At 39.0% G+C, this 65460-nt stretch overlaps 4 protein-coding genes and 1 long non-coding RNA gene across 8 annotated transcripts; all 5 read right to left on the reverse strand.

Moving 5' to 3' along the window:
* Positions 1–4826: 4826 nt before the first annotated feature.
* On the reverse strand, positions 4827–8531 carry LOC103970971 (uncharacterized). The gene is made up of 3 exons (XR_010480968.1): positions 5276–8531; positions 5076–5208; positions 4827–4981 (listed from the first exon to the last, which is right to left on the reverse strand). It is a non-coding gene; the product is annotated as an uncharacterized LOC103970971 (long non-coding RNA).
* Positions 8532–13471: 4940 nt separating this feature from the next.
* Positions 13472–16123, reverse strand: LOC103970780 (uncharacterized). Its single transcript, XM_009384699.3, has 6 exons — positions 15937–16123; positions 15640–15855; positions 15503–15570; positions 14269–14508; positions 14042–14174; positions 13472–13960 (listed from the first exon to the last, which is right to left on the reverse strand). Exons 1-6 carry the CDS (start codon positions 16081–16083, stop codon positions 13679–13681), a joined length of 1086 nt encoding a protein of 361 aa, XP_009382974.2. The 5' UTR covers positions 16084–16123; the 3' UTR covers positions 13472–13678.
* Positions 16124–16733: 610 nt separating this feature from the next.
* Positions 16734–17276, reverse strand: LOC103970972 (RING-H2 finger protein ATL66-like). Its single transcript, XM_009384880.2, has one exon. It carries the CDS (start codon positions 17274–17276, stop codon positions 16734–16736), a length of 543 nt encoding a protein of 180 aa, XP_009383155.2.
* Positions 17277–18415: 1139 nt separating this feature from the next.
* On the reverse strand, positions 18416–26615 carry LOC135582587 (glycine-rich domain-containing protein 1-like). 2 transcript variants are annotated; one of them, XM_065089687.1, is made up of 9 exons: positions 26343–26481; positions 26015–26094; positions 24934–25051; positions 24587–24841; positions 22271–22726; positions 21258–21793; positions 20697–20898; positions 18954–19109; positions 18416–18870 (listed from the first exon to the last, which is right to left on the reverse strand). In XM_065089687.1, exons 2-9 carry the CDS (start codon positions 26017–26019, stop codon positions 18676–18678), a joined length of 1923 nt encoding a protein of 640 aa, XP_064945759.1. In that variant the 5' UTR covers positions 26020–26094; positions 26343–26481; the 3' UTR covers positions 18416–18675. The 2 variants fall into 2 exon arrangements, with proteins under 2 accessions (XP_064945759.1, XP_064945758.1); XM_065089686.1 differs by lacking the exon at positions 26015–26094 and having other exon boundaries at positions 26343–26615.
* Positions 26616–26679: 64 nt separating this feature from the next.
* On the reverse strand, positions 26680–52541 carry LOC103970973 (F-box/LRR-repeat protein 15-like). 3 transcript variants are annotated; one of them, XR_010481122.1, is made up of 22 exons: positions 52330–52541; positions 51646–52253; positions 40275–40521; positions 40052–40184; positions 36416–36515; positions 36100–36315; positions 35731–36001; positions 35546–35644; positions 35381–35469; positions 35193–35292; positions 34914–35084; positions 34033–34185; positions 33030–33190; positions 32756–32954; positions 31713–32173; positions 31560–31623; positions 30900–30989; positions 30307–30404; positions 29318–29487; positions 29096–29194; positions 27805–27983; positions 26680–26767 (listed from the first exon to the last, which is right to left on the reverse strand). XR_010481122.1 is itself a non-coding variant. In XM_065089685.1 (18 exons), exons 2-18 carry the CDS (start codon positions 52071–52073, stop codon positions 30333–30335), a joined length of 3054 nt encoding a protein of 1017 aa, XP_064945757.1. In that variant the 5' UTR covers positions 52074–52253; positions 52330–52541; the 3' UTR covers positions 30093–30332. The 3 variants fall into 3 exon arrangements, 1 of the variants encoding a protein (XP_064945757.1); XR_010481123.1 differs by lacking the exon at positions 26680–26767 and adding an exon at positions 27198–27429; XM_065089685.1 differs by lacking the exons at positions 26680–26767; positions 27805–27983; positions 29096–29194; positions 29318–29487 and having other exon boundaries at positions 30093–30404.
* Positions 52542–65460: the final 12919 nt, after the last annotated feature.

Genomic DNA, 65460 nt, shown 5'->3' on the forward strand with positions numbered 1-65460 from the left:
CTACAAATGTCATCAAGAATCCCGAAGTGGACTTCCTGGAAACAGTATCACCTGTCATGTCTGCATCTGTGTAGCCTTCTAACACAGGTTCATCACTGCCAAAACATAAACACAACCTGGAAGTACCTCTTAGATATCTTAATATCCATTTCACTGCTGCCCAATGTTCCTTTCCAGGATTAGAGAGAAATCGGCTGACAACTCCAACTGCATGAGCTATATCTGGCCTAGTACAAACCATAGCATACATCAAACTGCCTACTGCAGATGAGTAAGGCACTCTAGACATTTCTTCTTTTTCTTTCTCACTTGTAGGACATTGTTTCGAACTCAGCTTGAAATGACCTACAAGTGGAGAACAAACTGCTTTGGCTTTACTCATATTGAATCTTTCAAGAACCTTTTCAATGTAAGTCTCCTGAGATAGCCAAATCTTTCTTTTCTTCCTATCACGAAGAATCTTCATGCCAAGTATTTGTTTCACCGATCCTAAGTCTTTCATGGCAAAAGACTTACTTAGCTCTCTTTTAAGCTTTCCAATTTTTCCAACATCATGGCCAACAATCAGCATATCATCAACATATAGCAGTAAAATAATAAAATCATCATCTGAAAATTTCTTCATAAATACACAATGATCAGATGTGGTTCTATCATACCCTTGGCTCATCATAAAGGAATCAAACTTCTTGTACCACTGTCTAGGTGCCTGTTTGAGTCCATATAAGTTTTTCTTAAGCTTACATACCAGATTTTCTTTTCCCTTGACTTTGAAACCTTCTGGTCGCTCCATGTAAATTTCTTCTTCTAAGTCACCATGAAGAAATGTTGTTTTTACATCAAGTTGCTCAACTTCTAAATTCAAGCGGGCAACCAAACCAAGAACAACTCGGATAGAGGATATTTTCACAACCAGAGAAAATATTTCTTCAAAGTCAATACCTTTCTTCTGACTGAATCCTTTCACAACTAGTCGTGCCTTGTATCTCTGTTGTGAGCTATTGCTTTCAGTCTTCAATTTGTAAACCCACTTATTCTTGAGAGCTTTCTTCTCTTTAGGCAACCTTACCAAGTCATAGGTGTGGTTCTCAAGCAGGGATCTCATCTCTTCTTGCATGTCTTTAACCCACTCATTCTTATTCTCATGTAGAATAGCTTCTTGGTAAGTTTCTGGCTCTCCCCCGTCAGTAAGCATAACATACTCATGTGGAGGATATCTGGTAGAGGGTTGTCGCTCTCTAGTGGATCTTCTCAATGGAATCTCAACTAGTGGTGGAGGTAGCTGTTCAGTTGGTTCAGCATCATCAACTGTAGGTGTATCATCACTGGTATTCTCATCACAATCTTCTTGTTCATCTCCCCCATGATCATCATGAACTACAGGTGAAGGAATTGGACCCAAACTCCAAGGAATATAAACAGAGGTTTTTGGCTTCTCAATATTATCACCATTATCAAACAATTGATCTTCAAGAAACACAACATCTCTGCTTCTAATAATCTTCTTGTTCACTGGATCCCATAATCTGTACCCAAACTCTTCATGACCATATCCCAAGAAGATACATACTTTTGCTTTACTATCAAGCTTGGACCTCTCATCTTTGGGAATATGAACAAATGCTTTACACCCAAAGACTCTCAAATGATTATAAGATATATATTTTCCTCTCCATACTCTCTCTGGAACATCACCTTGCAGAGGAACTGATAGAGAAAGATTTATCAGGTCAACTGTAGTTCTAATAGCCTCCCCCCAAAATGACTTTGGTAACTTGGCGTGAGAAAGCATACACCTAATCCTTTCTTCAATGGTTCTGTTCATCCTTTCTACCACACCGTTCTGCTGAGGAGTTTTAGGAACTGTTTTCTTAAGCCTGATACCATGGAACCTGCTATAATTCTCAAAAGGACCCCTATATTCGCCACCATTATCTGATCGAATACACTTTAGTTTTCTGCCAGTTTCTCTTTCAACACTAACATGAAACTCCTTGAAAGCATCGAGTACCTGGTCTTTAGATTTCAAAGCAAAAGCCCACACTTTTCTAGATTGGTCATCAATAAAAGTAACAAAATAAAGAGCACCTCCAAGAGTTCTAGTTTGCATAGTACAAACATCAATATGAACTAAATCAATAACATATGATCTTCTAGATGATGGATATGTCTGAAATGCAACTCTATGTGTTTTTCCAGCTAAGCAATGATCACAAGATTTAAGAGATGTACCTTGCAACTCTGGTAAGAACTGCTTTCTAGCAAGAGTTTGAAGTCCCTTCTCACTGATATGTCCAAGCCTCTTATACTTTCACCTTTTTGAATTGCATTAATCTCTCCTTTGTGTAGCTTAGCTTTTGTGTAGCTTAGCTTCCATGACATAAAAAGAGTTAATCTTCTTTCCTTTTGCCACAATTAGAGAACCTTTAGTGAGTTTCCATTTACTTTCACCAAAATAATGTGCAAAGCCCTCATCATCAAGTCTACCTATAGATATCAAGTTAAGACGAATATCTAGAACATGCCTTACATCTTTGAGTATCAATTTGCTCCCAATACTGGTCTCCAAGCAAATATCTCCAATACCCATAATCTTAGATGTACCATTGTTTCCTATTCTGACATTATCAAAATCACCAGCAGTGTAAGATCTAAAGAAATCACCATGAGAAGTGACATGAAATGAAGCACTAGAGTCAATTACCCAATTACTGTCCTGAGCTACAAGGCTAACACAACCTTCATCACAGACAATAGTGATATTACCTTCAGCAGCAATTGTATTAGTCTTTTTCTCATTTTTCTTCATTTCATTCTGTTCTCGCTTCCAAAACCTACACTCTTTCTTCATGTGACCTAGCCTGTTACAGTGCAAACATTTGATATCTCTTCTAGACTTGGATCTTCCTCTATATCCATGTGGGTTTCTGCTATGACTTCTTTCACGTCTTTCTTGTTTTTCAGTAACAAATGCCCCAGAAGAAGATTCACCATGTTCTTTCCTTCTAGTATCTTCATTTAGTAAACTGTTTTTAACCATATCTATGGTTAGAGTCCCCTTTGGCGTGGAGTTACAAATAGTCACCACATACGTTTCCCAACTTTCTGGTAAAAAGCTGAGAAGTAATAATCCTTGCATCTCATCATCTATATTCATTTTCATAGCAACCAACTTGTTTGCAAGACTCTGAAATAGGCTTATGTGCTCAACAATGTTACCATCATCTTTATACTTCAAATTTACAAGCCTTCTGAGGAGAGAAATTCTATTTTCCACTGTCTTTTTCGCAAAGAGGTTTTCTAACCTTTGCCAAACAATATCAGCTCTGGTTTCATCTGAAATATGCTCATGCAAGTTTATATCCATCCATCTTCTAATATAGGCAATAGTTTTTCTATGTTGAACTTCTCATTCTTCATCGTCCATAATAGAAGGTTTATCTTTAACCTTGATGGGCTTATACAAATCTTTGCAATAAAGCAAATCTTCCATCATACGCCTCCAAGTTGAATAATTTGATGAGTTCAATTTAATCATACTATCGGACTCCATTTTAATCACACAAGAAAAACTAGCATCAAACAACATGTTGCTCTGATACCACTTGTTGGGAAAAACCTGTTAAAACGGAATAATTCTTTCCCTCTTTGTGTATCAAAATAGGTTTCTCATCAAAATACCAACTTGATATCCAAATGAAAATATCAATCAGCACAGCATAAACAATAGAGCAAAAATCAATCACACAATGAGACTAAATCTTTTAACGTGGAAAACCCAATGTGGGAAAAACCACGGGACCGTAGTCCACCTCAAACTTCCACTACAATAATAATGATAACAGGTTTACAATAGGTCTTCTCTAGAATAACTAGAGGATCATCAAGATCATAGATCTTGGCTCAAGAATAGCATATCTTCATCATATAGAATGGATCTCCTCAAAAGAGAATTCTAGGTCTCACAAAGTGGATATCACAGGAAAATACCTTAGATAGGGTAAATTGCAGAACAACACCGTTAGGATTGTAGAGTTTACTACAATGATTCTCCACATAAAATTTGGGTCAAAACCTAATCTTTCTCTCTTCTCTTTCCTCTGCACGTCGCCGCACGCTGCATGCTGCAATCTCTCTGCGCACCCAATTTTGTCGTTTCTCTCTTGATTTCTTTGATTTGGGCTCATGGCCCAAATTTGTCCGAGCCCACATATGGGCTGGACCCAACAACAACGAATCGTACTAATCCAGCAACTCGAGATCCACCGAAAAGATGAAGACACGAAGGGCACATTTCTCTTCCCTCTTTGAATGGGATTCAAGACAAAAGAGGGCGGCCGATGATCCAAGATCCGACCCGACGACATAGGTATCCTTGCATAGACGGATCCGAACCGAACCGACTCGACTCCTGATAATTTCCATCTCATCTCTTCTTCGTGATATGGATAGCCACGTGTCTTTAAGGGTCAGTGATGAGGCAAATTAGATCACATGACAACATCATAAGAATAGGGCATTAAAGGCTGGATCTTTGCTGTCACTTACTTGTTTCCCTTCCCAAAGCCAGCAAAAGGTTAGTAGCGTGTGCACAAAAAGAGACAAAGGTCCCCATAATAGAGTGAGTTCTTCAATGCTGTGCTGTTCACTGCAAGACACTACTGAATGGAAAAGGAAAACCAACAGGTAAAGAAAGCCCACAGCAGAGCTGCAACTTCATCAGTGTGTAATTCTGGTTTTGATCTGCACTTCATGATTAATCCTTCTCTTTGTGTTGTGGTGGCATTTTCACAAACACAAATCTTTTATCGGAAAAAAGAGGCCTTCAGTTTTCCTTTACACTTATTTTTCATTACATTGAAAAACACAGTTACACAAGTTCGATCACGAGATTAATCGATTACGTAATGATGCGTTAATCACCAGAACGCCTCGACGGAGACAAAGAGGTGCGCTACTTTTTAGATCTCAAGAACAATATCTGCAAGGCAAGAGGAGGATTCTACTTTCTTATAGGTGCCGGATTAAACATATAAGATTATGAAAATGGAATGCGAGAAAGAAGGATCTCTTACACTCGGAATCCGTTTTAACCCATTTCCCTGCCTGCACTTGTTCCATGGATTTGTTGTCCGAGTACCTCTTCTTCATTAATGTTGGAGCGGAGCTTTGAGGGTATATCTTCTTTGTAAGAATGGCCTTCAGAATCTGCTATCGAGTACGATGATGAGAAATACGAGTCTAGAAAGCTGATGTGAATGAGTTAATAGTGTACCTTCTCGACCGAGGGTTCAGCGATCAAGCCGCCCTTGAAGCTTCGAGTCTGTTGTGCGAACCCACGTCCACAAACAAACATCCTCTTGAGAAGAAACGAGAGCGATTCCTTTTTGATCGCAGTGTAGTTGCACGATAACGCATCTTCCAGTTTGTGCAGTATGATCCTGGTATCGGGGGACAGGTCGCCACGGTTGACGTCTTCCGAATTCTCGAGCAGGAAGCTCGTGGCTTCGTCAGCCTCCGGCCGCAATGAGCGACCGAGGAATCTGTTAGCTCTGTCGTCATTGGCAATCTCTGATCCATGAGCGCTATATTTCAGCTTTCGGGTCAGTAGCTTCGCCAGCTCTTTTTGTAGTTCCTTGGCTTCTTCAATGGTGAAACAAGGCAAATCTTCTGAAGTATCCAAGTAGGGATCATCATGTCTTTGTGGGTCTTCTTTCGTATGCGCGTCGCCGAGTGTCCCGATCGCCAACAATGTATGCAGGCAGTTGCCGAGTTCTTTACGAACATCCGGGATCGAAGCACCTAAGCAAACAAGCAACTCAGCAGTAACATCAGTAGCATCTGATGTCAGAACAAGAAGAATGGAACTTTGCCGGGATCATTGATGGTTTTGTTGAAGCAACTAACTGGGAAAACACAGATCCTGTTGATTATAGGTAAGAGTTCTTTTAAGGAAGATAGCTAAAAACAATTTGTCACTCACATCAAGTGGCAATTAATGCTGAACCACACCACCCATCAGAAAAAAAAAAAAGGAAAGCCTAAAAGAGAGTGAAGCAGCAATCATATATGAAGCATCACTTACGAGAAGTGGAACTCGAACCAGCGTCGAATCTCTTCCTCTCCTGGCTACTGTTGAATTTATTTTGCACCCAACTCAAAATCTAATGCGCAAAACAGCCACAAACTCAATGCAAGCTTTGATGATAACATGAAACTCAATTCAGACTCGTCGTTATAAGAAATTGGCTTTTACCCTCATATTTCCCTACTAGCTTGACCGTCAGTGAGAGATCACCCCAGCAAAGAGGAACAAGTGCGCATAACATAACCAACCTTAGACTAATGGAAACATCAAGCTCCAGAATGCTTCTCTTTCTCGTCCGGGCTCGTTGAGAAGAACGGAGGGTTTAAATAGATTGCGAGAAAAAGTGCTACAGAATCCCACATGGCCACATCCTAGTGGTCGTAGGGCGTTGCCTAGGATTCAAGTCCCTAGGCTAGGCTGCTTTTACATCTCTTTTCACCGAATTAGCAGTGTGCTCTCGTCTCTATCCCTGTGTAGACTCCATTTTTGGATCACAAGGGCAACAAAGTCATTGTAATGTCAGGCAGAAAGGCACGTCGGCCTTTATATACCAAGATTTCTAGCACTGGCAAATGAAGTTGATGCGGTGATTACTATAGTATGGTACGTGATTTGTATGAGTAGCAGGAAACGGGAAAGCAGATCTCGTCGTCTAATGCCTGCACAGGCTTTAAGCCCTTGCGGTCCGTTCTGGCACTGCAAATCTAACACTAAACATTACTCTTAATGTGGCGTCGTCACCCATACATCACACTTACGATAAAACCATCTCGTTGTCACTTAATCGAAAAAGATGCTCTATAAAATTAGGACTGGTGCGATCCTCAGATCACAGAACTAGATCTTAAATTTGACTGACAAAAATAAAACACGTTTAAGAAGCTAAACAACTTGCGTCTACAAAAGAATAAAACACAAAATAACCTGTCATGGATATAGTATTTGATGTTACGTTCCGTCAGAAAATAACACTGATAAAATAACCAGCATATTTGGAGCCCTTTTACGATGCGGCTAATTCTGTCTCTCAGGATCGTAGATTTCGTTAGACGAGCGGTGCATCAAACAGCCACGGGCAACAGCGTACCCGGAAAACTGTTTGACTGTTGCGTGACATGACCTAGGTCTCACGTACACCGTAGGCATATGGGTGTCACATCATGGCCGCTCGTCCGAGGGCCATTTGCAGACAGGCAGGCCGCTCACAACGTTAGGCCTGCTTCCCTAATTGCATACAAATACTGAACCATCGTAATGAAAAGGTTTATGAATGCCGAAATTAAAAGTACAGAAACGGAAAGTAGGGATACTATGGTTGTGGGGAGACCTATCGATGCATTTCACAAAGGTGACAATGATTAGAAACAAACCGCCCCGCCCAATAATGCAGCGGCACAGCAAGTCGGCACGGAAGGCTGTGAGAACATGGAGGGATGCGTGCATGTCTCACTCGAACTCGACTGTCAATATAGCCACTCCAGTTCGATGAGGTGTATTATTGTCCTAACTGAGACCGTGACTCGGATGGATAAAGGAAACGAAAAATGACAATGAATAAAATGGCAATTATCTTAACCTATATTTGACTACCTAATTGTGCCCATATGTCAATTATAATCTAATTTAAATGAGTCGGATGGACAAAGGAACCCGAAAAAATCTGAAAAAATCTATTTTAATTATTGTTAAGTTAAATTTTGATTGTCCAAGATCAAGATTGGTTTGAATCCAATTGATTCTTTTCTCCGAGTAAGTCCCAAATTGAACTATAGCCGAATCCCCAAAAATTTAGGTCGAGAATATTTTTGATAATATCTCTACAATGTTTAAGTCAATAAATCGAATAATTCAAACATATTAAAAATCATGTGTCTAAGACATATCTATTGAGCACTTCTATAGTAGCCTTCTGTAACCGTTACTTTTGTATTGCATGTTGCTCATGGGAAATATGATGTGTTGATCTCAGATATAAATATCACTGTGCTACAGATAATGTTCAAATATATACACTAATCATACACTATAAGATAATCAATTTGCTAATTGAGATTGGCACTGAGGTGTCAAGCGCGTAAGGTCATGGTGTCAACCACCCAATCATCAAGCACTAAAGTATCGATTATCTAGCATCGTTGATCATCTAACGTCGAGGTATCAATCATATCATGTTATCCACAACAATTACAATAAAAAAATATCCAAATCTAATTTAAGTTAATCAAACATAATTATTTTTAAAAAATTGGATTCATTTTCATCTCCATATCACCTTTGTGACAGTAACTATTTGACTCATTGTCCTCACCTGAACCATTTCTTAATATGGGTATGGAAACTAATAAGCACCAGATTCCTTCTTGTGTCAGTTACTGCCCGGACCATACCTACCATGAATTCAGGTATGCAGACAGTGAAGGGTCTATTTTATATAATTTATTTTACGAGAATATGGAGAAAAATATAAAAAGGGGTACAGCAGAACAAATATGTCTCATTAATCTAGTGGAGAACGTGTGCTCTACACATATCAAAGCCGATTTAATGGAAATACATTACAATGACTTACTGAAGGCAACAGTTTCAGTAGGATATTGTTGTATCTAAAAAAATCAGAAGTAAACATATGAATCGAAGTAATGTTCACGCTATATAAATGTATCAAGAAATTAAATAATAAATTTTTGCCAGGCTAAACAGTGTTTTGTGGCTATGAACATCACTTGGTATGTTCAGAAAAGGTTGTATTCCAGTTTAATCTCTCTCTCTCTCTCTCTCTCTCTCTCTCACACATATATATATATATATATATTCCAATATGTATTTTTTTTAACAAATAGAGAAGAAATATCTTACAGCATTGACCACAAGATGTAGGGACCTAGTGGAAAGTCAGAAAAAACAAGGGGCGCTGCTTACTTGAGAAATGTAATTAAAATGAGATGCAAGTGGCAAATAATAGAGCAAAAGAGAACGTGCCACTCTTGTAATCAATAAGGTTTATCAAAGGGAAGGGACAGGAGAGACAAACAAGACCCACTGATTCAGCACACTAACGGAGAAGAAACACATGGAGTCTATTTTCCCATATTTGGATGAGGTTTCTGTCAAATCATCCACACGGTTGATCATGTTTCTCGCTGCTCCAAAATTCGGTCATTCCAAACGAATACGGACACCAGCTGTTGGACCGACCGACCATCTCCAACCACGGACCACATGAGGTTATAGATGAAATGGGGGTCACAAAATCAGGGGAAAATCCAAACCCCAAAACCTGACTGAATCACTCACCGACAAAGCTAGTGTACATGCTCCTGTCAGCATGAGTTCTGACGAGGGTCAGCATATAGCAGTTTTGACCCTAGTGACTGTTTCCACAACCTTAACCCTGACCACCCAAAACAACAATGTCACGGGTGGCACTGGCAGGAACTGCAGGATCACATTTAAGCATCTGCAATTCGAGATCTCCATGGGTTTAATTGAGCATTCAAACAGTTCTCTCGATCTGCTAGATTAACCTTTAAAATTCCCCCCATGTGTCTTCCACATCCCTTACCTCTATATAGCAAGACTTGGGCATGAGTACTTCACATCATACAACTTAGTACCAAGGCCACTAAATTATGATAAACTATGTTCTCCGTTACTCAGCCTATGTCAACGGTCTTTTATGTCGTATATTAAACACGCAGGTAGATAGAACATGATAGAAGGCCATAAGGGAACTTGAGGTACTAGTTTAACATACGATGAATGCTTGTAACAGAAATAAGACCTTTATCTCAGACAAAAAGGAGTTAACAGAAGCATGGAATGTGATCAATTATCTGGATAAGAAGCATGGAATGTGATCAATTATCTGCTTCATACATAGCAAGAAAGTTAACTAAAACATGACAATGAACATGAACATGAACAATAATTTTTCATACACAAAACAATAATTTGTAATCGAAATATGTCAAAATAATGTACAGAAAAAAGACAGAAGAACGTTTAATGAAGTGAAAGCATATTTTTTAAAAGGTATAATGAGGATTGGGAGCATCATTTTTTTCTTGTTTAATAATTAAATATCAAAAAATAGATACTGAGTTGCTCAAGTAATCACCAATTTACGTACACAATTTCTGTCAAAGATCAAGTGTCAGGAATCAAGTGTCCTTTTCTTCATTATGACATTTAAAGTGGAATCCGCAAGAACAAGTTAAAGCATGCTAAAGCAAGTTCTATTCGTCTACAGTGCTACTTCACAATATAAAATAGCCAGATCTGTGAAAGATAAAGAACTATAAAATATTGACGGAAGCAGTTGTACCATGTCTAGGTGACAGAAACAGCTCCTCCATGTGGACCCATTAAGACTCCTCCACACTGTTTGACCATAAATTATCCCTCGAGATGCACATGGAATATAAAAGAGACCCTATTAGATTTGTAGGGTTTAGACACATCACACAATTAAGAATAGAAGGAAGATGCCAATGTGATTTGTTGAATTGCTCTCCATATAATTTTACGGACCAATGCACCTAGAAAATGCAAAAAAAAAATGCTTCCCTGAAGTGGAAAGATTACAACTGTCCTTGGGATCCACTATCCTTAAATATGTAAGCAATTCGACATTTTCATCCTTGGGGATGACGTACCATGACTTTTTTACCATCAGCTTGAAAATAAAATATTCAAGATTTTCATTCACGTATGATTTAAATAGTGCTCGGCAACGATAATAGAACGTACCAATTGTAGAAACAAGAAGCTGGAAGCTACACTAGTCATGCATCTCCATGTAAAGCAAATCTCTTAAACAATAGATAAAAAGGGTGGCATCTTTAATATATCTCAAATTATTTTTCTCCAGTCCAGTTATCTGCAAAATATTCACTTTGGTAGTCAAGTGCCAATGAGTTCGGCACAAAATTTCAAAACTTAGCAGCTGCTACACTATTTCTATGGTTTCAGTCATATAGAAAAATGTTCATGATACAATGAATTGTTGCTTTTCTTTCCATTAACAATTGTAGGAATAAGCTAAAACATCACAGAAGTCTTAACCAAAGCAAGGATAGCATTGCACTATAACGTTTGTGTAAGGTAAATGGACAAATAATAACAATAAAGTCAAAAGATTAACTTTCAGTGAAGTCAAAAAAACTTAAAGCTTTCCAGAGCATTGAACCAACAACTGCCTCAGAGGTTTTATTTATGAAAGGAAGAAGTATACTCAGAGCTGGTGGGATAATTTAGGACAGTATGCCACTTCGGTAATTATCTCACGTTTAACATGGTCAAAAGTTACTGCTAAAAAAGCAGAACTTCACTTTTAACAATTGTGAGAAAAACTTTAGTACAAAAGGCTTACTGTGATAATTCTTACACAGATTCTTCAACCTTGACAAAGGTTGTTGTTCTAGGACTCTGGTGGACTTAAGAGATACAGTGCTCACAAGCACATACATGCACAGAAATTTGCAAGTGTGTTAGTTTGTACACTTTTTGACATAATGAACCCATCGATGTCTTAATCTGGTCAAAATCTTGAGTCTGATCCTATTCATTTTCATTTAGGTCAACTTGTTAGGTTTCTTGGTTTACTCAATGGATCAGATAATTGTAGGACAAAATTTTAACACCTACCGTCAACAACAAGTATCATATAAAATGATTTAAGATCAACATGAAATATTTCAATGTTAGTATGGTACATTAAGTATCACTAAGAACTGATATTTTGACATTTTAAAGGCCCATGCAATGGTCCTATATCAATGTGAAAAATAGTAAGATATACATATAGTAGTAATATTTACTGATGAAAAAGGTTTGGACAAGTAGGAACATGGTTTCATGCGATTTAGTGTCAAATGCTGGCTATTATGCTTAAGAGATTAATTTCAAGGAGTCACTGATTATCAGCCCTTAGCTTGACTAGTTTGTAACAAACACCAAGTTAGCCCAAACCATTGTACATGCTTGCTAAAGTTTCAAGTTTGACTTCTGCACGAGCTAGCAGGTGTTAGCATTGGACACATAACCATATACTAGGGCTGTATACCGAATAGATAGGACCTACATATAGAAGAAGCATGGTCATATACAATACCAGACAATCCTACTTGTATGGGTGTATAAATCAATTATTTTGTCAAAGGTCTGAGAGTTCAAACGAAATTGCTCGAAAATCAGAAATCAAAGTCAAGATAAAGTAGATGGCAATAGCTAAGTACCGTTGGTTTCAAATGCTTAATCTTTCTATATCAGGCTTTACAATTTCGCTTTATTCATTAAAGATATTCAGTAAATGAAATAACACCATTCGATCATAATCCATCCCTCATGCTTTTTTACTTACGATGACTCTGGATGCAACTTTGAACGGTTTCACACCATTTGATCATAATCCATCCCTCATGCTTTGTATATATCACAAGTTTGTTTGATGCTTTTTTCCTTTCCTTGTAGGAAAATTTTCTGTGGGGTATTTATTACCCACAAACTATTTAAAATCTCTTTTTCTTAGTCAATATATCACCTTCTTAATGGAAGCATAAGTGTCCATTCTTTCTATGCATAGTAGTTCAACAAAAAGCACACAGCAAATAGATCTAACGTATGCCATATTGGGATCGATGAAAAAAGTGATTTCAATCAGCTAAAAGTGTAAACATTTCAAAGCCGTATGATGCATTCATATAAACAAACCTCTTAAATTTGACCGAACTGTAAAGTCAAAATAAGGGCATCGCGTTCCCATACCCTCACTAAAACCGATTACCAAACAATTCGATGAAAGTCTGCAGAAAGCATAGATCTGTTCAAAACATCCAAACCGTAGATGAAAAGCGGCTCGTTCATCATAATGGTACCTTCTAAAAGAAACGAACCGACTCGTCCTCCAGATCGACATTGATAGGTCAATTTCCGTACAGACTCGCAAGGCTTTCGCGATCATCCGAAATAAAGAAAGGAATAGTAGATTAATCCCTCCTATATATGACGCAAGATTCGGTAAAAACATCAATACATTGCAAAGAAATCGCCGGAACACATTGTTCAACAAGAAAGAAGGAAAAGAAACCCTAACTTCGCTTACCAGCGGCGGAGAATTGGGCGAAGGGAAGAAGAACAGGGAATCGAATCCACGCACCGGGCGGGAAAGGCGGTTTCAACCCCTATATATATACAAATGCCTCCTTAAATTACACATATACTCCTGCACTTCAACGATATTTACGATCAAGTCATCCGAGCCGAAGGATGATCGAAGCCGTCGATGTAAATCTGAAGAACTCCATCGCGTGGTTACAACCTAATCAATCATTTAATTGCATATACGTCCCTAATCAACTTCATAATTATTCGAGATACTATAAATTTAGGTAAATTTTGCAAATAGATACTCTAAACTTAGAATAATATCCTGTCAGCAGAATTATTGGGGTCTTAATCTTTCCAAAGAGGAACTCAAGCTACAGTTCGAAACACGGCATGCATTCCGAAGAGGAAGGTCGAGTGAGACGGTGCAAGGAAGAGTATATGTTGATGGAGCTCGGTGACAAGCTCTTCTGCTCTTCGCTGCCATCAAAGTGGATGATCGCTGCGGATGTTTAGCTTGCCGACGAAGTTGGAGTGCAGGCTGCCCAGGTAGAGATAGCCCTGGAATTCCATGGCGGAGGTGACGAAGGACATGACCTTGCCATCAGAATCATCGAGCATCCTTCTTATCTTCCCATCGCTCCCCACGTTCACGACCATGGCGCCTCTTCCCATGGCCTGAAGCACCTTAACAACCTTGGGAAACGCCGCCACCACTGTCTTCGCCGTCGGTGATCGATGGAGCAGGTCCATCCCTTTCGACCGCAACTGAAACAGTGCGACACGGTGTCAGCTACGTGGGGAGGACCGAAGCGAGGGCGGGTTAGAGGAAGAGTGCAAACAGAGCACCTGCAGGACGGCGATCCAGAAGGAGCCGTCGGGCGCTAGCTTGATGTTGTCAGGTCCTCCCGGGAGGTTGTCAATGAAAACCTCGGTTTCCCCCGTCTTCTTCCCCTTCAGCCAATGCTTCAAACACCGGAACCTGGGTTCGAACTGATACGAGTCAGAAGAGCAGCACATCGAACACAACCGAAACAAGGAGCAGACAAGCAATGCCATGGAAGCACTTTGCACACCTCCATGTCTCACACACCACCAGGAAGTCTTGGTCCGACGACAGGGCGACGCCGTTGGGGAAGACCAGGTCCGCCAGCACCACCGTCGTCTCCTTCGTCGAGGCGTCGAATTTGAGGAGCCGGCCATTCGGCCTGGCCTCGAGGAGGTCGAGAAACCATTCGTGAAGGCCGAACCTACTGCTTGCGTCGCTGAAGTACGCTCCGCTGCCATCGGAAACTTCGATGACATCGTCTGCAAACCTACAGAAACCTCGCGTTTGTAGTGTCAGTGTCATCTGGTTCTTTGCAGGATGCAGTAATTGCTCGTTCATATCTTAGTTGAGGTAGAAACTAGTAGCAGCTGAAAGAGAATGCATCTCTCCTCAAGATCTAATAAAGGTCATATTCTTAACTATATGTAAATACATATATTTATAAAAAGAAAAATATTGTAAAAAATAGTAATTGGAAGTACTGAAAGATAAATACGAAAATTTTCCAGTGGGATTGTAGAAATAACATGTAATATTAGACATACATATATGTTTAATTTATGTCATTTTATACTGATGCAAGATAACATGCAACAAGTGAAACCAAGCTTGACATGTACTTGTGATTCTCACAAAACCCAAAAAACACTTGAGATGTGTGAGGAGCTAATTATAGATTGTCTTCTTTAGTTAGATCTATTTAGTATTTTGATTTTTAAACATAAAAAAAATTATATTTAATTTTTGAACTTAAAAAATTTATATTTGAAAGTGAAGTATCTAACTTCATTTCAATATTTTAGTTACGTTTTCGATGGTGATAGATGACAATAATATTGGGTTATTGGTGGTTGTTTGGATAAGAAAGAAGAACAACGATAAAAGATGATGCTACGTCAACGTCGCAGACCTTTGGCTTTTTGGTGTGTTCTAAGAGTCACACAAGCTGCCAACCCAATTCAGTGGCTAAGCAATGGTGGGCACACATTTGAAAGAGGCTGATCTAAATGCTGCAATAAAACAGAACAGACAATGGACAAGCTATAAGCAGATCAAAGGCATAGAGAGCACCCATCACCATCAACCAAAGAGGATGGCAAACATGACAACAAAACACAGGTTTGACAATGGTGTGGTAGACAACGACAATTGACAATGCATTGCACGGAGGAATCTTGCAGTAGTGGTGCAGAAATTTCATGGAGGGTTATCTTACTGCAGATTACTGTGGGCTTCACTGAGAAGAAGAGGGGAAGTTAGACCTGATCTTGCTGCCGTTCACTTCTGATGCAAGAATGACCACATCGTCCTTTCCCACGTTCAGCAGACCCTGTCAAGAGGTAACCTAATGAGAGAGAGAGAGAGAGAGAGAGAGAGAGAGAGAGAGAGAGAGGCCAACCTTATCGGCATCACAAATAAGGACGTCACCGGAGACGGAGAGGGTGAATCCCAGCAGAGACGAGCCGCCCACCAGCCTCCAGTCCTCCCAAGACCCATTTGCTGCATGCATCCTCTTGATCCAACCGTCCCTTGTGGCGGTGTACAGGGTGCCATCGCCGTCGACATACACGTCCTCGGGCCCTTCCAGCCTGCCTTCTCCCAGCTTCTCCGCCCTCTGCGTGCCCACAACACAGGCAGAAGACGTGAGTATGAGCGCACACACATAGCAGGACCAGCGAGGAGTAAAAGGGAGAACCTGGAGGAGGTTGTTGTGGGTGAAGGTGAAGGGGGAGACGGGAAGAGGGAGAGGGAGAGGAGAGATGGGGGAGTAGAGGGAGACGTGGGCGGCGAGGGCGAGGAGAGCAGCGACGACGGCTGCGGCCATGGAGAACCACCGCCTCATCCTCTCTGTCGTCCTGATAGGCGCCACAGGAGTCGTTCGTGGGTCACTGTTGGCTTAAGTACATCTTCCTAGTGACCGACTTAGGACACGACACACGGTACGGATAAAACAAGCTCGAAAACAAATTATATTTATGAGATTAAATGTATTAATATTTCTATACTTATATGAGGTTAAATATTCATAGATCCCAATATAATTTTTGAAAATATAAGGATCAAAATATAAAGGGTAATTAATCATGAAAAATATAGGCTGTACATATATTTCATGAGAAAAATCTCTATTTTTTAAGTGTTTCTCCGCCTTCATTTACATGCCTTTTTATTTATGATGATTTCTAATATTAGACTGATGGATTTATAATATTTAGTTATATGATATTTCTCGAATAGATTTAGAATAAAGTCTATTTAGAAATACTGTAACCGAGACCGATACTAACAACAAATCAAAAGGTTCAATTGTTGCTGAGCAACGGTGTTGATTACATCGATTGGATCCTTCGCTGCAAGCATTGCAGACGCATGGAAGGAAGCAAGGATCGGAGGATACGAAGAAGACATGCATGTATAGCTGCACCGCCATCTAGTTTTGGCCGATGATGGACCGCTGCAAACACTGCGAGCACCGCCGGCCGCTGCTGTTTCTCACGGTTCTGTTACTGCTGCTGTTTCTGCGATCACGACGGCCCTGCAAAGCGGGCAGGTCTTGCAGTCGGCATAGAGCCACCATTTCTTGATGCACGCAGGGTGGAACATGTGGCTGCATCGCGGCAGCATCCCCACCTCCCCTCCGGCCTCAAAGTTATCCAAGCATATCGCGCAGCTCTCCTTCTCGTCGGCCTCAGCAGGAGACCTGCCGTCGCCGTAGACGATGACCGGAATCTCCACGCCCACGTCGGTCTTTGTAGCTAAATTTGGCACGGTTGTAGGGCGGGCAGGTCGATCCTGCTGCGGCAAATAGACCGGCAGACGACGGTCTGGAACGCGTCTTTTGTGGAGGTAGTAGGAGAAGGCTAACGTGACAGCCGCTAGGACAAGGATGAGGGGATAGAGGAAAAAACTCATGTGTTGTTCATCCGGTGGCTCTAAGCTCAAGCTTCCTGAGACCGGGGAGGAGACCATGAGAGAGCTCTGCTGCAGGTGTTGGGCGACGGGAGGAAGCAGAGGAGCCGGCGATGACCTCCCCATGTTCGATTCGAAAGCGAGGCGGGAGGAAGCAGAAGAGGCAAAAGAGCAGTCAGTAGAGAGGTGATGAGGAATGCGGAGAACAGGAAGAAGACATGATATAGACACGACTACGTTTCCGACTTCGAGTGAGGATTTATCGAATCCAGTTTCCCAAGTCATTTAGGAGTTTACTTTGATTAGGATTATGAATTCAAATTGCTTTGGGATTAGAATTATGAATTCAAATAACAAATTGTAAATATTGATGTTTGCATCGAGATTTGAAAGTCTTACACTCTCAATGGACGATCAAGATTAGGCTATCACTATGTCTCCTCGACCACCATCATCTAAGAAGCTCGACGAGAGGATGCTCCCCATCATGCTTTGTCGACGAGAAAGAAGGCAGAGAGGATGATGCGACGCAAAGGTCGTCGAGAAGAAAGCTGATTTAAATTAAATCGAAAGATCAAATCACATCGAAACTAAACCAATTCAAAATCGGTTCGGTCTGAATTGATTCACAAATGTTTCAATAATAGTTCTAGTTCGAGGGTATCCTTCTTTAGTTCGGCCAACTAGTTCGAACCAAATCGATTTTAATTTAAAAGATATCACTCAGATTGAAGTCACCCTGGTTCCATTTAATTGAATTAAACTGATTTATTATTATTATATATATATATATATATATTATATATTTAAAAAAAATATTATTTAAAATTATAAATTGATTTTTTTTTAATTTATTCTATTAGATAAATCCAAATCAGTTCTAATTCAGAGTATCTTTAATTGAACCGAAAAAATGATTTGATTCGGTTTAACCCTCAACGGTTCGATTAGAATTGATTTGGACCGCGTGAAAGATCAGCCGGCTGAGGGGCTCCGATCATTTAATCTTTGATATAGATTTATCAAGAAAACCACCTCGCTGCACTAAGATGCGGATCCAAATCCGGCAAGGCGACGGGTCGAAGTTGGGGATACGTGATCCGTACTTCACGTCGACTATCGAAGCCGAGCACATCATTGTGGATCTGATCTAGTTCATACCCGACCCGATGATTCTGGTGAACCAGAACTGACGTCTCAGCTCTCGAAGCCTAAGCTTGCGAGATCGTCCGTCACAACGCTGCACCTGTGAGTAGAGCTCAACGTACGAAGAGAAGCAAAAGCTTCAACGTTGCATTACATCAACAGAGTATGTCTTTGTCCGTACACAGTGCAGGCCTCGCCAACACATTATTCATCATCCAAGCAGTAAGTAGATTACATGGGTCGATCGTTGCGTTCGCAGTTGCGCCGCAAGCATCGCCACAGCCGCCACTCTGAACACCAGCCAACATATCACCTCCACACTCGTCACACACGGTTTCCACGCTTAATCTCAGGTCAACGCCTGTTCCGATAACAGCTACTATTGCTGCCAGGGAGGGATTTGAGTCAAACCTCTTTCCGACTTCTGTTTAACAGATTCAACATTTGATTTGGAGATCTCTTCTGCATCTTCTTTGTTGAGAATGAGGAGGGCATTTTCTCCTCCTCCTTTAATTATGTCTTTGAGTATGAAGGCCAACAGGACACCAAGCAAAACAAACCTCTCCTCATTCACCTATTTGCCAAGGAGGTGCAGTAAGTAATACGAGCACTTTGTTGAAGGACAAATCTGGATAGCAGGCAAAAAGGTTATATTACCTCGACTGAGCTCGATCTCATGTCAAACAATGCTACTGCTTTGCCATATGGATTTTCAGCTGATAACTCTACGAGTGTGATGAACAACTCCTTGTCATTCCTTTCCTTTAAACTGTCGGATTCATATTCCAGCCATTTTCCGAGGAACAGCTTCATCTGTTAAAAGGATGAGATGTTAGTAAATTCCTATAACTTGAATGTATCGAGAAAACAAAGGACTAACAAGTGCATACAAAACCAAGTGCAACGACAGCCTGAATACAAGATAGCATCATAGATTGGCTGATCGGCATTCAACAGTTTGGCAAAGAAGTTAATCTACTCTTATTTATGATTTTACGGAACATTGCTACTTGGAGCAAATAAAAAGACTTCATGTTCACAGACATAAAATATTCTCAGTTATAGTAAACTGACATGATGTGGCAGTGATATTCTCTTGTTTGAATCGAACCAGTTGTATTGAAATGATTTGTGATCATCTGCAGTTTCACAAATTTCTACTTCTAGCACTATCAGAGGGTCTCATTCCATGATAACCTGGTAGCTACTTTATTTGCTTAAATCCCAATCTCACTTAATTTTCCCATCCATGTTGCCTTGGCTAACTGGTTTCTTCTTTATTGTCTTCGTTATATAAGACTTGAAAAAGGATATCACATAGGAGCAGTTGGTTGATTAAGCCTGTGGCAATTTTAATGATCCATTTCTCGATTTGTGCATGTCATCATTGTCCAACGATCAAGCTAATCTTAGCAAGGGGGTCACACTAATCTTCTCTTTATCGTTCTAAACTTAACCGGTCTCTGAAGACACGGCAATTCTAATGAAGGATATCATGATCTTATCGTGAAGAAAAACTGTACAAAGCTAAGATGAGGCCTCCAAAACAATCTAAATTGAAATGCAATTCAAGATGTGGCAGCAAACATGGGTAGTAACAACTGGAAATGAAGCTCAGTTTGCTGCAAAAATATTTTATGCACTTGTTTTGCTCTTGTAAATGGCATTCAAGGATTACAGTTGAACAAAATGCACATAAATCAAGAATATTCTTTTGCCAGTCCACAATATGACTCTTTCACATTTCAAGTACCCGTAAATCAGCTTCAGAAATGTCTTACTCCATATGTTCTTACACATAGCATGCAATATTTTCTTTCAAAATTCTGGAATGTAAGAGGCTTGACACCCACAGCACCAATTAACTGTTTTCCTCTTCAATTAAATACAAGAAGTTACTTTAATCCCTGGCATTTGCTATACATGGGTTGCACTAATGAAGCATGGATGGATGGCTGTACTCCTCTGTTGAGTGGATGGGGAGCATAGCGATAACAGAGTATGTGGTTTGTGACTATGGGCCATGCTTGATGAATTGTGCTGTCTTGTACCACTGAATGTGTATCTAGTGTACATCGGTGCATGGACCATGGTGGTCATGCCTGCATATATTTTCCTAACAAGCCTTGGTGTATGACATTAGATAATATGGTATGACATACCATGGCATGAATTCAGCAACCGGAAAGCCACATCACTCCTTGCATAACATAACAAGTCGAGCACTCTCAGCATATTTAGCAGGTTAAAAAGAAGGAATATCTAATAGTTGTGTCATTGCATTGTTAATATTTTTTGACCAAATAACAACGATAGGCACTTCACGAGTAAGATATCAAGAGAAACACCAATTTTCATTATGGATTAGTAGTTCACTGAACTTGTACTAGATGCACTAACCTGGTGATCACCTTTGATCTCAAGTATAGAACCATCTTGACCTTTTATCTTCTCAACAACTAGTGAGAAATTATAGTCATTCAGTGACCATCTGTTATCTACACACTCTGCTAGCAGGCGTTGTTGTCTCCATAGACTTGATATGCCAACCACTTTCTTCTCTGAAGCAGTAGTGTTTGAACCTTTTGATTTCTTCAAATTTCTGTGGAATTTAAACTAACAGCCAATTAGCATTCCATACCTTTCTGATAGAATATCATCTACTTTGCAAAATCATAAATATCGAGGTGAATGTTACATGCTTACAGCCGTCTAGTCAGATGTGATATTTTAGATGAAAAGAATGAAATACTATTTACTTCCTATCATTTTGATAAAATATTTTCCTATATTCCAAATGTGTTCCTCAGGATACCATAGCAGCAGGAGAGAAGGTATTTCTTTTTTTTTTTTTTTTACGTCTGACGCTCACCCAACAATGACACGCTGATCTAGCTCAAAATACGTCAACTACAATCATGTGGAGACTATTATTTGGAGGCCTACATGTGCTATGCATACCTGATGCATAAACGGATGACTTCATCACCACTATGATCAAGGAAACAAGTCCAACTTCTGAACATTTCCTTTCCTGAAAGTCGTAAGAAGCATGAATTGGTGGAGATAGGGTGTGTCTTGAACATCCGAAATTCAAAGGGAGCAGGGACTGGAACAGTAAAAGACATAGCAACCCATAGACAAATAGGTTCAGTGTCCATAGTTCGAGAATGGGACTTCAATTCGAACCACTTCTCAATTGATAATTCAGAATCTGGATTCATCAAGTCCTGAAGGGAAATTGAGGTTGTCCCAATAATACTGGCTCGCCTAGATGAGCAAATCTTGGAATTCAATTTAGACGTAAGGGCCAAAATCATCTCTCCAGTAGGTTCACATTTGAAGCTAGCTACATGTTTCTTACCAGATTCAGATTGAATGCTTAGTGTACCACCTCCATAGAAGAGCACGTCTGGTTTTTTCTTGCTAAAAGATACAAACAAGTCACCCTTTTGGCAGTCTGGTAAGTTTTTTACCTCCACAATCTCCAAAAGTACCTGAAGAAAAGAGAGTGATTGTAACTAAAACTAGAAAGGTACAGATAGTTGTCTTTATTTGCATGTAAATCCCTATTCCATTAATATGGATCTCGGAAGAGATATGCTTGGTGCTTATCGTGACAAGGCTTTAAATTCTAGATACTTTTCAACTGTCACCAATATTTAAGTTTTACTCAAATAGCACGATCATATTGCCAAAAAAACAAAAAAGATTGATACAAGAACTTGGAGAATTAAATTCCATGATTTTCATGAAAGTTTTTGTGACCTGAAACTGTTTTTTTTATAAGATTTTACTTAAATCCAATAAATGCAATTGTAAATTATCTGAAAACTGTTTTAGAAGTAAATCACATATATCAACATGTCTAAAAGCAGAATATTGAAAAGTTCCTTGCCTTCAAGCTTAAAGCACAGTCGTAACTGGATTCAGTTAAAAATGAAAGGAATAACTTAATAATTTCTGAATACTACCTCAACCACCATTGGGTGAGTAAGTGCAATGCAATGCTGGGAATTATAAGGTATTGTTTTGTTTACATCCCGATGGCTAGAGAAATATGAATGGGATATTACTTGAGAAGGGAATTTGCCCCTGTACATTGTGCCAGCTCTCCAGTATCTCAAACCATATGTATCTTCCCATTGCTTTGTAGTTTCACTAAATCCAACATCAAGTTTCTTTCCTTTGGACCTATCAGAGTCTGTGTCATCATGCTCCAATACCTTCCCAAGCAGCTTAATCATGTCATTGCAGTAAGAAGCTGGATGTAGCTGGTGAGAATGCCATATAAGATCTATGTCATAAGTTGGTACGCAGAAGAGTTTCTTTGACTGATCCTGATTTTTCTTGATTAGATGCAGAAACCCCTTATATCTGTTCACTGCTGCTTCAAGAAAGCGGTTGTCATGCATGCTTGGTTTTGAGACCTATCAAATAACAAGGGTGAAATCAGAAAAAAAAAAAAAAAAAAAAAGAAGCATTCCTGTGAACCAAAAGGAGTGGAAATATTCAGATGATGTAGATGAAAAAGCATTCCACCCAACTCCGACGAGATAATTTGACATAGCATGCCAAATAGAGATCATATGGACACAAATTCAAATTAGATATGTCATCAATCTGTCAACATTAGTTTTACGGTAAGAAGATCATTCAAGCATGAACCAGTTGAACTTAAGATAGCAAGGATAAGTTCTAAAACTGAAAGAGATCAGACACCATGCAGGACAAAAACCCATGCATCCCTTAGAAAGTATACTTGTCTGTACATCATATAGTATCAAGAAGGCCAGCTAAAATTGAATAATACTTGAATCCCATCATTCACTTGGTCCTTTACAGATATAGTAGCTGCTGACAAATTTTCTTACAGAAAGTGATAAACAACTTTGGAGGAAGCCAAAAACTAATCTTCACTGGAAAGCATAATACAAAAGTCTAAAACAATCCAACATTAAGCAAATGCACACAATGTAGAAATTGAAGCAAGTAACCAGATATTCAGGTGGTCCTGTGTGACTAGTATTGGCTACAAAACTGCCTAATGACTTTAAATGAATAGTGCATCAATTTTGACTTAGAAGTGTGAGCAAAATGACCATTTTCAAACATTAAAGAAAAAAAAGAAACCATGAATTATGCCTATACTTGTGGTTTCAGATCGAAACATACAAAGAATTATGCAAAATAAACAGCTTTTTTTAAAAGATAATCTAATCACATCAAAATAAGCATAAATCAAATTTAAAATACATATTTGTAAAACCACAAATGTTACACATTTTTTAAATAGCTCTATGTTCAGGTCAAGATTTCAGTTTCAAAAGCTATATTAATATGATTCTACATCTTTATTATTTTTGACATGCCTTTGAGGAATTTTCCAACATAAATAGTAGCTCACCTAATGGGAAAATGAAAGGTGAAGACAAATTAAAAACTTTCTTTCTTGCCTTAATAGGCAAGAAAGATTCAATAGGCATGTACTGGATCAGTCTTTGCAAAAGCATATGGCAATCCAGTTTCAAGTCAACAGCCACCATTCTTAATTCTAGTCAAGCATTTACAGTTCTTTTCAATATGTTTTGACATCAGTGCCAGTCAAATTCCCTGAGTTATCTAGAAGTTGATAAGATAAAACGTTTCAAACTTTCTTGATCAACTTAACATAGCAGAACGATTTGCCACTCTAATCTTATTGTCCTCTTTTTTAAGAATCAGAATCATTTGCAGAAGCATGAAAACGTCATCTCCATAAGTCCATAACCAGCCTGTTCTATTAGCCCTAATATATTTTCTAATATCATTACCTCTATTCTCTAGTATTTATTATATGAAGAAATTAGTTCATGAACTATGTCCTGAATCATTGTTATATGGTTCCCAGACTCAAAATTTCTTTTAGCCATCTTCATGACGTTCTGTAGAACCGATAACTCATCAAAAAGTCACAGATCTTGCTTGTTATGAATTTATAGCTTGTCAAATTGTACAGTTCCTGGTCATCACATGTAAGCATGCTCATTTGCTTGACCAAAACAGCATGGCATGTACAAGTGACTCCTTTATGTTATCCTTGACCGTAAAGAGGAAGGCTAGACAAAGAAATCCTTGACTGAACAGGATAAAAATAAGAAAAGGTAATTTTTTGCAAGTTCATCATACCTTGCTAAACTCATTCCTGTTTCTTACAGTTAGACGAATAAAGAATAACAATCGCTATACTACACTAGACTAGAACCTCAAATACTGTCAGCACACTGAAAAGGCAGTAATGGTTTAGCAACCTGGTAGCAGAAAGAAGACTGCCTTTTGACAGCAGAAACCAAGTCATATGAAATACTTGAAGCAGCTCCGGGGTACTTATCAAGAATTTCCTCTGAAGAAGTACTGCTACAGTCAAGCTCAAAAGGTTCCTCAGGATACAGCCTAGACCATTTTTCTGTCATTTCAAGTTTGGAATTTCCTTGCAGAGAGGATTTAACATTATGGTTATTCAGGATCCTCCCAAAAGTTTCCTTACAGTCCTTTTTGTATTGAACCTGAATGTGAAACAGAATAAGGTATTTTCCACCAAAACACATTGAAAGAAGCAGTTGTAAAAAAGGATATAATCCTCAGAATAGATGACCACCGGATTGAGTCGATGACAGTGCCATATCCATTCACAGTCCAATGGAACATACAGAGATCCATCTGTTACTCCACATTCACAGTGTTTGGCCAGCAAAGGAAGCCAACAAGCCTTGTACCTAGAAAGCAAAATGTCCATATGTCATCTTCTTCTCACATTATTGCATGTCAAAACATGGAATCTGGATCTCATTCTCCAAAGTTCAATTCTGATGAAACAGAAGTTCAAAGATCGGTTCAACCTTCACGAGAAAGAGGAAAGAATCTAAAGAAGGAAAATCTTGTTAAGAGAATTTTCAGAAATACTTACTATGACCTCATGATATCCCTTAAGTCATGGCAAACAAACTTTTGATGTGTATTTTTAGATTAAGTTATGAAAAATCCATCTATGAACTTCTACAACAGGCAAGACATCTTCGACATCGAAGCTTTCAAGTTCAGTTAGCAAATATCACCAATGTGATGCTAACTATCAGGATTAAAGTGTTTGGATGGACTCGTAGCATACACAGTTGAAGATAAGAGAGATTGGATAGAAGAGAGCCAATACCAATCTGATCAGAGAGATGTGCAAAACCATGAGGAGACAGGGACAAACCACAACATCAACTAATAAGATAGAAGTTGTCGCTTGGGCTGGTGCTGCACATAGCGGACTGAAAGAAATAGGCTTATCGTTCAGCAATCTGCTGGGAACATAGATCAGCTGTCAACCAGGCACTATCAACGTGCATGGAGATGGATTATTCCAAAGAAAGTAATGCCACATTAGCTTTAATCTGTAATAACATATTCATCTTTTGTACTTGTTTGAGGTGAGATCTTATATATAAATATATGTTTTCTCTTTGGTTGTACCACTCATCCTGTAGAACGACAGAATTAAAGCCATCCATCTTCGCAGTATAATATATTATCCTTCGAACTTACATTTTGACTATTTCACCCCTTGTGAAATGAAAGGGCCCTCCAATTTGCTTTAAAAAAAATTTGATGTCACGCATATGGACAACAAAAGTAGGCTCAACACTCATCGAATCATTTGGTTAACCAATAATGAACAACAGCATTAGACATACCTCATGGTTGCCGTCAATCTCGCATCTTCCTAATTCTTAAAGTATTCGTTGACTTTTACCCTTTCCCGTTCCCCATCCGCCTGATTGAATGAGTAAACAATAAATGGTTGACAAAAGGATTTTTTTGGTTGGTCGCAACACCCAGGCAACAACATCGACATAGGTTATAACTTGCACGTTTAAGTTTTCGTTCTGATCTCATAGTTTTAATTCCTAATCCCTCATCAAATCGAGGCAACCTTTCAAAAAAGGCAACCTGCAATCTTCGACGTCGGAGGTCACCGTGTAAACCCTATCACACGCAAGGTTCCACCAAGGATGCCCGTACCTGCAGATCGCGCGATCCAACAAGGGGCCATCGTAGAGACGCCTCAGCCGATCGACGGCCGCGAGGAAAGCCAGCTGCCGCCGGGCAGCCGCTACGAGGTCCTCGCTGATGTCGATCCCCTGCGCCTCAAGCCACGCCGACTCCTGATCTCTGTTCATCTGCGGAGATTTAGTTCCTGGAAAATTAGCTGCGAGCGGAGACGACTAATTCGCTGGAAAGTTAGCGCTTGGTGGAACCGGAAATCGCAGGCCTAGCCGAAGGCGACCGATTGCCGAGAGATATTTATAGCCAACGAGTTAATAAAATAAATATAAAATGTAATTGTGGGTCCCGAGCATACTTATATGTTAACGAGCTCAAAGTACACGTGCCAAGATGTGGAACGGTGGAGCCACGTAGGATTAGAAAGTCCTTGCCAACGAGGCCTTCAAAATACAAAAGAAAAATGAATTCAATGCGAGAAAGATAAGGATGATGATGATAATGGAGCAAACATGGATATGAGACTCTAAATATATCTTGAATGAGAATGCAAAGCATTATTAAGCTTCACAAAGAGGAAACTAACTATATAATCCAATATATCAAACATATCTTGAATGATAATGGAGAAAATTGTATGCTTTATATAGTATAAGAAAGTGTAAAATATAAAATATCTAGCACAAAACCAAACAATTCTTGTCTCTTTCCCCAATTAAAAATTAAAATTATATAAAATATTTATAGAAGAATCAGACCCCCTTTCAAGTGTTCTTTCTTTCACAAACACACTTTCGCATATTAGGATTTTTTATTCTTCTAATATATAGGATTAAGAAATTTCATAATACTTGTCAATCCCAACAATATCTAGAATGATAATAGAGAAGAGTGTATGCTTTATCTAGTATAAGGAACTGTAAAATACAAAATATCAGACACAGTCAAACAATTCTTGTCTCATTGAAGGGGATAAAAGAAATAATGACACAAAGTAAAATAATTAATCTTGAGAGGCAGACTGAAAGAAGAACACTGAAAGAGCATCCACAAGTGTTGTCACCATGAATGCCAAAGTTGGTTGTGGTATTATAAACCTAAAGTTCTGTAAAACAAAGATTGCCGTTAGCATTTCACGATGAATTCAATGTCCAATGTAATCTATGAAGGCCATTTTCTTTCTTTAGCGCAAGTATCAAAAGAAATGAGAGAATGTTAATCGACAAAAGTGAGCAATTAGACACACAATGTATTAGTTCAGAATTTCAATACAAGATTTCCTAGTATAAGCATTCGATCATCTTTGAAAATTTCACAATAATTTTCTCTTGATCAAGTTATTACAAGAGCAGGAACAAGAAAAGTGTCAGGATAAGAGGCAAGAAAATATCATCTAAAGAAATTTAACTATTACCCACAAGTATTTATAACATGCAACAATCTATATTGAAGATCTCTATGGATAATTTCAAGTTCATACCTCTAGAAGCCCTTTCCCTGTTGATATTTCAACAGTTATCGCTGTTGCAAATCCAACCATAGCAAAGCGACCCAGCCATACATCCAATCCATTGTTCTCCTTTGTTCCCTGCTCACACCTAATAGAAACAGATGTTCTTTGAAGATTAACCTTCCTTCTCCTGGATGTAATCCAGATGACTGCATATAAATACATTCAAGTATCAGTATAAGAATAAGTGAATTCTTCAGTGTCTTGATGTTGAGAGGAGCAAATCAGAAAAGTAGATGGTCTCTTGTTCCGCAAAGATAGCTGGATCATCATGTCATACTACTAAGACAGTGAGTAAAGTCTTGTTATTTTAAATAGGAACAAATAGGAAAACGATGATAGTATGTCTGAATACAAAGCTAAGCTTATAAGGATTACAATACTACCAATGTCCTTAAACCATCCGACTCAATCATAAAAGGCCATAAGGGTACTGAGCCTATTTTCTCTTACTGTTACTGGAGCAAAAGAATTTCTTATTTTGATAAAAGAGTTCACCTTATAGTTTCTCGAGATGGAGCATTATAGAAACACATTATATCATCATGTAGATAACATCTTAAACCATGTTTTCACACATGATATGCCAATTTTCAAGCGAAGTCCAATATCACCCAGAATCTACAGTCAAAAAGCGAATGATGTCTGTTGATAAAGCTTAGGTTTCTTAGAGATAAAAGATATCTGTAGGATATCATTGGAAGTACAATGAAAAAAATAATGAGATCCTCAATCATGCTACCAACCTATCAAGCTTACATTGATGAGGGAACTTTACTGTGAATCTAGATACAAATATAAATAGACAATATTCATTGACTCTTAATCTACCCGAATAAAAAAAAAATGGCACACTGGAAACAGAAAGATTTAAGTGTTGTAGTTTACTCACTGGTTACTTGTACCTTGTATCATCTAATTCAGCTAGAAGTATATAGCCTTATGATGAAATTGACTGGAATGGAGACTCCACCACAAATCAAACACTGTGTCTCATATATGGTTGCAGCTGGATAACCCAAATCCACTTACAGTGAGAAAGCACAAAGATTCCCATGATGCAGGACAGGATCACAAGATTATCCGTTGAATAAGATGTGATACGAGATTAAAAATCTAGATTCCTGTGTCGAATACCTAGTAGCATAGATTCATGTCTAACTAATCCTTGACATAGCGTCAACCGTGTCAAATTCTGACAAGAATCATATTTGAAATGAAATGGAGCACTCAGCAGAATGCCGAAGGAAGGATTGATTACCACTGGGGAAGGCGCGCGTGAAGGAAGAAACGAGCGGGGAAGCGCCGGAGGGGGAAAAGCGAGGGATGATAAAAGGCTTCGAGGCAGAGGCAGCGGCATCTGCACAGATTGACAAGCGATGATGTCAGAATCCTTGGATACCCCAATAGAATAGTCGAGAAGGAGAGAGATCAAGCGGACAGGGGTAGAGAGAGAGAGAGAGAGAGAGAGAGAGACAGAGACATGATGGCGAGAGGAAGACGGGCGAGGATGCGACGAGGAGAGCTCGGGCAGCGGCGGCAGAATAAAACTCTTCCTGCGACGGAGGAAAGTATTCTTTTTCTCCCGGGTTTTATCTTCCCATCGACGCTTCCCCACCGAGTGATTCGCTGGAGTTCGTGGACTGTGGCTCGCTGCAGGAAAAGAAACTCCAATATGTTTTGATCCAATTGGCAGTGTTATTTTTAATCAATAATACAAGTTTAAAAAATTTATTAAAAAATCATATATTAGGATCACACTTTACTAGTCCACGAAACCAGCCCTGCTGCAGCTTTCTCTTTTGTTTGCCTGAAAATTGAAAGAATAAATTTAAAAAGATTTAAAAAAAAAAACACACGAAATCTTCCGTTGCTCATGCCCTCTCCGCCGAATCCCGCTGCGTTATCAAAACATGATACTTGGTTCTGTGGATTATTTGTTCTCCGTTTCGGCTGTTTCTCCCCTGATGGTAGAAGGGAGGACACCAACAAATCCTTCCTTACTACTTTTTATTTTTATATAAATTAAAAATTATTTTTATAGAATCATACTAATTTCCAATCTTCTATTTTCACATACGTACATTAACTTCAAGTTTGTTGGGCACAAAATTTTACAATTACAAACAGTTAGAACACAGACAGCTTCATGGAACTTTCATGACAATTATACAAAAGTAATTAAATACATTGTCCTAAGAAAACTACACCTATATCAAGCTCACCGAACAGTTTTTTTTTCTTTTTTCTTTTCAATGTGACCATATAATCGTACGCTATGATGATTCATTATCTGATGAAATGATAAAACAGCAAAACGTAATAGTCAATTCGGTTTATGTACAAATAAAAAGAACCCAACAAAAAACAAAAGGCAACACAGTTTATGTACAATAAAAAAAAGATGCAAAATGCCTTGTAGGATAAAACAAGTGTTTGCTTCTCTCGTACCGGCTGCAACAGATGGATTACCTGAAAACTCGAAATGGAATAGCACTTTATAGACTGCTTTGGATTCGTCTCAGGCTCGGGCAAACCATTCGCCATCTATCAAAATCTTTGGCAAGTATCTGCCAAATGAAAACAACAACAAACATAGGTTATATATGAACAACTTTCTATCCCAAGGGAGTATACTAGTTAAACAATCCGTTTATAGGATCCCAATAATGCAAATATATGATACAGACTACAAATCCCTAAATTTAAAAACCTTAATTAGACAACATCGGTCATTTAAGCCCAATCAAGTAACGAATTGAGACAGCTGTCTCCCCCTATCTCTTCAACCCATAGCTGATGTCACATAGGTCCACTGTCAAAGCTTTTATAGCCATTTCACATAGGTCCCTAGATTTTGGCATTTGCTGGACATACCACTGTCAAAGCTTTTATAGCCATTTCACAGTTTGTCTCCTCTGTGCTGATTTATATTAAACACTTAAAAAATATTGAAACTCCACAACATTGAAGGCTTATCTAATATCTCATTTTGATACATAACCAAGTAGCAGGACACTAACAAGAAAATCCTTCACTAAGCTCATAGGTATAAATTATTTCACCTTGGAGCAAGAGAAGATGTTGATAATTTCCAACTCTTGACACTGGGAAATAGCATCTTCTAATGCTTCTTCAGTCAGCATGCTACAAGCCTAAAAAATTAAGATACAGAAAAAATTAATGTCATGAAAGAAAAACATGAAACGAGAAACAAACTGCAGAAGGAGATACCCAGTATAACTTGTTTTCATTATGGCACCTACAGAATGCTTTTGCAGGACAGGCATGACACATGAACAGTGCAACACATTACTTGCAATTGACGTAATATATAACACCCATTAAATAATTGCATATATAACCACATGACAGTGTATACAAGAAGACCTTTTGGTACACTACAACAATGCAAATTCTTGATAGTTGAACATTTGCATACATAAGGCATTAAATAAACATCAAACAGACCCACAAAGGCAACGATTGTCCCATATATGTACATGTGCGATGAAACCCAACTATTCTAAAAAAAAAAAGAGAATTAAGAGTTAAGAATATAATAGTGTGAGGAGTGCCTGTCTTTGCTTAAATATGAAAGTCATGATTGAACATAAAACATCAGAAATGAGAGGAAGTTGAAGAAAGTATTAAAAAAAAAAGACAGCAGAATTTTTTAATAACTGTGGCAACACAATCATGTAACCATGGGTAGCGACCATTACCAGAAGCTGGAGGTTGTTAAGTCTTGGACAATTGAGCCTCAAGATCACCAAGGAACTACAGTAGCTGGAAAACAGAGACACAGAAGGTTAGAAATACATTAAAAAAAGGCAAACAGATCGTCAACAAAGGAAAATCTTCAAAATATCACCTACCTCAAATTTAGCATGCAGAGATTGGTACATGTCAGATATACTTCCTTCAAATTTATGGACAAATTGAGGTTAATTTTGGATAAACGCAAACAATTAGCTGAAGAAGAAATGAGAACTTTCTTAATATTTGGACAACCGGTGCAGTTCAGAATCTGAAGCAGATGGCCAGTCTTCCTAAAGCTCTCGTCATTTTCTTTTGATATTGCAGACGAACAGTTATTGATGGCCATATTAGATGAATGGCAATAACTAGAGCTCCAGATAAGTTCGTTAATGTTTGCACAACCATTCAAATTCAGATGAACCAAATTTGTACAGTAAGTGATTAGATTTAGTATATCAAGTTGTCCAATAGATGAATATGACAAGTCCAGCTCACGAAGGGCTGGAAGCACATCTTCTTTATAGAGGGCATCAAGAGAAAAATCTGTGAGATACTTGCAGGCAGAAAGTTTTAAGACCTGCATGAAAAGATACCCAAATCAATCATCAACACCTATTTGTTCCTGCATGCATAGAACTCTGTTCATAAGCATAAAGATTGCATTTGATGTACAAATAATGTCACCCTTAAAAGTGCAAGGACAAAATCTTTTTATAGGTTAAGAGATAGTAGCTCAGATCAATGCCATAATGACAAGAGAGAAAGTTAAATTTGAAATAATGAGTCTAGCACAATTTAACATTTAACAGTTTAATAACCCTGTTTTACTATAAAATGTACAACTAAAATTCCATGAATCTCATCAGGTCCAGTTTCCTTTAGTAAATAATTAGTATACACCTAATTGAAGTTGAGAGCAATCATTATCAAAGAATAATTTATTAACACTACTTATTTGCTCAAGTTACTGAAACCAGATTAAAGAAGAACAAAGGGAACTTTGATCTAAACTATGCACTGGAAATCAGCATGAATGACAGCGAACAACCCATTTAATGAAACAGAAAGGGAAAAATAAAAGACCTCATGGGATTATAAATCAGAATTACCCAATCTACACAACATACAAATTGAATGGGAACTTGAATAATGAACTTACCACTAACTGCAAACAATTGTCAAAAACAGGCCGCAAGCTCATAAAAAATGTGTATGACAAATCGAGCAGAGTCAGACGTCGAAGAAAATGCAAGGAAGATAGCCCATTAGGTCCAACAGATTGGCACGATGACAGGATCAAAGATTCAATATGAGGGCATGATGCAGCTATTGTAGACAATGATTCATCACTAAATTTTCTGCATGAAGGATGACACAATAAGTTATGTTTAAAGATGATGAAGACTCAAAAACAGAAGAGGCAAAGAAGGAACCTGCAGAACGAAGCATCCAAGACTTTCAAGCGAGGACAGTGAATATATGCTTGCGATAGCACACCACAACCCTTAAGATCCAAGACTAACATGTTTTGAGCTTCAATCCGTAGATCACTTAGTCTTGGGCAGATACCTAAATTAAGCAACTCAAGACCAACCTAAAAAAGCGACCAGTCAGAATTGCAACCAAGGCAGATAATGATTGCACGATCAGTATTACTTAGATATTGAACAATCCACTTAATGCTAAAACAGTAAAATTTGACGTAATACAAAATTGCATATCAGAAAATTTTGATAATCATCCAAAATGAACTATGTAGAAAAACAAAAACAGAAATGTAGGCAACGAAAAACACGATAACTGCTGAATAAAACAAGTAAAAGTGAATATGGTGAAAAAGACAAAATAATAGCATCAGTTTCCAAAAAATTCTTTACTAAAATGATACTCAAGAAAATGTGCATCAAACTTATTCCACCAACATACCCGTACATGAAAAACTTTAACAGCGTTGCACTTCTTCTCAACTTTCCACAATTTTAATATTTAAGATGATTTCATTTATAATTTCAAGAATAATCCTAACATTTGTAAACTTAATTTTTCCTGCTCTCACCTATGGATCAGCTTCCTAATGAATAAAGGCTGTTGATAAAGCAGACAATTTTCATGAGCAATGCTTCAAATTTGTGGGTGCAAAGTATTAAGGGTTGTTTCATATTTCTCGGGGGAACAACATTTGAGATACACAACTAAGGATGTATTGCACACATTCTTTAATGGTAAAATCTTAGAATATAAATTTATGCCAATTTGATTTTCCAACTTCAAATCCCTACAGGCCAAAAAAAAGTTAATCACATAGCACAATAACTTAAGCTAAGAAAACAACAGTACTTACAACAACCGTCAAACTTCTAGCAGACGGATGCCTTCACAATTTAAAGCGTGTCATAATAACATATTTATAAACTGAGTCAAGAATGATCAACTGACCGAACAAAATGATGCACTTTCAAGATGATCACAGCCATCGAGATTTAGTTCTTCAAGGTTTGGACATGATAGTTCAATCACATTCATAGCATGGCACCAAGCCAGTGATAGATACACCAGAGTGCAACTGCTAATTTTGACCATACTTAGGCGCTGAACAAACAGAATATCAGAAAAAAGTATATTTAGGACAAATCCTAGATATATTCAATAATAATCAAAGAAGAGCAACAAGCCTAGTCAAGGTTATAATGAAACAAAAAAAGTGATAAGTAGATATACTCCAGATGACTGCTAGACTGAATATATATGTCTGTCATTCCAGTGCTGCATATTAAGTGATAGGAATAATTGGCAAAAAAGGTATGGTTAGTCAATGCACTCCATGATTTTTGAAGACTATTCTCAATATAAATGGCTGTTAGAAATGATTAAAGAATAATATACAAGAGTAATCAATACCACAAATGGAAATAATGAAATGTTTGTGAAAATCAACATAGTTTAACACAAAAAAAAGGTAGTGTAGTTTGAGTTAAAAAAAAGCTTATACAACAATGCACAAAAAGACCTACATGGAGCAATGTCATAAAATTACCTCATTATTTAATGTCATCATTCTTCCAATTATCCTGACATTACAAAAATTTCCATAACCTGTCTGTTTAAGAATTTTATGTTTAAAAACACTACATATGGCAACAATTAACTATTGCAACCAAAGCTACATTATCTGAGGACAACCATTTATGATGCAAAAGCGATATTGAGAAACCATAGATGGTTGTGGTATGCTGCCCTAATGAGAAGAGACTAAAAATTATGTAGTCCAGAAAATTCATAAATATTAGGGAAAAACAATGGCTACATAAATTGCAAACCTCACAATTGTCAAGAACCAATGACCGTAGCTTTGGGCAACCTCCCCCATCACTAAACACTTCACAAATAGAATCCATCAAAGACTCGCAATCACTAAGGTCCATTTCTTGCAAGTTTTGACATTGCAATAACAAAGTAGTCAAACTTTCCTGCTTTTGCAATACCAGTTTCTGCATGAACAGGAATCAGAATTGTAGAGTTCAAAACCACTCAATTTCAAATAACACTAAAAAATAAAATAAACACAAAATTTCTAGTCATATAAAAGGAAAGCAGACCTGAAGTGCATTTGATGTAATGCTAATGCGGTGAAGTGCTGAACATCTAGAAACCTTGATCTGCTTGAGCACAGGACTCCGCAAATTAAGATCAACAAATCTATCATACAAGTTTATTAGCACCCGATGATACAGGAGAAACTACATAATATAAAAGGAGAGAATAAAGAAGATAAACTGAGTTTTACCTGCGCAAATATACAAGACTTATATTCTGCAGGTGTGGCAGGTCCAGTGAGACAGAAGTAAGCATGCCACAGTTATAAAGCTCCAATGACTGCAGGATCTGATGGTGAGAGAAAGAATCTAATATAAACTCACTAAATACAAGACAAGGAATCAAAACCTCCAACCTTTAGCATCTGGCTCTGAGATATGGCAGATATAGAGGCAGAAGTTATTGCCTCACAACTTTCAAGCCTCAAATCCATCAACATGGGGAGTGTCACCGACTTCCAGCACGTGTACACGTATAAGCATGTATTCATCAAATGCCAAACAAATGAATGCTGAAAAAAATCAGGACCCAAAGACTAACCTCAAATGAGATATTTGGACAGTTCGAAGCATCAAGAATGCACAGATTTGGACATGTGAAAGATATTTCACGTATGGTTTCATCAGTAACACATAAGCAAGATGACATGTTTAGTGATGTCAATAAAGGGCATGACATAGCAGATGACCGAATTGCAGTATCAGGTAATTTGTGGCAGGAAGATAAATCCAACACACGTAACTGGGGACAATTAAGCAAAACATGAGCCATGCTGCTGCGCTTCAGGGACAAAGTCTGAAGTTGAGGACATCTATGAAGTACCCATGTTATGCAAAAACAGTTGGTTAAAAAATTGCAATATTGCTTATAACAAAAGAACATATCGCAGCGAATAAGCAATATATTTACCTGACAGTAATACGGAGAGCTCGATATTTTACCAACTGAAGGTCATGTAACTTTTCATGGCATACAGTTACCTCTTGAGTGCAATTACTGATAAATGCATCAGAAATTCTCAAAGTAGTTAACGCAGGACAATCAGTCAAGGTAAGAAAAAAAGCTTCACTAAGAAAAAAAGATTCACTATGCCGCCCCTTGTCCAAGATTAAAGTTTCAAGATGCCTGAAAGATTTGACAAATCAATACGGGCAACAATGACCAAATATTTGACAAAACAAAAAGATGGCACGAGGCAAAATCCAGGGATATATGGAAGACAAACCTTAAAGAAGTCATTGCAACAATGACAAGGCCCTCAACATTTCGAGTACCACGCAGTTTTACTTCAGTAGCATTGGGGTAACGATGGCAAATAGCAACAACTGCAAGAAAATAAATTCATAAGCACATGACACAAGCAGGGGAAACCCAAGAGGTAATGAAAATTAAAGTTCTGAGATGTGTTTTAGAATGACAAAAAGAAAATAAAAGAAATTTACCAAGAGAATATTTTTATGGTCATTAGCGTTGAATGGTACAAAAGTCAACAATGATACTCCTGACCATTAGTTAGAAGAATAAATAGTTATAACACCACTACTGCTAATCCCAAACCCAGATGAAAAAGATGAATGATTGTATTAAGACATTGACAATTAACATAAAACTATGTCAAATCTCATTAAGCATAGCTCATTTAAATGAAATTTTCTAAACTTGAGTAATGGAGAGAAACCATGGAAACTAAGGGTTTTAAATTAAGTAGGATAAAGAAAATATATATGAGATGCAAATTTAATAATATAAAAGAATCAAACTGTAGCATACTTAACTTGGATGGAGAAAACTTTCTAATAAGTAAAAGTTTTAAGCAAGATATGCAATTTCACCCAGACTGATACAAACCAGAGAGTATCAATTTGAGCATGAATCAACTCGTAAACCATAGGGGGTACAGGGCTCACCACCTGACAAGCAAACCATAGGTTGTCCGGGGCTTACCACCTGACAAGCCCTATGACCTAGACTTCTCGCCCAATCCAAGCCTGATAATCAAGCAATATGGCCTTTTCTTTTGTTAGTTTTCACCCTAACAGTAATAAGTAATAACCCTAAAATTCATCGTACACATTACTCATGCACGTCTCACACAACCCCTCCCCAGCTCATCGCCCGCCACATACCTGTGGTACTTTCTCCTCCTCATCCTCCACTATTGTTGTCGCCGCCTCCTCATGATCCTCTATCACCTTCTGATCCTATAATCCTCCTCCGTACCTCCTCCTCCCTTCCTCTACCAACTCCTTATGACAAGTGTCAGGCCAACAATCCTTTATGGTTGGATGACTAAGAAACAACATGTATGTGCGTGTGTATATATAAAGGTTGTACTCAGACAAGAAAAGTGGAGTGGATTGTGAACTTCCAGGTTAGATTGGAAAAAGTATTCAATTGTGAACAATTTTGACAGAGGATAAAATGAGGAAATTTGTCTAAGATGGTACAAACATGTCCCTATGAGATCTATAAATATTATACTTAGAAAAGTGAGATAATTAGTATTAGTGGTACGAGAAAGATGGAAAACTAAGAAGACTCTACCAGTTAAAAATTTAGATACTCTTTGTTTAACTGGCACAACACCAAAAAATCCATATGGCCAACCCCAAATAGTTCAAACATTATGACTTGTTATTGTTGCTGTAGGATGAATAGTTGATGCTCTTGACTAAAAATTTCTCAGGAACATAACAAGATAATTGGATGATATTATGTTGGCTTCCATTTGCATAAGTATATTTACACATTGAGTCAACATGTCAGCAATGAGCAAATTACTCAATGATACCGATAATAAGCTTTGTATCATATGCATCCTCACTGGTAAATAATATAATATGCATACTAAATATTCAGAAAATCATCAAATGATTGATGAGTCATTTTGAAGATCATTGCACATTGCTGCTGGGAAGCATGAATCGAGGCACCAGTATAAGCCATACATGAGTGTTTACCACCATAGAATAAAGATAAATACTTCTATAATGCGCATGCTAGTCCATTATGGGGCATATCACACCCAGTTGATCTTTTTTCTTTCTTTCAATGGAGAGGGTATTATGCAATATGAGACAGCAAGAAGCTATTTAAATCTGCAAAAAGTGCTTTGGAACAAATGCCAGCACGGCCTCATTTCCAAAGAGTATATCCTAAATTGTCAACAGAAAAAAAAGGACAAATTAAGTCATAAAAACACCAAAATTTTCATTATAATTTCTAGAAATTTAGTTTAATTTGTGAAAATTGGTATATACCCTTTGGATTAAGGAAGTTACTCAAGTAGTCTGAACTTACTCTAGAATAAAATACCAATAATTTAGTTAATTTCAAATATCAAATAGGATTACTGCATTTCTTTCTTGTAGTTCTGCATATAGGAGAATATGTTCCGCAACTTGCTCATTTTTTTAAGTTCTAGACGTTGTTCAGTCATAAACTTGGACAGACTAAAGGACCATATCTATAAAACATAGTTCCATGATGACAATCTAAGATGTACATAGCCTCTAAAAACACAACATAGTGATTGAATTGAAGTCAGCATCATAGAACATGAATTCTTTAAAAACTTCATAATATTAGATAGCATGGGAGTGTTGATAGATTATCTAAGAAATCATCTAATTTTGCTAACACGTAATAACCAAAGTGATGAAACACAACTCTATAAATCTCACTAAATCAAGGGATTCCACAAAAAGGAAATGCTCAAATATCAAATTAGGAAGTTTTAGATCAAGTAAATTTTTTTCCTAAAAAGTTAGCTGCTTATAACTCTGAAAATATAATACTAATATTAGGAACAACGTCTTTCATAAACAAACATCAGAGAATTTTGAAAGGCAATAGTCACTTTGACTGCACTCAATACACAAGATGCAAATATAAAAGATGCACTCAATACACGAAGCAAATATAGAAGATTTCCAGTTGCTTAGAAGTTCAATATCAGAAGAACAACAAACTCAGAGAATGAATGCGCAAGTTTGGAAACAAAAGATGGATGGATAGTCAGAACAGGATGGAAATTAAGTGTCTCATGGTTGTATTTCTTTCTGGATAATAACATTAAAATGTCATATAAACATGAACAACTAAATAAAAGATGCTGATCTCAGTGCACAAGCTACTTGCTTAATGGTCCCCATTAGTATAAGATCAGGATACTATTAAGTGCTCAACTGGCACTCAAGTCTCTTTCTATTGAATTATAGTGCTCAATGAAATATGAATGAAAAGAAAAAACACTTTGGATCCCAGCATTTTTCTGCTCAGAGTACATAACATGAAACTGTTGACTTGAACAGTAGTAGTTTGTTAGCTTCAAATAAATCACTCAGTGGAAAATTTTGACCTTTTTCTTAATTTTGTTCTTCTATCCTACTCTACCTGTTGTTAAACTGGCAGTATAAAATTTGCATTCTTTTAAGTTTTAGGGAACAAGGCCTAATACCATGAGATCGACCACCAATGCTTCATAAAAAGTGTCTATTCTGCTTAAAAATCTCCACTCCGCTTAAAATTTAGTTATGTTAGCCCATTTCTCCTTTTCCATTATTTTGCATTTCCCAGACCACTGGTTGCTCTTATTTCAAGGTTCACCGTAAGCTAATATTCTATAGCAGTAGGTCTCATTGTGAAAAGCACTAACTTTAACAAATTGTGGGATACAACTTTGCGAAGTGCATCAAGAAAAAGATTGGTCCACATAGATGGACACTCTGCACCTGCTAGAAGTAGGTGGATGAAATTTTACAATTCAGGAACATAAACTAGCTCATATTTGCCAATACTGTTTTTCACTTACAGTTTCACAATTCATGAGACAATAATAAGAATAGAGAAGAAATCATACAGTTCTGCTGGGAGATCCTTATATTTTCAAACTCTAAACACCTCCAGAAATTCTCATGTGTGCTAGCTGCTAACCACTGCTTGCATGTTGCTCCTGCTCTACATAAATCTTTTTGTTCAAGGAAAGAGAAAATCTGCAAAGCATATCCTACTTAACATAAATGTAGTTTAAGCTTCAAGCAACCAACAGTGAATAAAGTATCAAAAGCAAGTGCAAGACACACCAGGTGTAACAGATCATCTGAAAAATCCATCCTGAATTCCACATTTTTAGCACTTATTGCAGTTATGGTGTCTCCATCGAAGCCTACTCCATCAATGGTGTTGCTGGACTTTACAAAAGCATCATCACTTGAGAAAATGCTCAAGTGGTAGGCCTTCTTGTCTTCAACTGAATATGATGAACTTAGTGGAATGAAGTCAATAGCCACTGCTGCTGCTGTCACTTCAGCAAGGAAGAAAGTTGCGTCTCTGGAAAAATGAGATAGTTTCAGGAGAAAGGGACCGAAAATTAATGATTATGTACATAAAGGCTAGCAAAATCCTGACACAAATTACTCGGTTCATTAAAATAAACGTGGAACTTCATCATAGATATCATGATAATGATTTAAGGCATCAAACTCACTGAAAGTACATATAAAGTGAGTGTTTGACTCAGGATAACTATAAATGATAAAATCAAAAAAATACGAAACATCTACTAAAAGAATTTAAAAAGAGATTAGAATCTTCCTATCACACTGAATGAAACTCAAACACAAAAGAACATGTCAATCATATGCTATAGTTTAAGGACACTTCTCCTAAAGAGAATATGTCAGTTCTTTACTGAACTTCAAAGTCACTTCTCATAAATTTCCTCAGACTAGTGGCAACCCTCATGCCACTATTGACCACCAATTAGGGGTGGTTGGTGGAGATGAGCCAGTGAAGGGGAGAGAGGAAAAAGAAGAAAAAACAAGGAAAACAATAAAAAAAAGGTAAAAAGTGAGATTTTTATTGCTTAAACAATAATTTTAAGTGAGTAAGGCTTGATCCAGAAGCTGATTGGGCAATACATTAATTGAAGTCGTACGGGAAGATTTGATTGCCAAAACGAATTTAACTATTAGTCTATTACAGAATGAGAAAAAAAATCAGTTCAAGATTAACCTAAAAGAAAACCTTAAAAGGCATCAGACTACAAAGGACAAGCAGTAAGAGAGAGTTGGGATCACATCTTGTGATTGCTCTCCTTAAGAGACAAGGGATTGGAGCATCTCCAACTCTTCCACAAGTTCTTTTCTCCTCTTGTTCCAACTTCATTCTTCTTGGTGTGTCCACAGGTCAATGCATCGAGGTATATCTGAACCACATTGATGCAGGGATATATGTGGACAAGGAACAAAGGTCTTAACATTGATATCCTAACGAAAATTCATGATTATGGCTAGCAATATCTTAACAAAAACTTGTCAGTTCTTTAAAATAAGGGCTGAACTTTATCATAGGTATTGCATAAATGATTAAGGCATCAAGTCCACTGAAAGTACATATACAGTGTGTGCTTGATTCAGGATAATTATAAATGATAAAGTCATGGAAATACAATACATCTATGAAAAGATTATAAAAAGAGATTGGAATTATCGTATTAGACTGAGGAATGAAATTCTAACACAAAAAAAAACATGTCAATAATATGCTACAGTTTGAAAACACTTCTCTTAAAGAAAATATCAATTCTGCACTAAACTTCAAAGTCACTTCTCATAGAATTCCTCAGAACAGTGACAACTCTTGTGCTGCTAATGACCACCAATTAGGAGTGGCTGGTGAGATGAGACAATGAAGGAAAGAGAGGAAAAAGAAGGAAAAACGTGAGAGAAAATTCAAAATGAATAGAAAAATAGTGGGACACTGGCTTAAATTACCAGTTTAAGTGAGTCAGGTTTGATCCAGAAGCAGATAGGACAATCCAATAATTCAAGTCGTCAGGGAAGATTTGATTGCCAAAAAGAATTTAACAATTACAGGAAGATAAAAAATCAGTTCAAAATTAATTTTAAAAACTTCAGAAGATGTCAGACTACTAAGAACAGGTAGTTAGAGTTGGGATCAAAGAAAAAAAAAAGTGAGTTGGGATCACAACTTGTGACTGCTCCCTTCAAGAAACTGAGTGGAGCATCTCCCACTCTCTCACAAGTTCCTTCTCTTGGAACAAATCCACCCTTCTTGGTGTGTCCACAGGTCAATGTATATAGGTAAATCTGAAACACAACGATGCAGGGATATATGTCGAGAAGGGACGAAGGCCTTGACAAGCATATCCAACGAACATAATAATATATTCCAGATCCATTAAATATCAGCTATCCATTGACATTTACCTTGAATCATAATCAATAATCAAGAATTGCAGCTCAGCAAGTTAAGTTATCAACAAATATATAAATGTTGAAATGTGAAATACAGACGAAAAAAAGGAAAGAATCTCCTACCTTCATCAGGTAAATGACCGAATACAGACAAAAAAAAGGAAAGAATATCCTACCAATTTAGATATTGGTAGAGATGGGTAGGACTTGATAAATTTAGCAATATTACAATGAATGGGTTTTATTCTAGGAGCCCATTCAATAGCAGATACTTTAGCATACAGATTTGAGAAACTAATGCTTGAAAGTGATTGTTTTTTGAATTACTGGGACATGTCAGAAGGCTTTGAAAGCAGCAGTTTATTTGCAGAGATTTTACTAATACTATAGTCATGCAATCCCTAGAAAAGAGTGGCTGCAGCTCCCTAACCCTATATTACAAATCATTTAAAAGTATTTGTAGCTGGACTTAGTAATCCAAGAGACAAACCGAGAAAACTAAATAAATTAATTGACTATTGTTAAAAAAGACATAGGAAGGACAGCAGGCCATCCTAAAGCTTTGATTTTTCTGTTATGTGCAAAATTAGTGATTTAAAAAGTGCTAGGCGTCAAAAGGCATCAAGATCCAAAAACGCCCGAGGCGCTAAGCGCTCGCCCGAGCAAAGCGATGCACTAAAATATAAAAATATATAATATAATTAATAAATATAATTATTTAAAATTTTAAATAAAAATATGCTATTAAATTAAGAAAATCTAAGATACAAAATCAAAATAATATATTATTAATCTAATAAATACAAATACTATTATTAGTATACTGTTAACCGTACACAGAAGGAGAAGAAGGAAGAGGAGTGTAAGGGGGTGCTGACTGAGAAAAGAGGAAGCGGCAGCGGCAGCGGTAGTGTAAGGAGGCAACGGGAGCGGGAGCGGGAGCGGGAGCGACGACAACGGCAGCGACAGTGAGAGCGAGAGCGGGAGCGGCGACAGCAGCGGCGGCAACGACGAGCAGCGACAGCAGCAGCGAGCAGCGACAGCGGCAGCGGGGGGGAGCGACGAGCAGCGGGAGCGGCGACAGCGACAGCGACAGCGATAGCGATAGCGAGCAACAACAGCGGCAACGAGCAGGGTTAGGGTTGGACAGCGACAGCGACAGCTGATATCGGTGCTTTAGTTGGTTTTTTTGAACCAACTAAAGCATCGAAGACCGAACCAGACCTAAAACGCTGGTTCAGCCGCCTGGTTTAACCCAGGTGCTTGCCCGAAGCACCCAACGCCTGGGCTCGGGCGAGCGTCGACGCCTCTTTGAAGCGCGCCGCCTGGAAGTGAAGCGAGGCGCTCGGGCCTCGCCTCGCCTCGTCCGAGCACCTTTTTAAATCATTGTGCAAAATATAGACCAAACAGCATGGATTTCTCACACGACAGAGGGACAGTGAGCACTGCAAACTTCTATTAGGAACAAGCAAACTTTCTATCTATGGAGAGTGAAAAGCCAATAATTATCTTCCAACTATAAGAATAATATATGGGAAAAAGAAATGAAAAGTGAAGTAGCCTTAAAAAAACAGAAAGAAAAGGGAAAAGAGAGAAAGTTCATAGAAAGACTCCAGATCTCGGTACATGATAAACAGCCAAACATGCCCTTGAATCAACTCACTTCCCAACGGGAACTAGTTGACCACAGACCATGCAATTCAGGCCAATCATTTATTTTAGGACTGACCACAGATTTAGTAGGAATCAGCACTGGGGAGACAAAATACACTGAAAGATAAGGTCTCATTGGAGTCACAAAGGACAGCAAAATACAGTTACAGCAGTTGAAGTATAGGATAGAAGAAAAGAGGAGAACTATTCAGTAAATACAATGACAAAAGGAGTAGAGAAAGGCAACCTCATTAAGCTCAATTCATTCAACTACCCAGAAAATGGCTCTCTTTGATAAACAACCAGACATTCCGGTCAGACACTAATTGATCCCTTGGAAATCCCAAAAATGATCAAAACAAAAAAACTGATTCTCTATCAAGGACAGTCCTGAAAACTTAGCTGAGACACTGCAATTAAGATTCAAAAGCAAATTAGACTCAAAATACACCTATTTAAAACTCCTAACCCTTGGTTTGATCATCCTCTAACAATCTTTCAAATTGTAGGGGCAAGAGAGAAAAAAAATCAAATGCAATCATTATTCACCATATTAAGTAACAGAATACATCCTTGGCATCTCTCATTAAACAAAAGTCATTTTCTATCGCTTCCACATTGTCTAAATGTGAGCCCAAAAAGCATGGATATTCATAGAAATATTCTTGCAGGCATGGTTCCCCCTACCAGTCTGTCACGGACAAACTTCTAAACAAGATGTTTGATGTAATGCTTATGTATGTTCGTGTCTTTTGGCAAGTTCATGCCTTGTACAGCATGTAGAGGGGCGACCGAAGACTTAATAGTCCCATTTTAGTTGAGTTGGTGGCCTCTTTAGGCTTGTAAATAAAGGTTGTGTCCTGTGGACACGTGCGAGAGATTTTCAGTCTGTAATGGACCATTTTACCCTTTGTTGTGCCACTGTTCAGAGCTTGTAAAGTCTGTTTGTAATTTGCATTGTCTATGAAGTGTTTTTCGGAGATGTTTGCTTGTGGATCCCGATTGAGGCGTTCTCTCTAACCCGTTCTCTCTTTTGTTGGTCCTAAGGGACAATGGGAGGCTTCGGGGAGGCTGACCTTTGCGGACGGACACGCAAGGGTGCCGCACGACTTAGGCAAAACCAGCTAAGTCCGTGACAGATGGTATCAGAGCGGGACAAGCACTCATAGAAACACTTAGCATGCAAACGTGGGGGACCTAGTGGGGCTGCGTTGAGGGCAGTCAGCACACGCGCGGCCGTTTGGGGGAAAACGGGCATGGAGATGTAGGGAAAAGGAGTCGCTCGGAGGAGCGGGCATCTGAGATTGGCATTCAGAGGAATGGCCAACCCTTCGCGCAAGAAGCACCACGAGAACAGATAAACTTGGAAGAATGCGGAGCGCACAAAGGTTGGGATGGTTGAGTTTGAGCTACGGCTCAACGTTGACAACCATACTTGATGGTGCTCAAGGCAAGCGAGGCACTTGGTAAGAATGAGACCATGCAAGGTGGAATGAGTTGCTCAGCGATCGAAAGAGTTGTGCAAAGCTCACAGAGGTGAGGGAAATTGCTAACTCAAAGAATTCGGTACTCATGCATGGGCTTGTATGCGGACGATGGAATGTTCGCGGCCATCCCAAGGCGACCGAAACTCGGTGCCATAGAGCATTGAAACTTTCTCTTCGGCATGTGAAGGATACGTATGTAGGAGGCTGAAGTGTGCAACGAGTTCAGCATGTTGCTAGGCCTTGAGTGGTGCAGCGAGGGCTGTATTGACGTGGAGTAGCAATCTAGCAAGTGCATTTGCAGGAGACAGAACAATGCACAGTTTGTTCAGCATATCGAAGTAGTCCAAGGGGATGGTGGTCTTCGAAACGAAGAGAGATGTTGCTCCAATGGGACAGTTATCTAGGAGGGATAAGTCCCGGCTCTCCAGAGGGAGAATCATGTGAGACGGACCTCACATGTTGAGGAGGAGTACCTCAACAAACAACAACTCCACGAAGCTCGATGGACAGAGCAAACGGCGAGGAGTCGTCGCATGATCTCGCTTGAGAGAATGCATTGGTGGATGCATTGCGAGATCAAGTGGGGGAGCGACCCAAAGCAACTTAAATGAAGGTACACTTGGAGTCGATATGGAGATTGGACTCGAGGGAGGGCTGACCCGTGGAATGGTGGGCGCGAGGGCCACCATCGACTCAATGCAAAAAACGAGGAGCGGAGCAACTTGGGTGTAACTTAACGAAGTACCTAAGCCGCATGAAGGGAGCCATCATAGAAGTTGGAACATGGAGCTGAGGCGCAGTGCTTTCCCTAGATAGAGGTCAAGGATATGAACTCTTGCAGAGGCAAGAGTAGGATCATGTTGTTCCATGGGTCATTCATTCTATCAGAGAGGACTCATCTTGCATGGTGCTAAAGATGAAGGGAGCTTCTGGGCACATGCACCTTATCTCGGAGGGGCATTTGATGGAGGAACTAAGGCGACTCAATTTGCGGGGGCGAAGTTGGGTTCAGAAGGCCTTAGCACGAGGCAAGAGGACGCAGAGGCGAGTACTCTTGAAGAATATGCCACAGTGTTGCCATTCAAGTTGCCATGAAGGAAGTGGTGCGCAGCGGAGATTGGGCTGGTAGGGGCAGAGGCCCAGGATCCAGACAATGGTGCACAAATTACAGTGAAGTTAGTGGACTTCGGGAGCTACTAGGCGACGGACTGTCCTAGAGCGGTGCTTCATCTAGGTGTGACCCAAGAGTGGGTGGATGAAGGTTGATTGCCAAAGGAGCGAACAAAATCGAAGGTGGAAGAGACCCTGCGATGTATTGGCAACTGCCACACATGGAGGGTTCACAATTCGAGTTTATTCCACAAGAATCAGAATGCAATGGGGATGTCACCAAGAGGCGACATGGTGCAGCGGATCGTGGTGGAACAGTTCGTGGCAATGCGATACACACGATATAGTCCCGGGTGGGACTAGATCATATGGAGGTATGATCGGGAGCTACTGGAAGCTCCACTTCGGTGAACAACACGACGGCAAGAAAAGCTATGGATTCAAGGAGTGAAGGCCATGGTACCGCAGAGGCGGGTCTTCCGTGCGTGCATCGAATTTTGCATCGGATGAAAGCCTTGGTCATCGGCATATGGGGGCTGGGTTCCACCAAGGGAAAAGTTCGAATGCAAGTACCAGTGAGTTCCATGGGAGGGACTTGATCATGCAGAGGTATGATCGAAGCAGCTGGAGAGTTAGACTGCTCCAGAGCTCATATTCGCTTAAGGGAGCCCGGCAAGTCAGAGGATAAGGCCGAGTAAGAGAACGTTGCTACCAAGGAAGCTAAGGAGGACAGAATCAGTGCAAACCCTACAACGTGATGGCAGAGGCCATGCATAGGAGTTGCAGTCTGTCTTTCCATCGACCAAACAGACTGCTTGGAGAACACAGAGGTGTTGAAGCAGGGGGTCGAAAGGGGCGAGAATGCAACGACGATTCCATAGGGACTTAACTACCCAAAATCAAGCAATCAGTTAGAATGAAGGTGGACTCGGAGGAGTGTCACGGAGGCATATCTACTGATTGTGAAGAAAAGGGATGTAGATGCGAGGCGACGGATAGTAGTGCCATGGGCATGGTAGCGCCATGGTACCACAGAGGCGGGACTTCCGTGAAAGTCATTGATCCCTTGCTCTCAGGGAGGGAGAGCGCTTGGTCGTGAAAGGGGCCGAGGAGGTGGAGAATGCAGAGGCAATCTCCAAGTACCGAGACAAGGCTGAAGGGCAGAGGCCGAAGAACTTCGTAAGACCGGTGTCAATGGGCTTCTCATCAAGATAGCCGAAAGTGAAGGACTTCGGGTCATGCAAGAGTGCATAACCAAGGAACGAAGTAGGCAGTACGCGGTGTTGTACCTTTGCTACTCAGTGGAGTAGGCGGCAGGGTTGATGGAGAAGACGGTACAATCCCAGAGGCGACCAAACCTATGAGAGAATTACTCCAAGTTGGGGTGAAAACTTCCTGCATTCCAGAAGTTCGATGGCATTGAAAAGGTGAATCACAGTAACTAACTCAACGCAAGGAGTGCAAACACTTCAAGTGCTTCAGAAGTGTGAGCAAAGAGCAGGCGAAGGCTAGTAACCAGCTCGATGCATGGAGTACAACCTGGAGGAGGCGGGCGAAGTCAAGTAACCTTTGCCTTCTCAACCCTTAAGAGAATGGGCGAAACCGAGTACCCCAATTCTCTTATCTATCCAGCAGAGGAGCTCTGCACAAGTTCAAAGACCCTTCGAAGATAATGGAAGACAATAGTTGTCAAATCCTCACCAACGGTGATCGGTGCTACTGAGAGTAGATTGTCCGCTTCATTTCCCAACGAAATGACAATCGAAAGCGGAAGTGATGCGAACCTACTTGGATGTGACAACTAAGTGAAAGAAGAGTCAATGAGCAAATGTTGTGGAGGAAGGACCCAAAACTTCATAAGTTTGCGAGACGATGCTCGTTAAAGCTCCAACAAGCATCCAACCAGTTCAAGCAGCATGAGGCATTTGAGAGACTGGCGCAGTAAGGATGGTCTTTTCCTTCATCTGGGGGATCCGCAGGAATCAACAAGGATCAACACAACTCAGCCAACCCCACACCAGAGTCAGAGTCATTGGTGAGTTGAAGCAGCATGGCGGATCAAAGGTTCGACTACTCAAAAACAGCAGCGGAGAGCAGCTGGGAGCCAAGAGGCGCATTGTAGCTGGAGCAAAAGATTGAAGACTCAGCAAAGGCGAGGAGTTGCAGTGTCGACAAAGGCTTCAACGAGGACGTCGAAGGAATAAGTGGGGGAGAATGTCACGGACAAACTTCTAAACAAGATGTTTGATGTAATGCTTATGTATGTTCGTGTCTTTTGGCAAGTTCATGCCTTGTACAGCATGTAGAGGGGCGGCCGAAGGCTTAATAATCTCATTTTAGTTGGGTCGGTGGCCTCTTTAGGCTTGTAAATAAAGGTTGTGTCCTGTGAACACGTGCGAGAGATTTTCGGTCTGTAATGGACCATTTTACCCTTTGTTGTGCCACTGTTCAGAGCTTGTAAGGTCTGTTTGTAATTTGCATTGTCTATGAAGTGTTTTTCGGAGATGTTTGCTTGTGGATCCCGATTGAGGCGTTCTCTCTAACCCGTTCTCTCTTTTGTTGGTCCTAAGGGACAATGGGAGGCTTCGGGGAGGCTGACCTTTACGGACGGACACGCAAGAGTGCCGCACGACTTAGGCAAAACCAGCTAAGTCCGTGACAAGTCGGCACCGATATATCGACCAATTGTCAGTATGGTACATACCAAGCTGTACTGAGTTGTACCAAGCATACTGACACATGGTACATAAAGACATACTGATATACTACCCATAATAGTCCCCTATCAAATTGATATGTACCGCCCATACCAAGTGATACGTTGCGATATGACGAACTTTGCTTGAGGTTCCCGAAAAAATAACATTTAGACTAATCCAAGGGTACTTTATAACTCACAATAACATGGATATGTTTCTCTTTGACCACCCTAGGTTGATGCTATGCGCGATGTCATCACCAATACCTGTTTTGTATTAAATGACTACTATAAGACAATAAAAGCACCTTCGACCAATGTTCATAAGCAATATCTCTTAACTTAATAAAACTTTCATAATAACCTGGCCCAATCTGGCGAAGTCAACATTTGATTCAAGTTTGTTAAAAATAATATAAATACTTGATTTTTAAACTAGTAGTTTATTAAATATTCTCATGGATTTGGTTCTTTAGGAGTCAACAAGGTTGAAATTAAGCACTTCGGTCTTTGGTATGTATGGTACGTACCAAGCTGTACTGAGTTGTACCAAGCATACTGACACATGGTACATAAAGACATACTGATATACTACCCATAATAGTCCCCTATCAGATTGATATGTACCGCCCATACCAAGTGATACGTTGCGATATGACGAACTTTGCTTGAGGTTCCCAAAAAAATAACATTTTGACTAATCCAAGGGTACTTTATAACTCACAATAACATGGATATGTTTCTCTTTGACCACCCTAGGTTGATGTTATGCGCGATGTCATCACCAATACCAGTTTTGTATTAAATGACTGCTATAAGACAATAAAAGCACCTTCGACCAATGTTCATAAGCAATATCTCTTAACTTAATAAAACTTTCATAATAACCTGGCCCAATCTGGCGAAGTCAACATTTGATTCAAGTTTGTTAAAAATAATATAAATACTTGATTTTTAAACTAGTAGTTTATTAAATATTCTCATGGATTTGGTTCTTTAGGAGTCAACAAGGTTGAAATTAAGCACTTCGGTCTTTGGTATGTAATCTAACAGTGCAAATGCACCAGATCTAGGAGCCTGAGGTTTCCAGTTCTACCCTTTCCGAAGCAAAAGGCCAGAGTTATAGGGAGATTGAAAAGGGAGAATATGGACTTTACCATGCCATGGCTTGGTTTCCAATGAGCCACAGGACAACCCAATGACCACTGCCTGACTAGACAAACCAATAGCCACCAACATATAAATTAATTAATGTCCACAGTTTCATGCATCTTGCAAGATTGAATAAATTCAAGGAATAATTACACCCAATCCTCTGAACCAGATCAGGGAAAATTAAATAGGCAGAACTATTAAAGCACAAATTTACCTACATGTGACTTTGTACTCACGAAGTCCTTTGAAACACTAGGATAATACTACCCAAATAAAGCATTTAACGTGGCTTACCCTAAGACAACAAATTTCCAATGATGTGATAGTGATCAAGGAATCCAAGTTTCACAGGTAAACGGTCCCACTCATTCACACATTCAGGTCAGTGTGGACAAAACCAATAACCCATGGCTGTGCAAACACTATCAATCCACTTTGGGTCTAAGGTCAATCATGATGCATTCATATGATTACAATTACATACGTCTATCAGTCCGCTTTTGATCTAAGGTTGCAGATGACTAAATTTGCAAAAAGCCTAGTGTATCTCTTGCCCCACTGCACAATCATTATAGAATAGGCATAGAATCATAGTATCTTTGTGTCAATGAGAATGCTTAACACGTGATTATGATTATCATGGATGATCACATCCTATTGATGTGCAAAGTTGTCCAAAAATGCTAAACATGGTGCCAACATCCCAGGACCAATTCTATGTGAGTTAGTTACAGTGATAACACCCAAATTGGTGTTCTATCCAAAAATAACAGTACTTTATTAAATAATGAGAAGAATGCAAGAAGCTAACGGGGTGTAACTCCGAGAATGTAGATCAACTCTAATAGTCCAAAGAAACATCATTATACATTTGAAATAGGATAGTAAACTAACAAAAGCAATCATTTTCAAGGGATATGTACAAAGTATAAGACAATGCAATGTCATCTTGACCATTCTAGTGACATATGATAAGTTGCAAGAAATGAAACTTAATGCATTAGATACAAATAAGAATACAATGAAGAAAAAGCATCATCAACAATATGAGTCAACAACTAAGCTTCTGATGAATTCATCGCTACACAGTAAAATATGGATTTAGAAAAGAGCCAAGGCACCAAGAAAGTACTCTGGAGAAGCAAGGACTTTACGCCGCTTTTGTTGAGCAAACCTCTGACATTCAGAATTGGACATCTCCAAACAGATGTCACGTGATACATAATTCACCTGAGACACAGAACCTACCTCCACCACGTCCTCTCTACAATCGTTCATTTCTACCCAGTCCTTCACATTCCCTTGCCCAAAATCAAATTGCCTCAAAGGCTCCAGCGGTGAGCCAAACTGCGAGCACCCAACACCCTGGTCCTCCCAAGGCAAGTTCTTCCTGCTATGGCCTTCCATCTGCCCGCCACCCATAAACCCCGCCCTAATCTCCGAATGGGCCAGTGAGAGACCAAGCTCTAAATCATCAGAGTCCTCTTTCTCTCCCTCCTCACTATTCCCATCCTCAGCGTCATCATATTCGACGACCGCCTTCATGCGCTTGTCCGCCATTGCGGTGCAACACGAAACCCTCTGTAATACTCACCAAAAGAAAACAGCCGGGAAAAATAGCCAAAATGTAAGATCTCCGCAGTTCCAAAGAAAGGCAAGAGGACAAACTAATCACAGCCTCCTCCCGGTATCATCGGCAGAAAACCTAACCCCCTGATCCTAGAACCACCGATTGCTGACCTGAAATCACAACATTGTCATCTAAACAGAAAAAAACGAAAGAAAGAGACCAGAAAGGCGCGCGCACGACCATTACCAGAATAAAGATAAAGGGGTTTAAAGCAAGAGATCAGATCCTCCTGCGTTCACGAGATCGCTCGTCCGAAAGAAGCGTGGATCGGCACGCATGGACGCATCTAGGGTTCCAATTCGCCTCTTTCGTTCCTGTTGCCCCTCTTAGCTGCGCTCGCCCCCTCGCTCGCATATCGAAGTCCCGAAGTCGCCGATTCCAAAATATAGAGAGAGAGAGAGAGAGAGAGAGGGGCAGAGATCTTATAGAGGAACGGAGACAAACGAAGGGTGGGACCACCCTTTACAAGAGTACTCGGCCATGGACACTCGCGGGTCCCATCGCTACCTACACCCGACGTGGAGAAGAGATAGAGGTTGGACGTGGGAAGTCTGCTGTTCCATTCCATACAAGAAGTGAGTGGGAACGGATGCAGGGGGTTGTCCGACGCGCTTCTCCAGCCTCCCATCGGAAGGGTGCGATCCCTGTGACTCGGACCATACACCGAACACAAAAGCGAGGGCACACACTGTCAGCCACAGCGGACCGCACGCCGGCGACTCCATCAGGGGCCCTGGTCAGCAAAAGCGCGACCGCAGAAAAGGACGCCGACGTGGCGTTCTCGGAGCGTGCAGACCAGGCGGGCCCACCGGGTGGCATACACTTGTTCATGTTTTAAATGTTGCCTAACCCATACTTATGATAAGTTGGATTGTGACCAATGATATAATCATTATACAAGTTTGGGTTGTGGAGAATATTTGATTGTTATCATGTTTATTAGGTGTCTTCTTTGTAGATATGTATTTAAGTACTTACCAAATAAATAAATATATACATAGTATAAATATTGTTTATCAAAATTATCATTCAAAATATACTTCATCATAATCCAACCTAATTTTATAACTTTGAGATTCTTTGTTAATAGGGTAACTAAAATGATCCTATATCTGATTTCCAATAATTAAGTAAGAAAAGATCAGTTTGGATATTATGTTATTTACTATGTAAGTGCTATCATCTGACCTCGACTTGGCTTAAATTAGACTTGTGCTACCCGCTCAAGATGCTTCAAAGTGCTCGATGTGGTGTTCCAAGCTACTTGTCCTAAGATCGATGTCGGGTGGTATTCCTATGGACTCCTCAATGCTCAAGTCAAACTCCCAAAATAGATTAGGTAGAGAGAAAATTATTAGACCTTGTTAATCATTCTCGTGATCTAATCGTAAGCGTAAGCAATTAGAAAATTATTTTATATGTATAAAAAGTATTTTGAGAATATATTCTATTAGGGTTTTCGGTTGACTTAATATATTTTATGGTTCTACTTTTGATCACGTGTATTAGGTAATTTTCTTGTGGTGTTTGATTTAATAACGGAATCAAAAATCATCACATATGTCATTCAAGCCTTCAAATACCAATCAACCTTTTGGTCGATGTGGAAACTACCTAGTGGAAAATCCTTCTTGAGTGAGAAGTTAATAGAAGACTTTTTAAGTGGGAAGTCAATACAAGAAAGATTATGTATAAAGAAGATGAAAAAGTATTTTCGTATACAAAGAGAACTCTAAAGAAGCCTCATAGGAGCATAAGAGACCCGCTCATATTTTAAACCTTCATGCGCCTTTTTATCATCCAATCTTCAATCTCTGAAACCTCAAAAGCATTTATCCTCTTCCACCTTAGATCGGGAAATGACATCTTTCGTTTCATCTAAATCTTGAACCCTAACCAACATATGGTTGAAGGGATCAAATTTATGTTTTCGTATACTCCAAAGTCGAGAGAGGTCTAATCATCATCTTCTTCTTTAAAGGGAACAACCAGGGTTGATTTGAAAGTCACCATAAACCTTTAGAGTTTCTATGACTAGGACTCCACATTGAACTCCAAGCACTTAAGAGTATTAGCGCTCAAGTACTCAATCCTCATTTAGTACCAAATGTCGATACCTGTATATGAGATTTGTCCCTATAAGTTGACATGTCAATACTAGTATTTATATATCGATTCCCAAGAGGGTGAGCTTCAATTCTCCCTCCATCCTCTCATCTCATAAAATTTTTCAATATCTATTTTTAGGTCTATAGGAGAGTTAGGATACTATCTTACATCCTAAGAGAGGTTTAAGATCAAGGATACTCCGATAACTAACAAAGGTTAGAAGTGATATTTTAATTTTTTTATTGAAACATGTTGGTATTAGGATTTCAATCTCGACTAGTCGACTCATTACATCTCCAACCCCCTCTTTCCTATCCACTAAGGAGAAGGATCATGTACTTTAGTTGTCAAATGTTTTATCCACTTCTTTAGCCAAGCCTAAACTGGATTCCTTAGTGTATGTTCAATTATCTCAATTCTTTTCCCTTCACACATTATTGTCTCAATGCTTGACTTCTCTATTTTGGTTGTCTCAATTGACTTAATCAAAGAGTTAATTATTATAGTCATATCAACTCCCTTTGTAGTTGTTGCATGGGGTAGTTTCATAACCAAGTCATCGCAAAGGAAAAACGATATCATAGTGAAGAGGAAATAACTCGGTCACTGGCTTCGACTTTGATGACTCTATAAGGTCCCTCTCAGTTTCATACTGGTATTCTTCTTGAGTAAATTTGGTCACTAACTTTGACTTTCTAGAAGACCAAGTCACCCAAGTTGATGCCTTAGGGCTAAACACCTTAATTGTGTAACTTAGTTACATGTTTCTTATATTTCAATATTCTTAAGTGCACATAAGATTTAACACCATTGTTAAGGCATATATTAGTTTAAAATCTATGCTTATATGTTGCTGCCTAAAAACCCTCCATCCTTGGTGTCATGAGGATGACTTTGGAAGCGTTCTATAGGTCGCACCGAAGATAGACTCTTTCGATATGATATTCGATATAGTTCTCAATGCGTATAAGATGTTAGGTAGCTTATTAACCCACATTCCTTTTGCACCAATGATCCGTTTCTTAAGGCCTTTGAGGATTCGTTAGTTTGTTACCTTAATAATACTAGTCGTAGGTGCCTTGAAAGCCAATCACGTGAGTAATGATACATGTGACATAACACGTGATCTTTTTATCGATTATCATTATGATATATATATATATATATATATATATATATATATATATTATCGTGATGTGACCTAGCATACAATGCCACAAGTATGCACTGTTCATCTCATATTGTTTCCTCTTGGACACATTTACATTCATGATATGTCGAGTAGTGTCTAACATAAATAAACCATTATGCAATGTTCCTTTCATAATGATCTTATCATCTAATAATATCGAACAACCATTATTCTCAAAAATTGATTTATATACACTAACTGTCAAACATGAAATGAAGATAATGTTTTTGATAATAGAAGGAACAAAATAACATGCATCTAATGCAATAAAAGCTCCACCAAGCAGATGTAGGGCGACGTCGCCAACAATAACTTTTGCTTTATTACCCATCTTGAGGTCCATCTCGCTTCTCTCTAGTCTCCTAGGCTTTGCCAGAACCTACAACGAATTGCATATATGATAAGCACTACTGGTATCCAATGCCCATGTGTTATCATAAGAGTCTGACAAATGGAGACAGATCATGAATGCACCTGAAGTTTCATCAAGCTTTTGTTTCGCCCTTTCTGCAAGGTACTCTTTGCAGTATCCTCTTCCAGTGCCCATCTTTACCATAGTGGAAGCACTGGCCTTTGTCTTTTGCTGGGTCTTTCTTAGCAACCTTTGCTTTACCTGATCTGCCCTTGCCCTTTCCCTTCTTAAGGGACCTTTCTGCTTTCCTTTTCTTTCTGGTCTCACCAGTGTAGAGAACTAGCTTCTCTTTTTTAATAGTACTCTCTACCTCCCTCAACATATTGAGGAGCACTGAGAGAGTCACCTCAAGCTTGTTTATATTAAAATTCATTATGAACTATGAAAAGAAATATGGTAGGGACTGAAGCACAATGTTCACACACAAGTTATCCTCCAGGACAATTCCTAGACCTGTGAAGTTCTCTATCCACTCAATCATCTTTAGGACATGGTTCTGAACTAGTGTCCCCTTAGTCATCCTAGCGCGGAAGAGGCTCTTGGATATCTCATATCGCTGAGTCCTTTCTTGTTCCTCAAACAATTTGTAGACATATAGGAGAATGGATCCAGCATCCATCTTTTCATGTTGTCTTTGTAACTCAGGAGTCATAGAGCCCAACATATAGTACTGAGCAAGAGTGGAGTCATCAATGTACTTCACGTAACGAGCGATCTCATCCTCGCTTGCCTCTTCTTCGGGGTAAGCATCACTATATCAAGGACGTACACGATTTTCTCCACCGTGAGAACAATTCTCAAGTTACGGAGCCAATCCGTATAATTTGGATAAGTGAGGCGGTTGACATCAAGTATGCAACGTAAGGGATTTGAAAGCGACATTTTCTGAAAATAAAGATGCAGCAGAAATAAATAACATTCAGATTTTGCAAGTAATAAACTATCAAGATATAGACTTCTATCTTAATATGCTCCCATTATTTTACTAACGAGTCACGCGACACCCTCAGCACGTAAAACGGAAATCTCCGGCAAACTTCTAGTGGGGATCAGGATCCAATCAGCGTCTTAGTGTAACCTCGAGGGACTCGACCAATCACACTAAGTCTAAAAGATAGGCAACTCTTGCTGATCACAACTCCTTGTGATTCCCGTCCTGTTCGGCCTCCGAATCACCATGGTCTCAAGGGACTCGACCAACCATGATGCTCGGTTAAGTCAACACCTTCGTTACAAGATAAGTCTGATTTGATGATATACCCTTAAGGGACTCGACCAAGCATACCATGTCCTCAGGTCACCGGTGACATCTCTATGTCATAAGCAAGATAGCGAATCGTGATATAGGTGAGTCTCGAGGGACTCAACCAACTCAACCTACACCGGGAATCGGTTCCTACTTATAACGATGGAAGGTCACGTGGGTCAATCTAATTACCTCACGTTTACCGACTTAATATTATCGAGAGAGATGTTTCTATGATTTGGTCTCGTAATATGACATGTCACACATATACATATTTAATATATATCTACATCGCATGCAAATATATATACATATCTAGTATATGTATAAGCAATCACACCAGATGATCATGGACCACAACCTAATGTGATTAGGCCCGAGCCAGTACGCCTAATCACTCACATCAAGATCTATGTGTGCAACGGTGCATCTCAATGCCTTGTGATCGTCCATCTCGTCCTCGTCGGTTTCGTCGACATCTCGATGCATTTTCATGCATCGCGATCGTCTGTCTCGTGGGTCCCGCTATCGCATCCACACTCCCGCTGCGCCTCCTCATGTGATTACAACTTAATCATAGGCACGCAGGCCCGACAATAAACGAGAAATATAATGGAGGCTCGCAAACCCCAATAATAATAATTACAAGTACACACATCACACGGTCCATGATCATCCGTCAACACATCATACATCATATGTATAAATAATCATCATCATGTAGAACTACCAGATAATTATAAAAATAATAATCAACTAAACTTTTTAATTAATTAGTATTTTATGAAATCATGGACATATAGGCAATTTCTTAATTCCTAGGGGTATTTTCATAATTTAGATAAAAGATAGAGATTGAAATTTCTTAAATTTCGAGGGGCAAAACTATCTTTTGTCCAGAAAACCCTAATGCCCTCATCCTCCCCTATTGCTACTGCTACCGCCGCCTCCGCCACCCTGCCGGCGGTGGGCTGTGCGGCGGAGGGTGGGGTCGCTGCCCTCGCCTACAAGCGGCACGCCCGTTGGCGGCGCTACCCCTGCTGGGTTTTTGCCCGCGGGAGCAACGACCACATGCGTCGTTGCCCTGCGGCGCGTCACCACGTAAGAGCAATGGCCGTAAGTGCCGCTGCCCTTACAGTTGCTATTATAGGCTGCATGCCTGCACGTAGATGGCAGTGCTGCCATCTGCGACGGCAGCGAGGGCAGCAATAGTTGCTGCCCTTTTCCGCTTTTGCGTCAACGATTTTGACGTCAAAAGCTTCTCCAAAACATAACACTCGTAGTTTAAAATCAATCTATCGCACGAACAACTTGGCTCTGATACCACTGTTGGGAAAAATCTTTGGGGGCGACATCACATGCGCAGCGGAAGAACAAGAAAACAAAATCCCCGATTCCCAAAGAGATGTTCATCGTCGTAAAAAGATTGGTGTGCAAAATTCGCGAAACTGAAAAACTGCGTATAGAGTAGATTGTGTTACCTAGGGAGATCGTATATCCCTATTTCCTTGCAGATCCTTAGGAGAGGGTGAAGGAGGTCAAGCGTCCTCCTCTCTAGTGATGATCCACACAGCAGGGATGCGATGATGCTCCTCAAAACTCCTGGCTTGCTCGGAGGTGGAGAGGGAAAGAGAATAGGAGAGGCAAGCAAAGGCTCTAGCCTATGAGGCTTTGAATCCCTCCTATTTGTAGAGGTCCCCTGTAAAACCCTAATGGATCCTCGCCTAGTGGGTATTGGATCTGCATCCAATAACCCAAGCCTGTTAGATTAGTGAATCTCTATCCAATAATCTCTCATGGGCTCTTATTGGATCTCGTCCATGGGATCCAATAATTTAGGGGCTTATTGGATATCCAATAAGACAAGGGCTCAATCGGATATCTCATATCTGAACCTCTACTCATCGCAATGTCTACCATATGTGTGTGACCCTCTAGGCCCAATATCGAGCTGACCGTAAGTCATACCTGTCAGAACTCCTTCTAACTCAGTGAATTATTATCTCTGTAATAATTCACTTGACTCATCGACTATGGATGTATTAGGCCACTATGTCGTAGTTCCCAGACGATACAGGGGAATCCAATCCATTGGACCTGTCTGTCCTCAGTTACCGTGTACCCATAGTCCCTCATTCATCTAATATCCCAGAGACCGTATATCGAGCATGGTGTTGTCAGACCCATACGGTTTTTACACGAGTCTCGCTCTAATCGGATTCTCCCGAAGAACTCTTTCTCTCTCAACCCGAATGATCCTAGCCAGGGATTTGTCTGAGCAAGAACACATGAGATATTCCTCTCATGACGCCGAGAGTAGATGATCCTCTATTAACACTCAATAGCCCTCATAAGGTCGACTGCCACTCCCAATGACCAGTTGTACTAAATCTGGGACAATCAAACCTATAAGTCTGGTATCAAAGAGTGAAGCACTCATACAGGACATCCTTGGTGTCTCAAGTCTAAGGACCAGATATACCACTAGGACTACGGAATCGCTGTCTGACAATAAGGCATCATCAACCATCCAGCATTCCGTAAGCGGATCAATCAGTGAACTCATTCTCCAATTAGCACCTGTACTGTATCCCTAGTATCCCTACACGAGCAACTATGAGACTAGCTACATCCATCATATGGACGAGTATACAGCACACCAGTCTGTCCGGTTATCATGATGTCCTCTCGAGTAACCTATGATCGGGATTATTTAGGATATGTGTTTAAAGGTGAATCGATCTCATTTTTGTGATCTCATCACGATTTGATTCCCATCGTACAAATCCAAGGACATCACAATACATATATATATATATATATATATATATATATATATATATATATATATATATATATATATATATATATATATATATATATATATATATATATACAATAGTTATAAAGTGATATATATCAAAATATAATAATCAAAAAGAATGACTAGCAGAGAATGAGTTCACCGATTGATCCACTTATGAAATACTGGATGGCTAATAATGTCTTATTGTCAAACAACGATTCCGTAGTCCCAATGGTATATCTGGTCATTAGACTTGAGATACCAAGGATGTCCTATATGAGTACTTCATTCTTTAATACCAGACTTATAGGTCTAAAGGTTTCAGATATAGCACAACCTTACGAGGACTATTGAGTGTCAATAGAGGATCATCCACTCTCGGTGTCATGAGAGAAATATCTCATATATTCTTACTCAAATAAATTCCCTAGCTAGGGTCATTCGAATTGAGAGAGAAAGAGTTTTCCGGGAGAATCCGATTAGAGCGAGACTCGAGTAGAAACCGTATGGGTCTGACAATACCATGCTCGGTATACAATCTTTGGGATATTAAATAGATGAGAGACTATAGGGTACATAGTAACTGAGGATAAATATGTTCAATGGATTGAATTCTCCTATATCGTTTAGTGATTGTGACGTAGTGGCCTAGTTCGTCTGCAGTCGATGAGTCAAGTGAATTATTATGGAGATAGTAATTTACTAAGCCAGAAGGAGTTATAATAGGTATAACTCCTGGCCAGCTCGATATTGGGCCTAGAGGGTTACACATATATAATAGGCATTGCGATGAGTAGATATTCAGCTATGAGATATCCGCTGGAGCCCCTATCTTATTGGATGTCCAATAAGCCCATGAATTATTAGATCCTATAGATGAGATCTAATAAGAGTCAATGAGAGATTATTGGATAGATATCCACTAATATAAGAGGCTTGGATAGTTGGATAGAGATCCAATAACAAATAGGACAAGATTTATTAGGGTTAAGTTGATAAGGAACCTCTATAAATATGAGGAAATCAATGGTTCATAGGCTAGAGTATATTTGGGTTGCCTCTCCTATTCTCCTCCCCTTCTCCTCCTTAGATAACAAACTTGGGGTTTTGAGGAGCATCGTCGCAGCCCTGCTGTATTGATCACCGCTTCAGAGGAGGACGCTTGACCTCCTTCACCCTCTCCTAGAGATATGTAAAGATTTAGGGATATACGATCTCCCTAGGTAATACAATCTTTCATATATATAGTTTTAAGTTTCACGATTTTTGCGCACTAATCTTTGCACGACGACGAATACATCTTTTGGGAAATTTGAGATTTTATTTTTCTGTTCTTCCGCTACGCAGGTGATGTCGCCCCCATAGACTTCCCAGATAACCAAATAGATTAGTGTGCTATATATCCGTCTATATGATGGAGACAGTTGGTCTCATAGCTACTCGTGTGGAGACACTAGTGATACAATGCAGGTGCTCATTGGAGAATTAGTTCACTGATTGATCCGCTTATGAAATGTTGGATGGTTAATGATACCTTATTGTCAGATAATGATTTTGTTGTCCCAGTGGTGTACCCTGGTCCTTAGACTTGAGATACCAAAAATGTCCTGTATAAGTTCTCCACTCTTTAATATTGGACTTATAGGTTTTGATGTTCCAGATCTAGCACAGTTGGTTATCGGGAGTGACAGTCAACCTTACAAGGGCTATTGAGTGTCGATAGAGGATTATCTGCTCTCAGTGTCATAAGAGAAATATCTCATGTATTCTTGCTTAGACAAATCCCTAGCTAGGCTCATTCAGATTGAAAGAGAAATAGTTCTCCGGGAGAATCCGATTAGAGTGAGACTCAAGTAGAAACTGTATAGGTCTGACAACACCATGCTTGGTTTACGGTTGCTAAGATATTAGATGGATAAGAGATTATAGGTATATGGTAATTGAGGACAAACAGGTCCAATGGATTAGATTCTCCTGTATCATCTAGGGATTGTGGCGTAGTGGCCTAGTATGTTCGGAGTCGATGAGTTGAGTAAACTATTGTGAAGATAACAATTCATTGAGCCAGAAGAAGTTCTAATAGGTATGACTCACGACCAGCTCGATATTGGGCCTAGAGAGTCACACACCTATAGTAGGCGTTGTGATGAGTAGAGGTTCAGATATAAGATATCTGCCAGAGCCCCTATCTTATTGGATATCCAATGAGCCCCTGAATTATTAGATCTTATGGATGAGATCAAATAAGAGTCAATGAGAGATTATTGGATAGAGACCCACTAATCTAAGAGGCTTGGGTAGTTGGATGGAGATCCAATACCTAATAGGGCATGATCCATTAAGGTTAAGTTGATAGGGGACCTCTATAAATAGGAGGAAACCAAATGTTTATAAATTAGAGCCTTTATAGGTTACCATCTTTTATTCTTCTCTCAATTCTCCTCCTCAGATAATAGGCCTAGAGATTTGAAGAGCATCATCGTAGCCCTATTATGTAGATTATCATTAGAGATGAGGACGCTTGACCTCTTTTAGCCTCTCCCAGAGATCTATAAGGATTCAAGGATATACGATCTCCTTAGGTAACACAATCTATCTCACATATGACTTTTAAGTTTCCCGAATTTTACATATTAATCTTCACACGATGACGAATACATCTTTGAAAAATTTAGGGATTTTGTTTTTGTTTATCCATTACACATGTGATGTCGCCCCTATATTTCCCTACAATAATAACTCTATCAGGCAGATATAAGGTGACCTCATCAACAGCTATTATAGCAGCTTTTGCTCCATTGCCCATCTTAAGGTCCATCTCGCCTCTCGCCAATCTCCTAAGTCTTGCCAGAACTTGCAATGAATTACAAATATAATAAGCACTACCAGTATATAATACCCTTGTGTTATCAAAAGAGTCTGACAAATGAAGACTAATCGTAAATGTACATAAAGCTTTTTCAAGCTTCTGTTTCGCCCTCTCTGCAAGGTACTCTTTGCAGTTTCTCTTCCAGTACCCATCTTTGTCATAGTGGAAACAATAGCCTTTGTCCTTTGCCGAGTCTTTCTTAGCAACCTTTGCTTTACGTGGTCTGCCCTTGCCCTTCTTAAGGGACTTTTTTGCTTTCATTTTCTTTCTAGTCTCACGAGTATAGAAAACTAACTTCTCTTTCTTGATAGTGCACTTTGTCTCCCTCAACATATTGAGGAGCTCAGGAAGAATCACCTTAAGCTTGTTCATATTAAAATTTATTATGAACTATGAAAAGGAATCTGGTAGGGAGTGAAGCACAAGATCCACACACGGGTTATCCTCTAAGACCATTCCTAGACCTATGAGTTTCTCTATCCACTCAATCATCTGTATGACATGATTCTAAACTGGTGTCCCCTCAGTCATCCTAGTGTGGAAGAGGCTCTTAGATATCTTATATCGCCGAGCTCTTCCCTGTTCATCAAATAGTTTGCGGACAAGGAAAAGAATGGATTTGACATCCATCTTTTTATGTTATCTCTGTAACTCAGGAGTTATGGAGCCCAACATGTAACACTGAGTAAGAGTAGAGGTATTTATATACTTCACATAGCGAGCGATCTCATCCTCGCTTGCCCCTTCCTCGGGCGTAGGCATCACTGTATCAAGGACGTACGATGTTTTCTTCACGGTGAGAACAATTCTTAAGCTTCAGAGCCAATCTATATAATTCAGACCAGCGAGGCGATTGGCATTAAGTATGCCATGTAAGGGATTTAAATGTGATATTTTCTAAAAATAAAGATATAGTAGAAATAAATAACCTCGAGCGACTCGACCAATCACACTAAGCCCAAAAGATAGGTAACTCTTGTCAGTCATAACTCGTGATTCTCATCTTGTTCAACCTTCGAACCACCGTGGTATCGAGGGACTTGACCAACCATTATGCTTGGTTAAGTCAACACCATCGTTACAAGATGAGTCTGATTCGATGATGTACTCTCGAGGGACTCGACCAAGCATACTATATCCTCAAATCACCGATGACATCTCTATGTCGTAGGCAAGATAGCGAATTGCGATATAGGTGAGCCTCGAAGGACTCGATCAACTAAACATACATCAAGAATCGATCCCTATCTATAACGATGGAAGGCTACGTGAGTCAATCTAATTGCCTCACGTTTATCGACTTAATATTATCGAGAGAGAGAGGATTTTGATTTGGCCTCTGCTATCATGTTATAAGGCTCGTAGTTATTTTATTCTCATTTGCATCATTAATAATAATGTTAGCTTGTCTTAGCTTATTTATTGATTTGTCTAATAATATAAATTTTGGAATAGTCCTCCTTTTTACAACTTCTACCAAACATCTGTATAATCAGGTCTCTCGCCAGCTCACTCGTATAAGCACTTAAAAAATCCATCTCTATGGTACGACCCTCATCCGTAGATAACTAAAGTTTTTATCGAATACAAAATTAAAAACATACATGTCATGTCAAATACAAAATACTATAGATATCAAGGAAAAGAAAATGCTTTGATAGGCCATGTTACTAGCATTGAATGCTTCAATTGTTTTACTTGGGTTAGAACACAATGATTATAATGAGATATTTTGATTGATCATAATTATCGTATTGAACATTTAAATGCTTTATAGGGCTATAGTGCCTTGGTCAATCACTTCGGTATATTTAAAGTTATTCTATTTATTTTTAACTTTCTTTTAAAACAAAATATCATCTCACGTTTCACACTTTTCTTTTTTGGCTCACCAAAATTTGAGATTCTTAAATTTATTTATTTCGAAATAGGATATATTTTGATTTTTATGAAGTAAAAAATATATGGCAAGATCGAGGAATTAAATTCTAGAAAGTTTTTATTAAAAGTTCTGAGAATTAAAGTTTCTAAAAATAAAAAAAATATCCAAAATATTGTACTTTAGTTGTTTTATAGCTATAAAGTTTAAAATTAATTTAAATTTTTTTATGTTAGAATAAACAAATAATAAAATAAGATTTCTCAAATTCCGATTTGAAAATCGATCATAAACACAAATTTTAGGTTCTAGCAACACTCACAAGGAATTGCAAAAAACATATATTCTGTTTTTTTAACATCAATCTTATTTTGTTAGTGGAAATAATTTAGTTATGTTTAATTAAACATACAAACAATCATGTAAATGTCATACACAAAGGTAATATTAATTTACAAAAAACTAATAATTACTAAAATATTAACAAATAAATAACTATGAAGTGCAACGTAGTTAATATCAAAATTATAAAGAATGGTGCACAATTAATTTTTCATGACAATTATCAAACAATTAATCATTCATACATAATGTCAATATTTGTGATTAATTTTTAAGATGATTAGCTGCTCGCTAGATTTTTAATCGAATTTTTAGTAAAAAATTAAGACCGATCAGATTTAATTAAGAATTCTAATGAAAATATAAAAAATAAAAATAGAAAGTTGTGGTAATAAAATTCCAACGAGTGTTGGATGCTTTCTAAGACAATTGATCCAATGAGAGTTTCAAACCTCATACAAT

Source organism: Musa acuminata, chromosome BXJ1-11, assembly GCF_036884655.1.
Source record: "Musa acuminata AAA Group cultivar baxijiao chromosome BXJ1-11, Cavendish_Baxijiao_AAA, whole genome shotgun sequence".
In the NCBI taxonomy this organism is placed as follows: Eukaryota; Viridiplantae; Streptophyta; class Magnoliopsida; order Zingiberales; family Musaceae; genus Musa; species Musa acuminata.

Excerpts from the sequence above, each read along its gene's own strand:
- LOC103970780 (XM_009384699.3), bottom strand. The coding sequence starts at position 16,083 with ATGAGGCGGTGGTTCTCCATGGCCGCAGCCGTCGTCGCTGCTCTCCTC. Across the intron at positions 15,856-15,936 it reads CCCACAACAACCTCCTCCAG|AGGGCGGAGAAGCTGGGAGA; the intron begins GTTCTCCCTTTT and ends GTGGGCACGCAG. Across the intron at positions 14,509-15,502 it reads GTGAACGGCAGCAAGATCAG|GTTTGCAGACGATGTCATCG; the intron begins GTCTAACTTCCC and ends AGGTTTCTGTAG.
- LOC103970972 (XM_009384880.2), bottom strand. The coding sequence starts at position 17,276 with ATGGGGAGGTCATCGCCGGCTCCTCTGCTTCCTCCCGTCGCCCAACAC.
- LOC135582587 (XM_065089686.1), bottom strand. The coding sequence starts at position 26,500 with ATGAACAGAGATCAGGAGTCGGCGTGGCTTGAGGCGCAGGGGATCGAC. Across the intron at positions 25,052-26,342 it reads TTGGATCGCGCGATCTGCAG|GTACAAGGCTTGTTGGCTTC; the intron begins GTACGGGCATCC and ends TTTGCTTTCTAG. Across the intron at positions 18,871-18,953 it reads TGAGATCGAGCTCAGTCGAG|GTGAATGAGGAGAGGTTTGT; the intron begins GTAATATAACCT and ends CTTGGCAAATAG.
- LOC103970973 (XM_065089685.1), bottom strand. The coding sequence starts at position 52,073 with ATGGCGGACAAGCGCATGAAGGCGGTCGTCGAATATGATGACGCTGAG. Across the intron at positions 32,955-33,029 it reads TTGGATGCTTCGTTCTGCAG|AAAATTTAGTGATGAATCAT; the intron begins GTTCCTTCTTTG and ends TCCTTCATGCAG. Across the intron at positions 30,990-31,559 it reads TTAACAACCTCCAGCTTCTG|GCTTGTAGCATGCTGACTGA; the intron begins GTAATGGTCGCT and ends TTAATTTTTTAG.